The sequence below is a fragment of the Eublepharis macularius genome, chromosome 5, assembly GCF_028583425.1.
Source record: "Eublepharis macularius isolate TG4126 chromosome 5, MPM_Emac_v1.0, whole genome shotgun sequence".
Taxonomy (NCBI): Eukaryota; Metazoa; Chordata; class Lepidosauria; order Squamata; family Eublepharidae; genus Eublepharis; species Eublepharis macularius.
Window position 1 is genome coordinate 8,615,550 of NC_072794.1, and position 60,948 is coordinate 8,676,497.

The 60,948-nt window shown below is 46.0% G+C and overlaps 1 protein-coding gene across 2 annotated transcripts; it reads left to right on the forward strand.

The window, feature by feature from the left end:
- Nucleotides 1–21,579: 21,579 nt before the first annotated feature.
- MIER2 (MIER family member 2) lies at nucleotides 21,580–60,638 on the forward strand. 2 transcript variants are annotated; one of them, XM_054981777.1, is made up of 13 exons: nucleotides 21,580–22,091; nucleotides 24,668–24,755; nucleotides 24,999–25,150; nucleotides 26,053–26,178; nucleotides 31,881–32,004; nucleotides 33,375–33,481; nucleotides 39,869–39,938; nucleotides 41,215–41,366; nucleotides 41,943–42,024; nucleotides 43,214–43,308; nucleotides 45,154–45,281; nucleotides 45,816–45,952; nucleotides 56,903–60,638. In XM_054981777.1, the coding sequence occupies exons 3-13, from the start codon at nucleotides 25,007–25,009 to the stop codon at nucleotides 57,361–57,363; spliced, it is 1,626 nt and encodes a 541-aa protein (XP_054837752.1). In that variant the 5' UTR covers nucleotides 21,580–22,091; nucleotides 24,668–24,755; nucleotides 24,999–25,006; the 3' UTR covers nucleotides 57,364–60,638. The 2 variants fall into 2 exon arrangements, with proteins under 2 accessions (XP_054837752.1, XP_054837753.1); XM_054981778.1 differs by having other exon boundaries at nucleotides 45,154–45,257.
- Nucleotides 60,639–60,948: the final 310 nt, after the last annotated feature.

The following is a 60,948-nucleotide window of genomic DNA, read 5'->3' on the forward strand; positions in this document are numbered from 1 at the left end:
GATAAGTCCTTTTCGTTGTCTCTTATAAATCGCTCCATCTCTCATTCCGATCTGATGCGTCTTTTGGCCCCTCCAAATTCAAAGGACACTCCCTCTGGTAGTTCCCATCTGTACCTGATTTTCATGTCCTTCAAAATCTGAATCAGCGCCTTATATTTTTTCCGGTCCAATAACACCGATCTGGGTATTTCCTTCATAATGATAATCGTCTTGCCGTCAATCTCCAATGGATCTTGAAACTGTTTAGTCACAATCTTCTCTTTCATATTTCGGGTCGTAAATTGCACAATCACATCTCTTGGTAGTTTCCTCTGGGTCGCAATTCTTGAATTTACACGATATACCACGTCCAGGATAGCCACAACTTCCTCCTCCTCCTTCCCCAGGTATTCAGCTAACACCTCCGTCATCTGTTCTTGCGCTGTTTTTCCTTCCACTTCTGGCAAACCGCGAAATCTTAGCTGCTTCTCCATGTGTTTGCTTTCCGCAACCGCCATTCTCCCCTTCATCAGCCTCATCTCTGTTTGTTGCGTGTCAGTTAAATTCTCCACCGCGCCTTCTACTGCTTTAACTCTCTGCTGTGTTCCTTGCAGTTCATTTTGCATTATTTCCATACCTTTCTTTACTTCTGACAGCTCACTTTTCACTGTCTGTTTAACCTCTTTGATTAGCTCCGGTTTAATGTCCTTAAGTTCTTTAATCACTTCTAAGAGTTTTTTGTCTAGATTCTCTATTGCTGATTGCCACTCTTTTTTCGACATCGTGGGGCTTGCCTTGGCTCGCTCCCACGAGTCCGCCCTCTTCCTTAACTCCGTGGCGTGAAATTAAGCGTCTTTTTATTTTTTAATTTAAATGTCCCAGTCTTTTTGCAAAGAAGAAACTTTTAAAGAATCCAAAATGTCGGGCGTCTTTTCTCTATGGTTCTTCTATGGTTTTTGTAATTCAAAATGGCTTACTTCCTCTTCCGCTGAAGCCGCGGCTTTTCCCCTTTCAAAGATGGCGATTCCCTTCTTCCTGCCCTCCGGCAGGGGCCGCTTCTCTCCAGCAACTCTATTGTTATTACGTACTTCCTGTTTCCCGACTTCCCGCAGTAGCTCTCGCGATGGCAGAATTTTCTCACAGCTCCATAACCGCAAGTATTCAAAACAATAGTCCTGATTCTTTAATAACTCCTTTAAACTTAGTCTTTTTTCTATTTCGACTCTTGCCGAGTCTTCTCCCCGTTATAATTAGCCTGTTGCAGTTTTAAAATCAACTTTTAATCTTCTTTACTTTTAACAATCTGTCCCGTATCAGGAGATAGTGATCTTTACCTTCCCATTCACTTTCCGTGGGTTGTAATCGCTGTTTCAATCTTCGTTTCTTCTCCACTCCTCTTTCCCCTGTTGAAGCTTGGGTACGTAGGTCTTATGCCAACCGCATTGGCCCCGAAACTGCCGCAGAGATCTTTGCCGACCTGTCACAGGGTGGGACCTCAAGGGTCGTGAGGGGGCCCATCGTGTAGAGCCCCCCCTCGCCCGAGATCAACGCGCCCTGAGGTCTTGAGCGTTCTTTGCCTGCTCTCCGCCTGAGAGCAGTCGGCCGCGGGCTATTTTGCCCCCGCCGGCCGGTTAAAACGGCAGTCCAGTCAGCTCCGCAGTTGGAGCTGCGTCAGACCTCCATAAATCCCAAACCGGAAGTCACATCCTAACCGAAACCACACCCACTTTTAATAACAACCAATACAAGGAAAGCAGCTAGAATCCTTCATTTGCATGAACTATATACAAAGTAACTACTTGCAGCACAGTGATTGGACTATAAGGCAACAGTTATGATTGGCTGTTACTGACACTTAAAGACCAATAGTCTTGTAGGCCTACGGAGCCTTCGTTCCTACTCAAGCAATACATAACAGTGACCTTGGGCTAGTCACAGCTCTCTGGAGCTATCTCAGCCCCACCCACCTCACAGGGTGTTTGTTGTGGGGATAATAATAACATACTTTGTAAACCGGTCTGAGTGGGCATTAAGTTGTCCTGAAGGGTGGTATATAAATCGAATGTTATTATTACTGTTATTATCTTTCCTCTGAAGGCTTGGTTTCCAGGCCCCTGATCATCCTGGTTGCTCTCCTCCGCAATTTGTCCATATTTGTTTTAAAGTGAGGCCTCCAGAACTGACCCCAATACTGCAGATGGGGTCTAGCCAATGCAGTATATAGTGGGACAATAACATCCTGTGATTTGGATGTCATTCCTGTTTATACATCCCAAGATTGTATTTGCCTTTTTTGCTGCTGCATCACAGTCTACTCACATTAAGCTTCCCATCCACCCATATCCCAAGATCCTGTTCACTCACACTGCTACCCAGAACTGTATCCTTCATCCAGTATGCATGTTTTGCATTTTTGTTACCCATGTGGAAAACCTGGCACTTATCCATGTTAAATTGCATCTTATTCAAATCTGCCAACTTTTCCAGTATGTTTAGATCTCATTGAATTATATCCCTGTCATCAAGGGTTTTTGCTACTTCTTCCAGTCTGGTATCATCTACAAATTTAATGAATAAACTCTCCACACCCTCATCCAGATCATTAATTAAAATATTGAAAAGCACTGGGCCCAGGCATGAGCCCTGTGGCACTCCACTGGACACCTCCCTCCAATCAGAGGTGATGCCATTGACAACTACTCTTTGGATATGGTTATCCAGCCATTTCCCTATCCCATAGTCCACCCCACAGCCCACCAATTTACCCATGAAGAATCTTATCAAAAGCTTTACTAAAATCCAGATAAATTACATCGACAGCATTCCTGTGATCCAGTAAGCCTGTCACTTGGTCACAGAAGGAGATGAGGTTGGTCTGGCAGGACCTGTTGGGGACAAATCCATGCTGACATCGCCAGGGCTGGCCTGCCCATTGAGGCCGAGCCGGCAGCCGCCTCGGATGCTAAGGCGCCAGAGAGGGCGCTGGCCCAGGGGCAGGGGTGCACCCCTCTGTGACACTGAGAGATCTCTGTCTTTTTGGTGCTACACCTCTGAAGATGCCAGCCACAGCTGCTGGCGAAACGTCAGGAACTACAATGCCAAGACCACGGCAATACAGCCCGGAAAATCCACAACAACCATAGAAAGGTTTGATCCTTCCCCCTTGCATTGAGATCTGTATAAACAGCAGCTCCCCTGAGCAGTTACTAGCCTGTGTGTGTGGGAGGGGTTAGGTTTATATGGTACCTGTCTTTACCTCTCAGGGCCAATAAGGAGGGAACAGTTTCTACTGGAAAGAAGCAACACTGTGGACTGGATCTGGGATCTTCTTTATGCAAAGCAGATGCTCCACCTCTGGAGAATAAAGCAATATATGCCAGAGGATTGGCTCTCCAGAACCACCGGATTCCTAGGTCTAATCTGAAATGACTTCAGTTCCTCCCACTGACCAGTGGTAATTGTAGTGCAAAGAAGGGACAAGACTCACTGGCAGAGCACTCATTTTGCATGCCAAATGGCCCAGATTCAGTATCTGGGAAACACCTTTCTTCAGAGATCCCATGATGGGACAGGCAGCCTTTCATTTAAGGCAGCTGCTTCTGTTCATGAGGGAGTTTGCAGCTACATTCCTCTGTTTTTTGCTGTTTCAGCTCTTAGAGACCTTGCCTTACATGAAGAACACAGGCGCAATTCCCAAAATCCGCAGTTAAAGAACCTCAGGTAGCAGATGCTGGGAAAGACCTTCCTCTGTCAGACGGCCAGTGCTCATCAAAGTAGAAAACATAAAGCTTTATTGATAAATGGTCCCTCTTAGTAAGGCAGTGTTAGATATTTAGGTAAGGCCAGTGGCTTTGTATATAAACGGTCCCAGATTCAATCCCTGATATCTCCAGTTACAGGATTCCACATAGCAGATGTTTGAAAATGAATGCTGTGGCCAGTCAGAGTAGACAGAATTGGGCCATATGGACCTGCAGTGTCCCTCAAGAAATCTTCACATTTCATACACATAAAGTTTAAGTGTCATCTGCCACACATGACAGAACACAGTTACGTGTCCCTGTACTATGCCTGGTGACGGTACAATGTTCATATCTCCCCTCCCCCCACCCGCCCCTATCTCTCTTCTGCAGTCTTAACTCCCAGGCAAGAAGTGCTGTCTCGAACCAAAAAAGTTGATCCGGCTTTTAAAGTTGACAGGTGGGGAAGAAATGAATCCAACAAACATCAATTGAACAACATCAGTAAAAGGAATCCTCTTTGGGGAGGGTGGGGGAGATATAGTTATAATACCAAAAATAACTTATGTGTGGGAGGAGTTATTTATTTAAAAAACTGGCCAACTGGCCAAATACTGTTGGAAGTATTTTTCTTGATAAAGTATTTTTCTCATTAAAATACACAATATTTCCATATTGTGCAATGATTTCTGTGACATGAAATAGCCTTGTGATCTCCATGGCTGTATGTGTCTGAGTTAGGCTGGGGCCACCCACATTCAGACTTGGAGGGTATCTTCTCCAGCTCAGATCCCTGAAATCTGTTGCTGGTGCTGGAAAATACGGACTCCAACAGGCAAAGAGCTGAACCCTAAGGCAGAGTCAAGAGTCTCTGAAAGACTGCTCCCATAGAAACCTACAAGTTTTTAAAAATGTTGTCCTCAAATTTCTCTGTGTATTTCCACTGTTGGAACAAAAAGATTAACTGCCAGTGACGAGGTCTTCTTTGTTGTGGCACCTCACCTATGGAATTCCTTCCATGTACCCATACCACCCTGGTGTTTATGTTGCTGAACTTCAGATGCCAGACAAAAGTGTGTGTGTGTGTGTTTTTTTTTAATGGGACTATAGCCTTCTGCTGATAATTTCAACTGACTTGTGGATTTTAATTGTATTCATTTTGTTTGTTGTCCATATTTATCATGTTCACCGCCCAGAGCCCCTGGGGATGGGCAGTATACAAATTGAAATATAAAATAAATAAAATATAAATCAGTTTATCTCCCACGCCTCTTCCATTAAGGAACTCTATGGTTCTCCCCTTCTTCTGATATTAATTACACTTTTAAAAAACTGTTTGTCAGGTTAGTACAACCTTGTGGCTTAGTAAGCAAGGCAGAAACATTTCAAACAATGAACATTTCTGATTGCCATAAAATAAGCATGTCTAAAGAACTTTTCTCTTGACAGAGAAACTTGTTCTCACATAATTAAGGATTTCCTTATAGTAAAGACAGCAGGTCTACCACAAAAGTATGAACCTTGGAACTTCTCCTATTAGAAATTCCCTGTATTCATTTAAAAAACAGCATCCTTTCATGATCATGATCAAAATGCTGTGGCAACCTGTTCTGCGGACTGTACGAGCAGTGCCTTAAAATTCCTGGGGATCACTTAGCAAATGTGCATGAGGTTTTTTTTAAAACTATCTTGTGGGTTTAATCTGGGTTTAATTTTTTTTGTTTTTCCTCTACCCAGACATAGCGCAGAATGGCAAGTGACAAAAGCAGCCCTGAAGGCAAAGGCGTCACCCAGGCTGAAGGAAATGGCAAAGCCTCTCCCTTGTGCAGACGGCTGGGAATTCGATCACCCGCCACTCACTAGGGTATGCAGACCTTGGCCTGTCTGCCTCCTTTTCCGTCTGCTTAAAGCCCAGTCCAGTATTTTAGCAGTAGTGTGATTGCTGTTAGAATGCTGCCATATGGTTGGGAGTCCACGTGATTTTGGTGATCCATGTGTAAGCCATCTTTTCACGTTACAGAGCCCTCTGATTCAAGTTGCTATCAACAACAGCAGCTAAACTTTTTGGAAGATGTATAAGAGAACACAATTCTATTAAATGCACAGCGCCTTGACTATCCACTCGCTCCTGCTGTCAGGTGGTTTTTGCCTCTAGATTACCAAGGTGTGGGGTGGAAGAGATGCAACTGTTGATGGTGGAACTTCACATTACTAAGGACATGGGAAGACTGCTGAAAATGGCACCCTTATGCTGAGGTGACCCCCTCTTTGTTATAACAAGGAACACTGTGTCATGGCATTATCCCTGTTGCCACACTAAATTGTTGACTGCAACTTGCAGGGAGGCGCACAATGTTGTAATACAGGAAAAGTGTCCTCACATTATGAAGAACCCAGCATGGGAAATGGCATTGTTCTGTTGCTTGTCATGTAGTTCCATTGTGTACCATTTCCACCTGCGCTCTTCTGCTTCTTCTGTTGAGATGAGCTGCCTATGCCGTAAGTTGGCCATCAAAGCAATTTGGGATCATGGAACAATGGGCACTGCCCTTTATACATCCCCACCCAATTGTCTGGGACCAGGATGCCTGAAGAACCCCCTTCTTCCAAACAAACTTGCCTGTTCAAGGAGATCATCTTTGGAGGCCTTGCTGTGGGTATCCCAGCCTTCAGATATTATGTGGGTAGCTATGTTCTCGGTTGTGACCCTTCTTTTTGCTCCAAACTGCATGTTAGTCATGTTGTTAAGCCACCTCCCTCTCTAACTTCCATTCAGGTGGCCCAACTCTGACTCAGTTGCTCCTAATTCCTGCTTGTATGTTTCAGCCACAAGAAAGTTCTTGCTGCCAGACTCATTTGTTCTACTCTTCCAATCCAGTCTCTCTGCTCCTAAGTAGGACTATCTTCATTACAGGCTCGGACTGGTTTAACAATAATTTCCTGGAGTTCCTGACCCTAAGTATGCCTGGCAGGCAGTCATGCACTGAAGATGACCAAACCCCATTTGTTGAGCCAAAGGGAAATGTGGGTGTCTACACCTCCATACCTTTCAACATTCTTCATTGTGTTCATATTTGCTGTATAAAAGAAGTGTGTGTGGAGAGGGGGTGTCCCAAGATCATGTATGGAATACAATATCCTTGTCTCTTGTCTTCAGGTGAGTAAAGGAGCAATGGCTGCTATTCCCTCTGAACGGATACTTTTTCTAGCCAAACCACGGGAATTGCCAGAAACTCCATCCAGTAAGTGATCTGTTACCACCCTTCTCATTAACAAAGATATAAGCTTGCTCTTCATGCCTGTCTAGCTATTTGGCTGTTGCTCCTCCAGGGATATTTCAGTATGTATTCGGTGGCGTTGCTGTGCCATGCTGCTCACTAAATAATAAATCTTTTTTTCCATTTTTAGAAGATGGGAAACATGGGAATAGGCTGTACAAACACAGGTGCCTGTGTGCATTGGTAAGGTGACTCCCACTGGCATCCAAGATTCCCTTCCCACAGCTTTGCGTTGTGGGAGTGGCTGCTTATGCCCCCAAGAGATAAACCGCCAACAATCAAATCACAGGTGCCAACTTCAACGCCTTTTCCTTCTGCTCAAAGGGAGGACATTGCTTCAGAGATGCATCTACTCTTAACTTTTCAAGCTGTCATGATTTACGCTCACATTTTCAGTAAACTCAGCACTGTTTGCATATGTCAAGGAAGGCTAAAATGCCTGTTTTGCATCCAAGCTGAGAAGTGGCAGTCTCATTGTTCAGTGTTTAGATGTGTAGAAACAGATGCTTGAGTTTTTGACAGCCAAAGTAGTCTGGTAGAGCCACCATTGTTCACAGTGAACTTAGACTTTGTTGGCTTTTGTAATGCAGTAACGAGGCTTAACTAGATGTGATCAAAAGAGATCTCTGGTCAGGTCTCCCAGTGCCTTCGGTTTCTTCTAAAATATCAGTGCTGTCAGGAATACTTGCCATAGTAGCAGTTACTTATACCTTTTGCCAGATACAAATCCCCACCCCATTCAGGAGCCTCAGTAGAGAAAAATAGGGCAGATTAGCTCCTTGTAAAGGTGGGGAAAATTTCTTTGCAGGAAAGGATGGGGGAGGGGTTACCAAACATAATCTTAACCCCTCCCCTGCTTCTAAACTGAAAGATGGTTTGGAACCTGATAATTGATCTCTTGCTTCTTCTTAAGCCCTAAAAGACCTGCAAAACCTGTTTAGTCAGAGATGACGGTGGGACAATAATGTAAACCACATAAAACAATGCCTATCACACTTGCCTTTGACTCTTATTAAAGCACACCCTAGGTAGTATCCTGCCACAGATGTTCAGCTAACTGTGGCACCTTCCTCCACTGCCTGTGTTGGAGAAAAGTCCTACAATTAGTTGAACGCAGTAAGAGGACAGAGCCCTTTGTCTCCAGCCATATTTTGAAAGACCAAGTTTCAACTCTCCACTTGGCCATTAGCTTGCTCTTTGGCCTTGGGCAAGCCACTACGTCTCATTTTTAGCTTTCCATCTGCAACGTGATGAGATAACCCTGACTTGCCATATAAGGCTGCTATGAGGATTACTGAATATTGAATCATAGAATCATAGAGTTGGAAGGGGTCATACAGACCATCTAGTCCAACCCCCTGCCCAGTGCAGGATCAGCCTAAAGCATCCCTGACAAATATTCATCCAGCCTCTTCTTGAAAACTGCCAGTGAAGGGGAGCTCACCACCTCCCTAGGCAGCTGATTCCACTTTTGAACTACTCTGACCGTGAAAAAGGTTTTCCTAATATCCAGCCAGTACCTTTCTGCATGTAATTTAAGCCCATTGCTTCGGGTCCTACCCTCTGCTGCCAACTGGAACAGCTCCTTGCCCTCCTCCAAATGACAGCCTTTCAAATATTTAAAGAGAGCATTCATGTCCCCCCTCAATCTCCTCTTCTCCAAACTAAACATTCCCAGGACCCTCAGCCTTTCCTCGTAGGGCTCAGTCTCCAGACCCCTGATCATTCTTGTCGCTCTCCTCTGCACCCTCTCGATCTTGTCCACATCCTTTTTGAAGTCAGGCCTCCAGAACTGCACACAATACTCCAGGTGTGGCCTGACCAAGGCAGTAGAGAGAGGGGCTATGACCTCCTGCGATTTCAACGCTATGGCCCCTTTGATACAACCCAAGATTGAATTAGCCTTTTTTGCCACCACATCACACTGACTGCTCATATTTAGTTTACAGTCCACTCTTACCCCAAGATCTCTTTCACATATACTACTGCCCAGAAGTGTATCCCCCATCCAGTCTTTGTGCTTCCCATTTTTGTGGCCCAGATGTAATACTGTGCACTTGTCTTTGTTGAATTGCATCCTATTCACAGCTGCCCACTTCTCCAGAGTATTCAGGTCTTGTTGAATTTTAACTCTATCTTCTTGGGTGTTTGCTACTCCTCCCAATTTGGTATCATCAGCAAATTTAATGAGCAGCCCTTCCACTCCTACATCTAGACCTTTGATAAAAATACTGAAAAGTACAGGGTACAAAACCGAGCCCTGCAGCACCCCACTGGACACATCTCTCCAATATGATGAAATGCTGTTGACCACCACTCTTTGGGTGCGAGCCTCTAACCAGTTTCCTATCCACCAATAGTCCAGTCCACAGTCTTCCAGTATGCCCGTCAGAATGTCATGGGGGGCCTTATCAAAAGCTTTACTGAAATCCAGATAAATCACGTCAACAGAGTTCCTCCGATCCAGTAAGCTGGTCACTCGATCAAAGAAGGAAACCAGGTTGGTCTGGCAAGATCTGTTTGGGACAAAACCATGCTGACTTCCCCGGATCACTGAGTGGTCCTTCAGATGCTTACAGATTGATCCCTTTAAAATCTGTTCTAATATCTTCCCAGCAAGAGAAGTCAGACTGACTGGCCTGTAGTTTTCTGGGTCATCCTTCTTCCCTTTCTTAAAGATTGGGATAACATTTGTTCTTCTCCAATCTTTTGGCACATCCCCAGTCCTCCAGGAGGCCTTGAAGATGATGGACAGGGGTTCTGCAAGTTCTCTAGAAAGTTCTTTCAGCACTCTTGGGTGCACCCCATCCGGTCCAGGGGATTTGTATTCATCCAGTGCAGCCAGATGCCTCTCCACAACCTTTCTGTCAATGTCAACTAGCCACTCATGTGTCCTGTCACATTTTCTACTATCTCTAGATGTGCCTGAGTTCTTCAGGGAGAAAACAAAGGCAAAAAAGTCATTAAGCCTGTCTGCTTTTTCTCTGTCCTGCATCAGAGTTTCTCCATCTACTCCCAACAGCAGTCCAATTGCCTCTTTTACCTTGCGTTTGCTTCTCACATATCTGTAGAAGTTTTTCTTATTGTAGCGAGCCCTCCTGGCCAGACCCAGCTCGTACTGAGCTTTGGCCTCTCTGATGGCTGATCTGCAGTACCTAGTAACCCTCATATATTCCTCTTTAGAAGTCTATTCTCTCCATTTCCTGAACATTTACTTTTTCTTCCTTAGCTTATTCTGGAGCTCTTTGTTCATCCACATCGGTTTCTTGGAGCCCTTACCATGTTTCTGTCTTGCTGGAATAGTGAGGGCTTGAGCTTGCAAAAGCTCATGTTTGAGAAGAGCCCACGCTTCACTCGCTCCTTTCCCTTCCAGCACACTCCCCCACGAAATGACTCTCATCAAGCCTCTGAGTTCACTTAAGTTGGCCCTACGAAAATCTAACCTATGAGTCTGGCTACAAACTTCCTTTGCTCCCCAAACTGGAACTCAAGGAGGACATGTTCACTTCTCCCTAAGGTCCCCACCACCTCATCTACCGTGTAGCCAAGCCCCTTGTTGCTTCCTCCACCATTTGAAAAAGGAAGTTTTCAGCCAGGCAAGTCAAGAAGTTGCGAGATTTTTGTCACTTTGCTGAGCTTGTCTCCCAGCACACATTGGGGAAGTTGAAGTCACCTATAATTATAAGGTTCTGATGTCTGGATACTCTACCAATCTCTGTATTTAAAATTTTATATTTTATATATGCCAATAAAGGCTTGCTTGACTTGGCTCTACCAATCTGTTCAAGGAGGGCAGCATCCATTTCCTCTCCCTGGTCAGGTGGTCTGTAGCAGACTCCTTCCTCCCTTTGTCCTTCCTCCCCTTATTTCTACCCATATGCTTTCCACTGGGCTGTCAACCACATTCTCCATAACTTCTTGACAATCAAGCCCTCTCCTCACATACAATGCCACTCCACCTCCTCTTCTACTCTTCCAGTTTTTCTTGAACAACTCATACCCATCCACTAGCACATTCCAGTCATGGGAATCATCCCACCAAGTCTCAGTAATTCCTACTATATCGTAGCCCTCTGTTTGCAATAGAAGCTCAAGCTCTTCTTTCTTATTACCCATACTTTGGGCATTAGTATATAGACACTTGTAGCCTTGTACCTTTGTTTGACCTGTCCTACCCAGGTGGGTCCCCACTGTTTTCACTTCATCATTGAAATCCCCATGTCGATCGTTCCCTTCCCCTTGCGGCATCAGTTTAAAGCTCTCCTGATGAAGTTCTCCAGGTTCTTTCCAAACGTTTTCTTCCCTGCCCTTGAGAGGTGAAGCCCATCATGTGCTAGAAGGCCTTCTCTAAGAAAATCTATCCCATAGTCCCAGAAGCCAAAGCACTCCTGCCGGCACCACCATCTCATCCTACAAGTCACCTCAAGTATGGTCTGCTCCCTGCGCATTCCTCTTCCTAGACTGGAAGGATAGAATACCACCTGTGCCCCCAATGCCTTCAACTTCCTTCCAAGAGCTTCATAATCCTCTTTAATTCTTGTGACAGTATTCGCAGCCATGTCATTCGTTCCCACATGAATCAGCACAAATAGGTACTTATCAGCAGACTTGATGAGTTTCAGCAGTCGGTCGGTAATATCCTGAATTCTGGCCCCCCGGCAAGGAACACATCTCTCGGAATAGGGGATCTGGCCCAGAGACATGGCATTCCATACTCCTGAGCAGAGAGTCTCCGACGACCACCACCTTCTTTTTTTTCCACTTCCGTGTGGCCCCATGTCCTCTACACACCCTCTTCCAGGTCTTTACGGTTCTCCTTCCACTCTCATCTTTGTCACCATCTCTAGCACTTCAAAATGATTGTTGAGCTCAAGTGGCCCAGAGCATTTTCTTCGTTGATGTCTTTGGGTTTGTACCGTAGATGTGAGAGGAGGCTCAGAAGGCAGACTGACTCTTCTTCTCTTTGGCTTTCCTCTTTTTGGCTGTGCAGAGCCCCCAAGCTCGTCAATAAAATTCTCCCCTACCTTGATTTTCTGAAGGGTGGTGATCCTCTCCTCCAGGCTCTGAACCTTTTCTTCCAAAAGTCTGACCAGCTTACACTTCTGGAAAGTGAACTCCATCTTCTCTTCTGGGAGGAAATCAAACATGGCACACTCCATGCAGGTGACTGCGAAGGGGGCTTCAGTAGACATGATTGCCTTTCAAATATATACCCAGAGTACTCTCAGCAGAGTTTCGGGTCCCTCAGGCAGATCCCCAGGCTAAGAGCCACAGGCCAAGAGCCTTTCAAATGGTCAACAGCAATTCACTCAGCCCCCAACAGCCCCACACAGAACTTAACCAGAACCACTCTCTAGCAAGCTACACAGAGCCCACTCACCCTCAGCTTCTCACACAGTAGCTAGGAAAGGCAAAAGGCAGAAAGACAAAAAACCCTTACCTTCTAGCAGCAGCTCACCACCATGTGCTCTTGCCTCAGCCCAGGTGATTTGGAAGTGTTTTGAAATGCCTTATATCAATAGAAGTATTAGTTTAAGCAGAAGTATTTTTGTTAAGTAGCTGAGGTGCCTCCCTCCCTCCTAGTCTTGATGCCAAGTCCAGCAAGCAGGAGCTGATAGGCAGGAGGAAACCTCTTTGCTTTCTTTCTATGCTTCCATAGTTGCATTGGGTTGCTATGAGTTGCTATTTCCCTGCCGAACCACTGGGGAGTGAAGTATAACCCCCGGGGTCCACTCCAGAGTGTCTTCCTTTCGCCATCTGAGGTATCCTGTCAAGAGATTCATTGGAGACAAGCTGGGTTTTGCTCCTAGAACACAAATTCTCTAAGACAGCAGAGTCATTCTGAAAGCTTAAAAGGGAGCAATATTTGTTTTGACCTCTTTGTAACTTTAAGAAAGGAATGCTTCTTTTGACATTCTCCAACTCAACCTGTTAACTCTGTTTTGGCTTGCCCTTGCAGATGAAAAAAGAAAACCAGTCCGAATTGGCCATGTTAGAATGGCAGCAAAGTCTGCTGAACTCTCCAAACCCCGGATCTATGCCTTCGATGCCCATGACCCATACAAGGTTTCCAAGGGTGCTCTCCAGTATGTTCCTAGTCCTCGTATTCTTGAAATCAGCCGTCCTGTAAAAGTGAAAGGCAAAGTGGCATAAACTGTGTGGATGTTCCTTATTCTTGACCCTCAGTCAACTTAGGCCATTCATTAAAGGATCTTGCACCCCTCAGATCTATAAACTGGGTTGAGGTTTTATTGATGGTTTGAGCTACTTCTTCACTGGTCTTCTGGTGGTTGGGTGAAACACTGGGACCGCTAGAACCCTGGCCAGAGGGAACAGATTTCATCACTACTTTCCTGTATCCCTCTGACTGCAAGGCCCAGAATGCATTACCATTGATCTTAAAGCATTTCAGGATGGAAGAGTGGGCCAAGTGGAAGAACACCAGCTGTAGGGCAGCTCTTGCTGTGTCTTCTAAAGTACTCCCGTCTCCTCTCCAGCTCCCTTAATTACCTCAGCAGCTCTTATGTTACCATCCTACCCCACGATTACCACTCCTCTGGTTACCTTTGTAGTTCATTAATCAAGAAATGCATAAAGAATGGACATATTTCTCTTTTAGATAGTACAAGTTTAACTAAAAGTTTGGTCTGGAACCTGTTTCCAAAGCTGCTGTTATGTCCTGAAATCCAATCCTCCAAACTATAACTTCAAGTGAGTTGAACAACATCAGATTTATATACCGCCCTTCAAGACAACTTAACACCCACTCAGAGTGGTTTAAAGTGTGTTATTGTTATCCCCACAACAATCACCCTGTAAGGTGGGTAGAGCTGAGAGAGCTCTGAGAGAGCTGTGACTGACCCAAGGTCACCTTGCTAGCTTCAAGGGGAGGAGTGAGGAATCAAACCTGGCTCTCCAGATTAGAGTCCCACCACTTGTAACCACTATACAAACTAGTTCTAGTTTAGAATGCCATTGCTATATATCCTATTCAAAATGCGTATCTCAAACAATTATTCTACATCTGTTCAGAATGTTTAAAAATTGTGAAAACCTATTTTCATTCTTCTAGGAACTATCATTTCTAGGATTTACTTTCTAGTAGTTTTGGTATCTTTATAGACCTGTTGTCATTTGATGACACAGCTGCCTTTGTGATCTGTGTTGAAATGTGTTGTGTTTGAGTGATATGAATGATCCAAAGCAATATGAATATTGTCTATCACATTTGGTCTGCAATAGTTCAATCACAATGAAAGTCGCCACTTGATTTCTACAATTATTGACTGATGAATGGGGCTCGGCCATACTAGACTTAATATTAACCAACAGGGAAGTATTGGTAGATGGGGTGAAGGTGGTGGGGACTTTAGGGGGAAGTGATCATGTCCTCCTTGAATTCCAGTTGCTATGGGGGGGGGGCAAGGAAGTTCGTAGCCAGACTCATAGGTTAGATTTTCATAGGGCCGACTTCAATGAATTCAGAGGCTTGATGAGAGCCATTCTGTGGGGGAGCGTGCTGGAAGGGAAAGGAGCGAGTGAAGGGTGGGCTCTTCTCAAACATGAGCTTTCGCAAGCTCAAGCCCTCACTATTCCAGCAAGACAGAAACATGGTAAGGGCTCCAAGAAACTGATGTGTATGAACAGAAAGCTCCAGAATAAGCTAAGGGAGATAAAGGAAATGAAGAGGAGGACAGAACTCTAAAGAGGATTATATGAGGGTTACTAGGTACTGCAGATCAGCAATCAGAGAAGCCAAAGTTCAGTATGAGCTGGCGTCTGGCCACGGGGGCTCGCTACAATAAGAAAAACTTCTACAGCTATGTGAGAAGCAAACGCAAGGTAAAAGAGGCAATTGGACTGCTGTTAGGAGTGGAAGGAGAAACTCTGATGGACAGAGAAAAAGCAAATGACTTTTTTGCCTCTGTTTTCTCCCTGAAGAACTTGAGCCCATCTAGAGATGGTAGTAGACATGACAGGACACCTGGGGGGCTACTTGACATTAACAGAGAGGTTGTGGAGAGGCACCTGGCTGCACTGGATGGATACAAATCCCCTGAGCCGGATGGTGTGCACCCAAGAGTGCTCAAAGAACTTTCTAGCAAACTTGCAGAGCCTCTGTCCATCATCTTCAAGGCCTCCTGGAGGACTGGGGATGTGCCACAAGATTGGAGAAGAGCAAATGTTATCCCAATCTTTAAGAAAGGGAAGAAGGATGACCCGGGAAACTACAGGCTGGTCAGTCTGACTTCTCTTGCTGGGAAGATATTAGAGCAAATTTTAAAGGGATTGATCAGTAAGCATCTGAAGGACTGCTTAGTGATCCGGGGAAGTCAACATGGTTTTTTCCCCAACACATCTTGTCAGACCAACCTGGTTTCCTTCTTTGATCGAGTGACAAGCTTACTGGATCATGGGAACTCTGTCGACATGATTTACCTGGATTTCAGTAAAGCTTCTGATAAGATTCCCCATGACATTCTAATGGGGAAACTGGAAGACAGCGGACTGGACTATAGGACAGTTCGGTGGATAAGGAACTGATTAGAGGACCACACCCAAAGAGTGGTGGTCAATGGCGTTTCATCAGACTGGAGGGAGGTGTCCAGTGGGGTGCCGCAGGGCTCGGTTTTGGGCCCGGTACTTTTCAATATTTTTATCAATGATCGGGATGAAGGGGTAAAAACGGTACTCATTAAATTTGCTGATAATACTAAATTGGAAGGAGTGGCAAACACTCAAGAAGAGTTAAAATTCAACAAGACCTGAATACTCTAGAGAAGTGGGCAGTTGTGAACAGGATGCAATTCAACCTAGATAAGTGCACAGTATTACATCTGGGCCACAAAAATGGGAAGCACAAATACAGGATGGGGGATACACTTCTGGGTAGTAGTGTATGCGAAAGAGATCTTGGAGTAAGAGTGGACTGTAAACTAAGTATGAACAGTCAGTGTGATGCGGTGGCAAAAAAGGCAAACTCAGTCTTGGGTTGTGTCAAAAGGGCCATTGCATTGAAATCGCAGGAGGTTATAGCCCCTCTCTATACTGCCTTGGTCAGGTCGCACCTAGAGTACTGTGTGCAGTTCTGGAGGCCTCACTTCAAAAAGGATATGGACAAAATTGAGAGGGTGCAGAAGAGAGCGACGAGGATGATCAGGGGTCTGGAGACTGAGCCTTACAAGGAAAGGCTGAGGGCCTTGGGAATGTTTAGTTTGGAAGAGATTGAGGGGGGACATGATTGCTCTCTTTAAATATTTGAAAGGCTGTCATTTGGAGGACGGCAAGGAGCTGTTCCAGTTGGCAGCAGAGGATAAGACTTGAAGCAACAGGCTTAAATTACATGCAGAAAGCTACCAGCTGGGTATTAGGAAAAACATTTTCACGGTCAGAGTAGTACAAAGGTGGACTCAGCTGCCTAGGGAGGTGGTGAACTCTCCTTCACTGGCAGTTTTCAAGAAAAAGCTGGATGAATATTTGTCAGAGATGCTTTAGGCTCATCCTGCATTGGGCAGGAGGTTGGACTAGGTCTGTATGGCCCCTTCCAACTCTGTGATTCTGTGATGTATGAACCAGATCTGAATGTCAATGTCCTTGAATTGTGGAACTCAAGGCTGAACGTCATATCCCATAAAGCTGGGATATTGTTTGCTTCTGCCCCTCCATGCTGCTTAAAGAGATGGAGAGCCTCTGAGCATGCTTGTCATTGCCTCAACCAAAAACAACTGGTGTCCTGCATCAGTTAATCTTGAATTAAAGGGCAGCGCACGTATCAGAAGGTATAACTTCTTGCTTTATAAAATGAACAGTGCCTATTGCCATCTTGAGCATCAGCCAATCCTAGATACTTTAGAAGAAGCTGCAAGGAAATTATGGGGCTATTCATTTGACATTTGCACCCTACCTTGCAGAAATCAGCTGATTCAGCAACATACACAGGTTGTTGGGCTGGCAGTATGAAAGAACTCAGTTCCTCCCTTCATCCTATTCTACCTCTTTTACTTTTGCCTTACTCTCTGGATTGCCTCTTCTATCCTGCACCTCTTTCATCCCTTCCTCTCCCCAAGTTCTGCCTCGGTTCTCCCATTCCCACCCATTTCCCTTCAACTCCCTCATCCCTCCCTTTTCACTATTCCCCTCTCATGTCTCTCTCCGCCCTTCGGTTCTGCCCCCAACTCCCTCCTTTTAATTCCTCACATTCCCCCTCCCCAGCCATTTTACTTCACTTCCTGCTCCTTTAACTTTTTAGTTCCCTTCCCTTCCTCTTAACCTGCTTGCCCCTTATGGCCCCAACTTCTTATGCCCACCCTGCCAACCATTTTACCTCAACCTTCCATTCCTGCTTCTACCCCACATGTCCCCCCCCCGTTTCTCCCTTTTCCCTTCTCCTCCCACATCTGACTACCCCCAACTTTAACTTCGCTTCCCTTTCTTGCCCCTACTCGAGAGTTCCCCACAACACTACTTCACTTCTCAGCCCCACTTTTCATCTCAGCTCTCCCCACTGCCCAAACTTTAACTCGCTCCTCTTCCCTTAACCCCTTTACCTTCACACTGCCCTGACTGGCCTCCTAGCCCCTCACATTTCGTCTCCATGGAGGTAAAATGCTCTCTGCCCCCCACATGCCCTCAGCCATATCCCCTCTACCCTCTGCCCCATATCCTCTCAGCCATATTCCCTACTCTCTGCCCCCATATCCCCTCCACATATCCTTTCCACTCTCTGCCCCCATACCCCCTCAGCCATATCCCCCCCACTCTCTGCTGCCCCACATCCCCTCAACTCTGTGCTTCCTGCATTCCCTCAGCCATATTCCCTCCACTCTCCGCACCCATATCCCCCTACTCTTTGCCCCCCATATCCTCAGCCATTTCTCTCCCACTCTCTGCCCCCCATTTCCCCTCAGCTGCCTCCCCTCCCCTCTTCCCCTTTCCCTCTCAAGGTGCCCTCCCCTCAACGCCCCCTTCCCGCCCCTTCCCCTCTCCCCCTGCCCCCCATTGTGCCTCAGTCTCCCCCTCCCCCATTCCCCTCCCCCTCCCGCTCCCGTGCGTAGCAGCCAATCCGCGGGCGGCTTCACATCCGGGGCTCTTCACCCCCCCCCCGCCGTTCGCACTCTCGGCTATGGCGGAGGTGAGTGTGTGTGTGAGGGATCCAAGAGGGGAGGGGGTCGGTCTCTCCCCCCCATAGATTGGGGGTGGGGAGGGACTGTGTTTGATTTGGGGGCGGGTGTCTTGGGAGCCGGGGGGCGAAGCGTGTGGGCGGCTCAGGTGCGGACTTGGGAGGGCAGGTGAGGATGAGTGTGAAGCTGTTGGAGTTGGGGGGTGGGTGGGGGTGCTTGGGGTCCAGCGAGGGCTTCGGGGGGAGGAGGGGGGAAGAGCCGTGGGGACTTTCTTGGGGGCGCACCTGGGACTTCTGGGGGGGGCCCTAGCAGGCGTTCAGGAGGTGCTGCTGTTGAGGGGCATGAAGCAGGTACAGTTGAAGGGTCTGCGAGGAGTTTGGGGAGGAGGAATGAGGGTTTGATATATATGGCGTCTGTGGGCTTGGCGGGGGTCGCTGCTGATGGGCATGAAGCAGCTAGAGGTTGGGGAGCTTGGAGGGTTGGGATGCACCACGTGACGGTTTGGGGGCTTGTCAAGGGGGCATCAGTGACTTGGGGTGCTGCTGCCGATGGGCATGAACTACCTGGAGTTTGGGGAACTTTAAGTCTGCAGAGACTTTTCAAATGGTGGCCATTCATGACTTGAGTTGCTGCTGATGGGCGTGGGGCACCAAGTTTGCAGGTGCATCAAAGATGTAGGGATGCGGGGACAGAGAATGAAGGGTGGCAACTTTTATACGAGGTTGACTGCAGAGCAACTGGAATTTTTAGGGAGAATCAGCAAGGAATCTGCTGGCGAAGATGGTGCTGCTGAGGATTCTGGAGGTATGATTCTAGGAGATAGGTGCGCTAGGTGATGGAAATGAAACAATTGGCATTCTGGAGAGGGTGGAGCTGGGATATTTGGGGGCAGAGAGGTACAGCCAGTACAGCCAGGTCTTTGGATGTATGTGCAGCGGAATAATCTGTAGTTAGGGGTACAATTGGTGGAGGTGAAATAATTGTGACTGGGAGAGTTGCAGGGTTATGGCTGGGACAGGGGTGAAGAAACCAGAGCAGTTTACACTTTGAAAGACTGGGGAAATTGAAGCATTGAGGATGGCATCAAGAATGCAGCCAAGAAAAAATGTCTAGAGAGCACAACTGAGCCTTTGGGGGTGTAGTACAGAAAGGAGTTATGAAATAATTCCTTTAAGGAAAACTGACTGTGGCTTAGCTGGAGTATAATGGACACTTTTGAGAAGGATTGGGGGCACAGAAGTCAATGGAAATGGGAAGTGGTGGAGGCGCACCTGAAGGCTAGAGGGGATCAGACTTTTGAGATCAGATTCTGAAGGGTTGAGTGAACCTCATGTGGGACTCTTGAGGGAGGCTGTGGGGTGTCTGTGTGTATGTAGGATCAGATGAAATGTTTGGGATCTGGATGGGTTTTGGGGTACAGATAGAAGCAATACTGATGGGCCAAACCATGGTTGGGGATATGAGAGATGGGAGGGAGGGCTGCTCAGCATTTGTTAGATAGGGACTTTGCAGGAACAACAGAATTGGTGAGGTTGTGTGTTGCTTGAGTCTTTTAACATTGAAGTTAGTTTCTTTCATTGGATTTTGTGTTTTGTTCCTCTCTTAACTTCTTGTTCTCCCCTGTGAGTTGTTTTGGAGATGGGCCAAATAAATAAACCCATGGCATCTCTTCTAGGCAACAGACCTTGTAAGTATGTCTGAGCAACATTTGTCCACACTGCCCTTTCATTATTAAAGCATGTTTTGTGGGGATCCACTGCAATCAGAAAACATAGCCAGTCCTCTGATCTTGCAAGGTTTGGCAAAGTGGACCAGTGATATCCAGAGAAATTAGGCTTGTAGAGAGTAAGACCCAGTAGATGCTTAGAGGGTTGTTTGGAAGAAATTTGATGTCCACCAGAAAGTGAGTGCTGAGAGTGTGTGACTGGCCCAAGATGTGCAGCAAGCTTCATGGTCAAGTAGGGATTTGAACCACATACTAGTCCAATACTGGTATTCTTGATTGCGGCATCTCACTACTCATAACATGGGTAAATCACCTTACAGCTTCATTCTGTAGTATGCTTTTCAAGAGCTGTCCTTGGCAAAGTGCAAACTGGGGCATGGGTAGTAGTAATCATACCCTGTCTTCCCAGGTAGTGTTCCAACTGAATTTGGTGAATTTAGTAGATTGACCCTTTAGCTACAATCCAACTAAGAGCAAGCTAAAGATCACACATGTATCCTGGAAGGCAAACTCTATTTTATACAATGGCCAGTCTCATCTGGAGGGCAGGGTCCATTCTTGTTGTGTCTGTATTCAGTGTGGGTTTGTTTATCTTCAGCCATTTTGCCACTGCTGCTAGCCACCAGTTCAGGGAAGTGGCTGTTATTTCCAGAATCAGTTCAAGTGGAAAACTGAATTAGGTGTTGTCAACATATTGATAAATCTTCACTCCTTATCTTGGGCCAGTGCTTCCCAACAACATGATGTTAAGCAGTAGTAGAAATAAGATTGAATAATAAATCCTAGAAAGGTAAGAAAAAATACTCCAGTATAAATTCTGGATATTCTCAAAGAGCAAAATGTACACACACACACACACACAATACTAGTTGCTATTCATTCCACTTACTTCTGCCAATTGCTGAAGATAATCCAGTAGGATATTGTGATTAAATGCCACCAAGAGGTCTAAGTGAATTAAAAAGGAAACATACACCCCAATTATCTCCTGACAAAGATTGTCCACTAGAACTGCTAAAACTGTTGTGGAACTGTGGCTGAGCAATAAACCATATTGCAATGAGCCAAAAAGTGGTTGATTCCTCTCAGATTAGTTACACCTTTTCTCTCAAGGATACAATTTAGTTGGCAGTCTTGCACAATCAACAGTTGGCCTAGTTGAACCAAAAACACGTTGATGTGTTCAGGGTCTACACATACTTCTGTGTTTGGCTGATCCCTTTTGGTTTTGAGTAACATAGTTAAGCATACCACTTGGTAATCTAAAAATAATAATGTACAGATTTACATATTAAGGAAAAAGAAGCGCTATTAGACACCATTGGAGCAGAGCCCTCTGCTGATGATGCTTCTGTGGCAGAATCCTGGGAATCTCCACATTTCATTGGAAAGGAGAATTGTTAGTTGTGGATTGAGGCAATCCTTTCTTGGGAAGGAATTTCCTGGAGTGCTGTTTCTGGTAACTGGTTTTGGTGGCTATTTGGTTTGGTGTCACCACAAGATGTCAAAAGAAACCTAGAGTGTGACTAGAGTTTGGAAGGCAATGAAGACCATCAATTGTATCGTCAACACAACAGAATACATTTTATGGAAGGACCGCTCTTAAGGACTTGAAAGTCGCCTGAAATACCACTGTCAATGGAAGTTCTTGTCAGGATCATCTTGGACTTTGATGTTCACCTGAGAGTTATGGAAAGCCATCCGAAGCTCCAGTGTGGAAGAGGAAGAAGTCGCAAAATCAGGTGTTAGCATGGCCTTGTATTCTCAAGGAACATCACAAGACTCCCTGTTGAAGTCTGGGCTGATAGTGCTTCACTATTTGTGATTATTTATGTGATAAAGAGCACCAACCAGATCACACTAACAGAATCAACTGGATTTCTTGGAGCTGCCATTTAAAATGTTTTAAAATTGACTGTATTCCATATTTCATGTCTAATTACTGGGTCTGGGAAAAATATTTTCAGTTCCTTGAAAATATCATCACTGCTGTAATGCAGAAGCATTTAATTTTTGTGTGCCGCTCTGCTTAGAACTGAAAATTGTTTAAGAGTCCTACTAGACATTGCTGTCAACTTTTTAAGTACCCACGTGACCATTTCAGGTCCTGGGATTTTTCCAGCCCTGCATACCAACCACCAATGTTTTCTTTTGATCCCCTTGCGGAAAGACCTGAATTTTCTCTTGGATTGTGTTCTCAGTTCTTAACTTCAGTTCCTGGTATCCATTGGATTCTCTCAGCAAGCAGGTAAGATGGTCTCCAATGAGAATACATCCTTGGTTGCTAATAAGACACTAGGGGTTATTGCATTGCTGCACATGCTTGGCTTTAAGTTGATAGCATCCTCTATGCAAAGTTTTCCTAGTAGGCAATGAACAGATATTCCCATGGTTGCCTCTTAAAACTTGGTACTCCAATACTGTGTTTTTTTAAAGACACAGATTGTATGACCATTTAATTCCTGGTTCTGGTTCTGCTTCCATGGCTACTTCGGTATGAACAGCTTTGCTTCTGTAGCACCTGTGAAGATGGAAGTGTATTCTTTGGTTGTTGGGCAACTCTTTCCTCCAAGTTTCCTTACAATTGGCTAAGCCTAAAGGTTGTGAAAAGATGGTGAAGAACAGTATGATGTCTGTGGGGGTGGGGTGGGGAACAAGACAACTAAATGATAGGGAGGATATCGGGGGGGGGCAGTGGAGACAACATTATGCTTCCTCCTTCTCAGCACCCCCCCCCCCCCGCCAGGGTCAAGCCTGGCAGCCACCAGGCCCAGTGGGTTGTCTGAGGCAGCTTATAAAGAGCTGCAGACCAGCCAGCTGTTCAGTGGCAGCTGGCCCTTTAACAGTCAGGCAGCCCCTAACAGCTAGCCCTTTGACAGGCAGCTGTCTGGCAGTCAGCTTTTGGGGTGCTCCACCATGGGGCAGGGAAGGGGGGGTAACAGGCAGAAATTGCTCAGAAGGCACTATTGGTCCTTCACAGGCTGGGACATGCCCCCATAAGGCTTCTGGGTAGAGGGATGCCACTGTGCATGCCCCAGGTCTGGCTGGAGCCTTCAAAAGGCTTGAGGAGGAGGCCAAAGAGGACAGACCAGCTGTGGCCCCCAGTCTCAGAAAGGGTAGAGCTAGGGGAGAGGAGGTGGATTCGGGTGGTACCCAACCTCCACCCCTCTCTGTCTGAGGCCAAGGGAAGGCACTTAAGCCAGATTGGCCTTGGAGCATAGCAGCTGGGGCTGGCATTCCTACAGAGAGCAAAAGAAAGGTGACATGGGTTCAGGTAAAGAGAAGAGTGATGTGCAATGGAAAAGAGCCATTGCTCAGTGGTGGGAGCATTTCCCGCTGAGGGATCTCAGGTAGCAGAGGTGGGAAAGAAGGAATATGGGAGGCTGTGTAAAATTCTCTGGTGGGAGTCTGGAGAAATGGACACTGAGAAAATGCCCCAAACTTGCTGTTGCTCAGCCTGTTGCCTGTTGCTCAGCCAGCACCTGGAAATAGTCCATGTGAGTCTGACTGTTATTTAATAATGCAACCTGATTTTACCTCAAAAATATAATACCTACTTTTCTGAACATGTACAAAGAACTAAATAAAAGTGTTGGGAAGAAAGAAAAAGAGAAAGGAAGGATGAACGTGTAACAAAGAAAGGAAAAATGATCGCTAGGAAGTTCTGGGCCAGAAACATTGGGGAAAGTAACATTTGGCTTGACAGGTGTTTTACATTTGAAGAAATGCCACTCACTATTAAAAACTGGTGCACACTTTGTCAGAAGAAAAACAGACATAGCCTCAGACAGAGACAGATTTCTAAGTGGGGGGTAATTGACAATGATGAAAGGTAAGAAAAATTGTACTTTCAGAGAAAGGCAAGAGTGTGAAAATTGCACTTGGAAACTTTTTTTGGTACCTATGGGAAGAAAATAAGGCCCTGGCCAATAGAAAGACATAACGCATCTAAGTTTGGCAGATCAGCAGTTATGACACCAGCAAATGAACTATAATAATTAAAATAATGGGGGAGAAAGGTCTGGATGTGAATATAGGCATAGAAATCATGGGGACGGGGGAACCTGTTGATACCAATACAAACCTTTCAAAAAGAAAAAAAATGACTTTTAGACTCTTTTTAGACACTTGATATATTCAGTGAAAGAAGGTGCAAAATTCGCTAGTTCCCCCTCTCCCCGCCCCATAGACCTCTACTTGTCTTATTTTATCTGTATATTACGGGCCACTGATGGAACTGCTGACTTCTGATTTCTCTGGCATGATGTCAACCACTTTGGGAAAGATGAAGGATCACCAGGTGTGATGGGGTGGAGCACAGGACTTGGGGTCACACATGGGCAAGGAGTTCTGGTAAGGTGCACATGGGCTTGATCTGAATTTGCAGAGGCTTCAGCAATCCACCCCACCCCCAGCACAGTTTCTCCAACTTGAAATAGCCTCTGGGAGTTGATGTTTGCTCCACTAGGAATTCTGGCTACATGTAAGCTTCCCCAGTGGGGCAAAGAGCAACTGCACGGGGCTGTTTCAGGACAGGAAAACAGCATGGGGAGGCAGGCTGAAGCCCTCTGCCCATGAGTGCTGTGGCCTGGATTTGAATTGGTCCATGAGCACCTGGGGAAGAAGCCTGTAACTCCAAAGTCCTCTTGGAGGCAACAAGGGTTTTGTAACATGTGAATTGGCTCTTTGGGGCATAGCCAGTTCTGGCAGGAGGGGCTATGTAATGTGCCTGGTCAAAGGGAGAGGGTTAAACGATTTATGCCACAGAAGTGGAGGTGTGTTCAGTTGAATGTGTGTCTAAATAGCATCTTTTCTCTTTTGAAGGCCTCAGTTGGGAGGCAGAGTCCAAGGGTAGTGTCATACCCTGCACGTAATTTATGCCCTGGGAGACCCAGCCTTCATACCACTGCAGGTACAAAATTCTCACATCTGTTTACAGTCTGTTCTCCTCCCAGTGGCAAACTCTTCCACCTTTCCTCTTCCCCACTTCCCTTCCTCCACCTCTGCATCTGACGTATTCTGGAGGTATAAATGCTAAGCACAGGCCTGTGTACCAAGCAGCCAGCCAAAAGCTCTTCCCCGGAAGCTTTGCTACTATGAATGAAGCCTTTTTTGGGCGGAACCAGGCTAACAGTATACTTTCTAATCCATGCAGTGGTGTCCATGGGCTCAGCTGACCACCGGTTCAACCTGGCTGAGATCCTATCCCAGAACTACGGAGTGCGGGAAGAGAGAGAAGAGGAAGAGCACACGAACGGGAAAGGAAAGCCATTAGAAGAGCTAGAGAAGAACTTCAATGCCTCACAGGTAATATAAACTTAGAGCTTTGTGTTGTTTCCCTTCTGTGTGTAGCAAGTATTGTGTTTGGTATGGAACTGCTGAAATTGCCAGCTTGATGGTTGAAAAGTTCCTAGTCCTTATGGCAGCCATGCTCAGACTAAGGCCTGGGACATACTAGTGTGTTGCATGAGGGCAGTCTGAGGCTCTGAGGAATAAATAGAGACTCCTTATGAGCATAACATATTCTCTCACAGAAAAGCCTGTGTGTTGCATGTTGCATCTCTGCATAAGCTACTTTTCTGGACCTAGGATATTTTCAATCGGCCTTCTCAGGGAGATAGGTAATTCTGATGGGTATTTGCATCCGGTTGTGTGGATCATGCAACCATTCCCAGTGCAGAGGCACACATGACAGAATTACTCTGCCTCCAAGGAGGCTGGATATTATGTCCCTGCATGAGTTCCTACTGTGGATTTCCCTCCTTTAACCAAGGAGGCATGCCCAGAACTTTTATTCACAGTAAGAAAATATTTGGTTTCCTCTGAGGGTAGGTAATTCTTGCATGTTCTTAAAAGTAAACTATTGGAGGGGGTGTGCCTCCAGTTTTAATTCAAGAAGAATATATCTCCATTCTCAGAAGTGGGGGAGCAGCAGCTTAGGATTTCTTTGGAGATGTGTGTGCAGAAGAACTGCACTGGTAGATCAGATCAAGGGTCTGTCTAGTCCCGCTTTCTGTTTCCAGCACTGGTCTGCCAGAAGCTTCAGACCATGAGCTGATACGTCCCCAAAGTCACTTACGCGGCCCTGCCTTTTTAGACTGGCTAAGCTGTCCAGGCTGCCTCCTGTGACACCTGCATATGTGCCCTGGCTGCTGTGGTTCTTTGGGTGCACTACATAGCTGATGGAGCTTGATGATCTTCTTGTTTAGAACAGTGACATGCCATTTGAGGAACTGCTTGCCCTCTATGGCTATGAGGCCCCCGACCCGATCTCAGAGCAGGACAGCGAGAGCAACGATGTCACACCCAACCTTCCAGACATGACCTTGGATAAGGTAAGGGTGGGCTGTGGCTTCTAAGGCAGGCTGCCAGCTTTTTCTGATTCTGGCTGTCATATTTGTGTCTGTTTTACAAGATTGTGAATCCTGTGGAGCAGAGGCTCTGAAACTGTGTTGTGGTCTAGAAGAGAGTCACAGTCTCTCACTGGCAGGAAGAGGAGCAGGGTAAGCTGAGAGAGGAGGCTCCAGGAGAGTCAGTGGCAAATTTGGATTTGCCCCTCTCTATTAGGTGCCAGATGACTACGTAATGAAGCCTGGTGCTGCGTATTGATATGTAGTTATAAATACTAAACTTGGAAAATAAAATATAACAGTGCAAACTGATGTGAGATTCCTGCATTTTACGCTGCGAAGGGAGAAAGTAATGCGGAATTACTTTGCAAGCCGGTCCCCCTGAGTAGAGTATATTTAGAATGATTCAGTGAGCTTGAGAACCACTGTTGCGGGGAGTTCTATTCCATTATGGACTCAATACAGAAAAGGTTGGGGGAGGCAATGGCAAACTACCCTATAAAAAAGTCGATGTCCCCCCGTGGGTCAGTAATGACTTGGTGCTCGCACAGGGGTCTACCTTTACCTTTTACAGAAAGGGTCCTGGAATTGATTAGCTATCCAGAATCCATCTTCTGCAAAACTCAGAGAATATCTGCAGGGGAAAACTTTGAGAACTGTGCTTCACTGAAGGGTGGGAAAGGATTCGGGATCTCTAAAAGAATTTTTCAGCACCCCTTTGGAAGCGGCGGTTCCCAGGGTTCTTTAGGGGGAAAGCCATGATTGCTAAACTGGCTTAAAACCAATATAATAAATTTGTGGACACTGATATATTCTCAGTGGTATACTGGATAATGGCAGGGTGAGCCAAGAATTCCCTCTGTAGGCCAGAGTTCTCTGGAATCAATAAGAAAGCTTAACAGTTCTCTTGCAAGTCCGTCAACACAGACCACAAAGAGAATGTAAACCCATGTGACATGATGCTCGTGCATCAGAGGTTGGAAGCGTTTGTCATGCTGGTACAGAACAGCAAGGCGAGGCGCACAGTCTGTGATCCAGCCAACAACGGTCAACTTCTCCTGTTCTTTGGCTTTCTAACAGCTTAAAAATGCATTGTCGTGAAAGTAAATAAATCGATTAAGCATTGCGAGGAGGGCCATGTGTTCAATAATAGTGCAAAACAAAGAGCTATTGCCACCCAGGAACAAGTCAGAGATAGCTGATATAATCCCCACAAGCCCATGCTAAAGCTAGTGCTGCACATTCCCACTTGGGTTGTGGGGAGCATAATACAATTCTGTACTACCCAAGCCATAAAACCTCCTTGCATGTCGAAGAGCATGCTGGAAAAGACAGTTTAAGGATAAACTACAGAAGGGGCGCCACGTAGTAAGCTACTCAGTGACAGGTAAAGACCTACAGCGGCGAGGTCTAAAAGACCAGCAAGTTCTGGTCAAGAGCATTGGAGGATGGTATCTGGGTCTCCCATGTGGGATTGGAGAAGTTAATTAGTACACATTTTTGGAACTGAATATTGTTTGCCATCCTCCAACGCTCTTGAGAAAGCCTCCCCGAAACAGGAGTCCAGCTAGCGCTCTGTTGAGCGTTTTTGGGCAGCTGTGAGTTTTTCCTGCACGTCCTGCATCTCCTCTGCTGTCTCCCCCGCACGGGAGCTGGCTTCCCTGCCTACTCACGCTGCTGGGAATTCCTGCAGAACAAAAAGAAGAGAGAATGTTCTCCGTTGGGAATTGAAGGAAGGACTTTTTGGAGACTTGGGACTAGCAGGCGGGTCTCCTCCGTTCAATCTGTTCATGCTCATCATGAGGAATTGTCGAGTTCTGGTTCATGCTATTTATGTGGTTTGTCAATTAGACTGTATATTGCAGAGCACCCAGCACTTTGCATAAAGAAAGTATTTTTAATAGTTGTAAATGAGCATTTTATTCTTAGAATCATAGAATTATAGAGTTGGAAGGGGCCATACAGACTGTCTAGTCCAACCCCCTGCCCAGTGCAGGATCAGCCTAAAGCATCTCTGACAAGTATTCATCCAGCCTCTTCTTGAAAACTGCCAGTGAGGGGGAGCTCACCACCTCCCTAGGCAGCTGAGTCCACCTTTGAACTATGACTGTGAAAAAGGTTTTCCTAATATCCAGCCAGTACCTTTCTGCATGTAATTTAAGCCCATTGCTTCGGGTCCTACCCTCTGCTGCCAACTGGAACAGCTCCTTGCCCTCCTCCAAATGACAGCCTTTCAAATATTTAAAGAGAGCATTCATGTCCCCCCTCAATCTCCTCTTCTCCAAACTAAACATTCCCAAGGCCCTCAGCCTTTCCTCATAGGGCTCAGTCTCCAGACCCCTGATCATTCTTGTCGCTCTCCTCTGCACCCTCTCGATCTTGTCCACATCCTTTTTGAAGTCAGGCCTCCAGAACTGCACACAATACTCCAGGTGTGGCCTGACCAAGGCAGTAGAGAGAGGGGCTATGACCTCCTGCGATTTCGACGCTATGGCCCCTTTGATACAACCCAGGATTGAATTAGCCTTTTTTGCCACCGCATCACACTGACTGCTCATATTTAGTTTACAGTCCACTCTTACCCCAAGATCTCTTTCACATATACTACTGCCCAGAAGTGTATCCCCCATCCAGTCTTTGTGCTTCCCATTTTTGTGGCCCAGATGTAATACTGTGCACTTGTCTTTGTTGAATTGCATCCTATTCACAGCTGCCCACTTCTCCAGAGTATTCAGGTCTTGTTGAATTTTAATTCTATCTTCTTGGGTGTTTGCTACTCCTCCCAATTTGGTATCATCAGCAAATTTAATGAGCAGCCCTTCCACTCCTTCATCCAGATCATTGATAAAAATATTGAAAAGTACAGGGCCCAAAACTGAGCCCTGCGGCACCCCACTGGACACCTCCCTCCAATATGATGAAATGCTGTTGACCACCACTCTTTGGGTGCGAGCCTCTAACCAGTTCCCTATCCCCCAATAGTCCAGTCCACAGTCTTCCAGTTTGCCCATCAGAATGTCATGGGGGGCCTTATCAAAAGCTTTACTGAAATCCAGAGAAATCACATCAACAGAGTTCCCCCGATCCAGTAAGCTGGTCACTCGATCAAAGAAGGAAAATAGGTTGGTTTGGCAAGATCTGTTAGGAACAAAACCATGCTGACTTCCCCGGATCACTGAGCGGTCCTTCAGATGCTTACAGATTGATCCCTTTAAAATCTGTTCTAATATCTTCCCAGCAACAGAAGTCAGACTGACCAGCCTGTAGTTTCCCAGGTCATCCTTCTTCCCTTTCTTAAAGATTGGGGTAACATTCGCTCTTCTCCAATCTTGTGGCACATCCCCAGTCCTCCAGGAGGCCTTGAAGATGATGGTCAGGAGTTCTGCAAGTTCTCTAGAAAGTTCTTTCAGCACTCTTGGGTGCACCCCATCTGGCCCAGGGGATTTGTATTCATCCAGTGCAGCCAGATGCCTCTCCACAACCTCTCTGTCAATGTCAATTATCCACTCAGGTGTCCTGCCACATTTTCTACTATCTCTAGATGTGCCTGAGTTCTTCAGGGAGAAAACAAAGGCAAAAAAGGCATTAAGCCTGTCTGCTTTTTCTCTGTCCTGCATCAGAGTTTCTCCATCTACTCCCAACAGTGGTCCAATTGCCTCTTTTACCTTGTGTTTGCTTCTCACATATCTGTAGAAGATTTTCTTATTGTAGCAAGCCCTCCTGGCCAGACCCAGCTCGTACTGAGCTTTGGCCTCTCTGATGGCTGGTCTGCAGTACCTAGTAACCCTCATATACTCCTCTTTAGAGGTCTGTCCTTCTCTTCATTTCCTGAATATTTCCTTTTTCTCCCTTAGCTTATTCTGGAGCTCTCTGTACATCCACATCGGTTTCTTGGAGCCCTTACCATGTTTCCATCTTGCTGGGATAGTGAGGGCTTGAGCTTGCAAAAGCTCGTGTTTGAGAAGGGCCCACCCTTCACTCGCGCCTTTCCCTTCCAGCACACTCCCCCACGGAATGACTCTCATCAAGCCTCTGAGTTCATCGAAGTTGGCCCTACAAAAATCTAACCTACGAGTCTGGCTACGAACTTCCTTGGCCCCCCCACAGCAACTGGAACTCAAGGAGGACATGGTCACTTCCCCCTAAGGTCCCCACCACCTTCATCTCATCTACCAATTCTTCCCTGTTGGTTAATATCAAGTCCAGTATGGCCGAACCCCTTGTAGCTTCCTCCACCTTTTGAAAAAGGAAGTTATCGGCCAGGCAGGTCAGGAATTTGGGTGAGTCTTGTCGCTTTGCTGAGCCTGTCTCCCAGCACACAGGCTGTACGGTGTACGGTGTACAGTGCACTTTATGTTATTTTAAAAACTTTAAGAACTTGCTGGTCTTTTAGACCTCACCGCTGTCGGTCTTTATCTGTCACGGAAAAGACAGTTTAGGCCGCAGTTCTCCCTGACATTTTTGTTTTACAATTTTATTTTATTTTACAAAATGTATACTCCACCTTTCTGCCCTCATCAGGGCCAATAAGTTGACTAACTCATTACAAATATAAATAACATAATCTTGTCTTAAAAACCACTAAAATCAACAAAACCACATAATTAACAAGAGCAAAAAAATTTAAAAAAACATAAAAACAACAATTAAAACATTGGGCAGAAAGGAGGGATTGTTGAAGGAAATGCAAACAAAACACCAAAAAAAGTCTTTACCCACTGGCAGTAGATGGAAACAGAAGGGGACAGATGAGTCTCCCTGGGGAGGAAGCTCTAGAGTTTCGGTGCCACAACGAAGAAGGCCCTCTCCTGGGTTACCACTTGCTTAATCTCAGAAAGTGGGAGTGCTTGAGGAAGGGCCTAAGAAGATGATTGCTGTGGCATCATATAGGGATTTAAAGCACCTTGAATTGTGCCCAAAAACAGATTGGGAGCCGGTGTTTGTGGGCCAAGACTAGAGTGATATGGTCCCTACAACCCACTCCAGTCAACATCCTGCATGCAGCATTCTGCACCAGTTGAAGTATCTAAACATTTTTCAAGGGCAGCCCCATGTAGAGTGCATTACAGTAATCTAATCTAGATAGAAGCAGGGTATGCACCACGGCAGCCAGATCTTTTCTGCCCAGGAAAGGCTGCAGCTGGCTAACCAGTGGAAGCCAGTAAAAGACACCCCTGGCACAGCTGCCACCTACCTATCCAGCAGCAGGCCTAAATCCAAGAGCACCCTCTGACTACAGATCTGTTCCTTCAAGGGGGGACTACCCATTAAATCCTGGTTCAGGACCTTCTCTTCACCAGTACCTCTTCCATCTTCAGTATATTAGCCCACATCCACTCCAGAACTACTTCCAGGCGCTGGTTCATACTGTATTTCTGTATGTAGAGAGCTTTGTTCATGGGGCAGCATGTTCTTTACCTGCAGTCTAAAGTGGTACCAATTAATTTTGCTTATTGCGGAAATCATCCCTTAACTTCATGAGAGTAAATGTCTTGCATTTATGATGGTCTTAACATGGCCCATGTACTACCCCTGGCCAAAACATTCCCTCCCAACACAAATAAGTATGCAAAAGATTATCATACATAAAACTATAATGAAGAATTATGCATATTAACAAAAATTAAATAATGTCTATATTAAAATAGATACAAACATCACCCTTCTCTTCTTATTGTCGATAAAAGGAGCAAATAGCAAAGGATTTGCTTTCGGGGGAAGAGGAAGAGGAGACACAGTCTTCGGCAGATGATCTGACTCCTTCAGTCACATCCCATGATGCGTCGGATCTTTTCCCCAACCAGCCTGGTTGTAAGTTTTACCAGTATCTTGCAAACCACAGGCATTTCTCATTTTGTTCAATAGAAGGAGGAGCAGATTTGACACCATGCTGTGTACAGATAAATAATAGGAAGACGACAAGGTGAAGTCATTTCCCCTAATGTTGTTTGCAGAGAACTGTCTCTGCAAAATCCCTCCCCTGCCCCAGTAGCCTGAAGTGATTCCGTCCAGGAAATGCTTAATTCTGGTGAGAAGAGCATCAAAAAATGTTGGTTTGATGCTTTTTGTGGTAGGCGAGTGATTTCTCCTTCCTTTTCTCCCTCCCTCCTCCAAAGTCTGGGTCCCTCAGGTCATTTCCAATAAGGATGGTACTTTCCTCCAAGGAACTTTCCCCAGAGTCAAGAGGCATGCAATGGGGAAAGGTTTCTTGCATCCGAGGAAAGCATGACTTGTAGCAGAGTGGATTGGTGGGTCCAACTGAGTAATTTCCCTTGGGTGGTCGAACACATTAAAGAATTTTTAGTTGATTTCAACCTCTTGTAACTAAATAACACAACTGAAAAAAAAGTGAATTGATTTACATATTACTGATGTCTCAATAAAGGTGCCTGCTTGAGTGTGAGATTCCTTACCCCTTGCTAGAGGAAGTGGCTGTGCCTAATGTTTGCTTGGCTGTGATCCTGTTAACTGTTTTACAAATGGTTTTGATTTTGGTCTTCAGTAATGGTCCCCAACCCAAATAACTCCAAAATAGACTGACCTGGCCCAAACTCTGAGCTTCGTAGGTTAAAATTTGCCCCCACAGACTGATCAACCAAAGCTTATCTATGGATTAAGGTTGCAATCTTACGCAAACTAATTTAGGAGCAGGATTGATTGGTTTGAAGTCTGATTTAAATCGCCAGTAGAGAAAAGACCAATTGAACCCTTATTTAAAACATGTTTCCCATTCTGAAATTCATCCACTTCCTACATTTGTACTAACAAGTTGCTATAGTGACTGATTAAGTATTGGTTCGCAACTAAAATAGAGCTTTTCCACGACTCAGAGCATGATCCAAAACCTTTGGTGGTCATAAAATCCATGTGGCTTTTTCACTGCACAGTCACCAAATTGATTTTTTTCATGGCGAGTAGAGATTTGTACCTGAGTCTCCCACCCCTAGTTTAATATGCTAACTACTACACCACTGGTTTGTCTTAGTAAACGCTGCCAAATCCTTATTTTTATTTAAAATGTTCACTAGCTGCCTTTTTTAATGCTGTGGGGTTTTTTTTTATTCCAGTGCTTTAAATTCTGAGTTGCTGTTTTAATTATTACCAAGAGGGATAGGGCAGAACAAAATTAAACTCAGCCAGCCAGTGAATAAAGCTCAAGCTTGTCTTCCCTTTTCCGCCAGCGAACTTCTTGGCTGATGAGGACAAGGGGCCCAGCTCCTCCCCCTGTGCTTCCTTCTCAGCGGAAGACTCTGAAGAGGACTCCATCCCCCCCAACGACTGTAAGAAGGTCAGTGGCTGGATCCTGTAGCCAGAATTGCAGGTGGAAAGGGGTCTGGGGAGCTGAAGCTGTGAGCATCTTGACTTGTCTTAGCCTGCTCAGTTTTCTTGTGGCTCCATATTTTTTTTTCATTTACATCCCACCTTTCATCTATCAGAGAATTCAAAGCAGCTTATGTAAGGGATTCGGGGAGAGGGGGAATCCCAGACACTCTCCCAGACCTAGATCTCTTTAGCTTCAACAAGGCTGTTGGATCCCTTTCCCTCCAACCTGCTGTGATTTTAACTAGGGACTTTGCAGCTTCCAGCTCATGCTGTTCACTGAGTTAACCTTTCTCACTGAGACTCAAGGCAGATTATAAAGTGCAGGTCAATACGATCAACAGTTAGGATGTTTGATGAACAATGCAATAGGGTATGGGTTGCAGAAATTAGAAAACAAGCATAAATCTGAATATAGAGATAAAATATTGCTGAAACAAAGCTTAAGTAATTAAACCCGGCATATTTAACAGTGTGGAAACTACCCAGTAGGAGCATATCTACAGCAATAGACAATACCCAGTCTATTGAATAATAGAATCATAAGAGTTGGAAGGTCTTACAAACCATCTAGTCCAACCCCTTGCCCAGGGCAGGAATGGCCTAAAGCATCTCTGGCAAGTATTCGTCCAGCTGCTCCTTGAAGACTGCCAATGAGGGGGAACCCACCACATCCCTAGGCAGCCGATTCCACTGCTGAACTACTCTTAACATGAAGAAGGTTTTCCTAAAATCCAGCTGGAGCCTTCCCTCCTGTAGTTTAAACCCATTGTTTTGAGTTCTTTCCTCTGTTGCCAACAGAAACAACTCCCTTCCCTCCTCTAAATAACAGCCTTTTAAATACTTAAAGAGAGCAATCATGTCCCCCCTCAATCTCCTCTTCTCCAGACTGAACATTCCTGAGTTCCTCAGTCTTTTCCCGTAGGGCTTTGGTCTCCAGGCCCCTGATCATCCTGGTTGCTCTCCTCTGCACCTGTTCCAATTTGACCACATCCTTTTTGAAGTGAGGCCTCCAGAATTGCACACAATGTTCCAGGTGGGGCCTGGCCAAGGCGGTATATAGTGGGACAATGACATCCTGTGATCTGGATGTTATTCCTTTATTGATAACTCCCAAGATTGCATTTGCCTTTTTTGCTGCTGCATCACACTGACTGCTCATATTTAGCTTCCCATCTACCCATATCCCAAGATCCTGTTCACTCACACTGCTACCCAGAAGTGTATCCCTCATCCAGTATGTATGCTTTGCATTTTTGTTACCCAGGTGGAGAACCTGGCACTAACCCATGTTAAATTGCATCTTATTTAAGTCTGCCCACTTCCCAGTCTGTTCAGATCTCTCTGTCTTCAAGGGTGTTTGCTACTCCTCCCACTTTGATGTCATCTCCAAATTCCCTTCACACCCTCATCAGAACCAGAACCAAGCCCTGTGGCACTCCACTGGACACCTCCTTCCAATCAGACGTGATGCCATTGACAACTACTCTTTGGGTGCAGTTATCCAGCCAGTTCCATATCCCTCTAACCATCCTAGAGTTCAGTTCACCGTCCACTAATTTACCCATCAGAACATCATGAGGAACCTTGTTAAACGCTTTACTGAAATCCAGATAAATTACATCAACAACATTCCCACGATCCAGTAAGCCTGTCACTTGGTCATCGAAGGAGATGAGGCTGGTCTGGCAGGATCTGTTGGGGACAAATCTCTGCTGACTTCTCCATATCACCATGTTGTCCATCAGATGCTTGCAGATTAACACCTTTAATATCTGTTCCAGTAACTTCTCTAGAACAGAGGTCAGGCTGACTGGCCTGTAGTTCCTAGGATCGTCTTTATTCCCTTTCTTGAAGATTGGGATGACATTTGCCCTCCTCCAGTCTTCCGGCACGTCCTCCAAGAGACCTGGAAGATGATCACCAAAGGGTCTGCAAGCTCTTTCGAAAGTTCTTTAAGCATTCTTGGGTACACCCCATCTGGCCCAGGGGATCTGTACACATCCAGTACATCAAGGTGCTTCTCTACAACTTCTCTTCCCATGTCAAACAGCAGCTCCAAAGTCATGCCATGCCTACCACCATCTCCAGGTGGGCCTCTCCTTAAGGGAGAAAACTGAGGCAAAGTAGGCATTGAGCCTTTCTGCCTTCTCTCTGTTCACTGTCAGAATTTCTCCATTTTCACCCAGCTATTGGGGTATTGCCTCCTTCACCTTCTGTTTGCTCCTCACACAGCTGAAGAACATCTTTTTGTGGTGATGAGCACCCCTGGCCAGTTTCAACTCATTCTGAGCTTTGGCTTCTCTGACAGCTGCCCTACAGTGCCTAGCTACCCCTAGATACTCTTCTTTGGTTGCATTCCCTTCCCTCCGTTTCTTGAACATCTTCTTTGTCCTCATTTGCTCACCACAGAGCTCTCTGTTCATCCACATTGGCTTCTTCCATCCTTTACCGCATTTCCATCTTGCTGGGATAGTGATAGATTGAGCCTGCAAGAGCTCTTCTTTTAGGAAACCCCACCCTTCGCTCGCTCCTTTCTTTTCCAGCGTCCTTGTCCATGGAATAACTCTCATTGTATCTCTAAATTTATTAAAGTTTACCCTACTGAAATATAACCTGCACGCAGGGCCAGATCTAGTGCTCCCGGCGCCTGGGGCAACACTTGCTGGCCCTTGCGCGCTGTGCGTGCGCTCCTGACGCGGCATGATGACGTCATTTTGATGACGTCATCACGCTGCGCGCCGGAGGCAGCGCGGGGGGCTGAGAAGCTGCCCGCGCCATTCGCTTCAGAAGCGAATGGCGTGGTTGGCTTTGCAGCCCCCCCATGCTGTCTTTCGCCTGCCCCGTGGGACAGGGGGCGACCGGCTTGCCGCGCGCCCTCTGTCCTGCGGAGCAAGCAAAAGGCAGTGCGGGGGGCTGCGAGGCTGCCCGCACCATGCGCCTGCCCCGCGGGACAGGGGGCGGCCGGCTGCCCCCTCTCCTGCATGGCAAGCGAGTGGCGTGGGCGGCCGTGCTGCCCTTTGCCTGCCCTGCAGGACAGGGGGTGCGCTGCTAGCCAGCCGCCCCCTGTCCCGCAGGGCAAGCAAAAGGCAGTGCGGCTGCCCATGCTGCCTCCTGCACGCTCTTGGAGCTGCTTCTGGCGCCCCCTCCCTGGTGGCGCCGGGGGCATACTACCCCCCTGCCCCCCCTCTAGATCCAGCCCCCACAGCACTTCTCTCTAAGGTTCCCACCACCTTTACCCTATCAACTAACTCTACCTTGTTGGTTAGTGTCATGTTAGTATCAACAGGCTTCCTCAGGAGGTGGTGAGGTTTCTTTCCTTGGAGGTTTTTAAGCAGAGGCTAGATGGCCATTTGACAGCTGTGTCGAGTATGTGAACCTGGGCAGATCATGAGGGGGAGGGCAGAATCTTATACCCTGGTGCACCACCAGAGGGCGTTGCCATGGAGGGAAGCTGAGGAAAGGCACCATGTCCCTCCAGAAAACGTGCCATTGTGGGAAGCCCAGACCAGAAGCAGGATGGGAGCAGGTGGCAATGCCCGCCTCCCGCTTTCACCCAGCTGGTATTAGGAGTGAGGCAGGTGGCAATGCCCATCACCCAACTTAACACAACTGATATTAGGACTGGAGCAGGTGGCAATGCCCACTCCCCGCCTTAACCCAGTTGGTATTAGGAGCAGAGCAGGTGGCAATTCCCTCTCCCCACCTTAACCCAGCTGGTAATAGGAGCAGAGCAGGTGGCAATGTCCTCTCCCTGCCTTAAGGAGCTGGTATTAGGAGTGGAGCAGGTGGCATTGCCCACTCCCCGCCTTAATCTAGATGGTATTAGGAGCGAGCAAGTGGCAATGCCCACCCCCCACCTTAACCCAGCTGGTATTAGGAGCAGAGCAGGTGGAATTTCCCCTCCCATCTTAACACAGCTATTAGGAGCAGAGCAGGTGGAATTTCCCCTCCCATTTTAACACAGGAGCAGAGCAGGTGGCAATGCCACCCCTGACCTTACCCCAGCAGGTATTAGGAGAGGAGAAGGTGGCAGTGCCCACCCCCACACACACACACCTTAACACAGCTGTTATTAGGAGCAGAGCAGATGGCAATGCCACCCCGACCCTTATCACAGCAGGTATTAGGAGCAGAGCAGGTGACAATGCCCACCCCCCACACCTTAACCCAGCTGGGATCAGGAGCAGATCAGATGGCAATGCCCACATTCCTTCACCCGATTGAGATCAGGAGTGGAGCAGGTGATAATGCCCCCCTACCTTAACCCAGGTGGCAATGCCCATCCCCCACCTTAACCCAGCTGGTATTAGAGGCAGAGCAGGTGGCAATGCCCACCTCACGCCTTCACATGGCTGGGATCAGGCACAGAGCAGGAGGCAATGCCCTTCTTCCCTTCACCCAGCTAGGATAAGGAGCAGCACAGGTGGCAATGCCCACCCTCTTCAACTTACCAGAATAATCCACTGAGCAGGCGGCTATGCCCACCCTGACTTCAACCTGCCGGAATCAGGAGCAGAGCAGGTGGCAATGCTTGCACCCCCTTCACCCAGCTGGGATCAGGAGCAGAGCAGGTAGCAAAGCCCACCGCCCACCTTCACCTGTCAGGATCAGGCGTGGAGCAGGAAGCAATGCCTTTTCCTCCCTTCACCCAGCGGGGAGCAGGTGGCAATGCCTGCCCCCCTTCACCCAACTGTAGTCAGGTGCAGAACAGGAGGCAATGCCCCCCTTTGCCCGGCACGTATCACACATGAAGCAGGTAGCAAAGCCCACCACCCCTTCACGTGGCCAAGATCAGGCAGATCAGACGTGGAGCAGATGACAATGCCCACCCCCCTCCTTCACCAGCTGGAACCAGTGACAGAGGAGGAGCGAATGCCTGCCTGCCCGCCTTCCGCTTTCTAGAGCCCGTTGTATTTTTTCCCCACAACGGGCTTTGTTGCTAGTGGGTTACATAAGTGCTTAGTTCTTGTGGCTCTTCTTACATGCCCAGGGTAATGCCGATCACCATCTTGGAGTCAGGTGGCAATTTTCTACAGGCCAGTTTGGCTAGGGATCCTGGAGGTGTTTTGCCATATTCTGGGCATGGAGCAGGGGTCACAGGGGCAGTTGGGAAGGGGTAGTTGTGAATTTCCTGCATTGTGCAGGGGGTTGGACTAGAAGACTCTGGAGGTCCCTTCCAGCCCTATGATTCTATGTCTTGTATGGCCGAGCTCCTTGTTACTTGTGCCACCATTTGACAAAGGAAATTTTTGGTCAGGCAGGTCAGGAAATTGCTGGCCCTGAGCACATAGCCGAGTTGGCCTCCCGGCACACATCAGAAAAGTTAAAGTCTCTCACAGGCCAGGTTTCTTGGATACCTCACGGAGGGCAGAATCCATCTCATCTCCTTGGTCTGGTGATCTGTAACAAACCCCAACGCCAATACTACTTGTCCTTTCCTCCCTTATTTTCACCCACACAGTTTTCCAGTATTTCCTGACAATCAAGTCCTTTCCTCACATACAGCACCAATCTACCTCCTCTGTGACACTTCCTGTTCTTCTTGAATAACTCATACCCATCCACTACTGTATTCCAATCATGGGAATCATCCCACCAAGTCTCGGTAATGTCTGCTAAACCATATCTTTCTGTCTGCATTAGTAGATTAAGTTCCTCCTTATTGGCCAGGCTTTGGACATTGGCACTGGAAGCTTTGCAGCATTCCCCCTTTGACCTGACCTTCCCAAATAGGCCTCTGCTATTTGCTCTCCTTCCTCCCTGAAGTTCCTGTGCCAGTTGTCTCCATTCCCCTGTGATGTCAGTTTAAAGTCTACAGTCCATGTGCCCCTTTACCAAAGGATCTTTCTAAGCCATTACTTACAGAACAGCCCTCTTACCTGAATGAAAAGCCCTCCTGAATAGTTTTGCACAGTTTGCAGAAAATCAAGTGAGTGGGAGCTTTTGGGGTGATGGAGAAGCAAGTGATTTGGGTGCAGAATGCTGCACAGTGGTGTGGGAAGGCGGGACTAATATGTGCCCATAGAAGGCCTGAGAGGAGGGAGTTGCAGATGTGGAGGCAAGAGAGGACCAGGGTTGTACAGGAAAAGCAATTTGAGCTGTCCGTGGCTTGTGACAGGCAAACCCCACTTTTGCACATTGAATGCAAACCTGGAATTGGGAGGTTTAGTTCTAGTTCTAGGGGTGGGGTCAAGCAGAGAGCTTTCATAAAATTTCTCTGGAAAATAATTTAAACAGTAGGTAGTAATGGTACTAAAAGATTTTCAGAGTAGCATGCCATTGTTGTTCCTCAGTAGAATCTGAACACCTTCTTCCATCCCAGACCTCTCTTTTTGTTTGTGTTTTTTTGCAGGAGATTATGGTTGGGCCACAGTACCAAGCGGCTGTCCCACTCCTCCACTTGAACAGGCACAGCGAAAAAGGTGGGAGGCCCCTCCTGGTAGGATCTGCCCTCTTCCAGCCTGTGTGCTTTGTGCTAGCCAGTGTTTTGATACTCTAAGAAAATGCCCTACAAGCATCCCAGATTTGATGGGGGTGGGATATCGGGTCCAAGTTTCTGGGAAACTCAAGATGTCATTTTAAAAAGTAAACTTTAAAAGGTCTGGGATGGTGGGCAGCTCATGGTAAGATCCGTAGAGCTACGAGACACTTGGCCTTAAAGGGATGGGAAGCTAACGTTACTCTCACTTTTACACCCACTTGGTAAGGTTAGGTTGTTTTTATTCCCATTTAGCAGATGGGAGCTGAAGCTGAGAAACGGCGACTTTGTGCAACTTATGCATCAAAAAATTTAGATTATATGGCCTGTGTAAATGACATAAATTCGGCAACTCCACATAGCGTACATTTTTGAATAATTTTTGAAGAGTCAGAAAATGTTTGTTGTGTAACGCCAAAAGCCATTACAATTGAAATATACAAGAAAAACATGAACAAAGAGCAATAAACAATAAAACTACATTAAAGTACATTAAAACACATAGCACCTGCACTAGAGGTGTTATAACATAGTGGTTAAGTGGTTGGGTTGTGAATCAGCACTCTGCTGGTTGGAATCCCACTACTGTCCTAATCTCAGCAGGTGGCCTTGGGTGAGCCACTCCTCTCAGCCCAGCTCCCCAGCTGTATTGTGGGAATAACAGTAACGCTGACTTTGTTCACCACTCTGAGTAGGGCACTAATCTGTCTAGAATAGTAGTATATAAGCATAGTAGTAGTTGTTGTTATATACAAGTAAAGGAGTCTTAGCCATTAAACACGGCTCTAGCCCATATTTTCTTAGCTGCCAAAGCGAACAGTGCCACTTTATTAGAAATATACTGATCCAAGTTGTCCATAAATCTGGTTTTGCTGTTAATGGGGAGGTGCAAGGGTATTGAAGCACCCTGCCCCCGCCCCAACCCTTGGAGATCTTAGTCAGCAACTCTTCTGGCTTCAGGAATTGTGTGCTTTCAAAGCATACCTTTGGGACAGTGAGGGTTAGAAACTTGCTCTTGAAAAGACAAAAAAACGGATTGAAAGCTGAGGTTCTGATGAAGCACATTCATGCTCCTCCCATTCTCCTGTCAGTCCGTAAATGACTCGGTTTGCTGGCTCTTGAACCCAGTTTCCCAGATCATTGTTTGAGTCCTTTGTCACAGGATCTGCACCAGAGTTGTCAGCACATCTCAGACCTGCTAACGGATATTTCTCTTATAGTCTATGAAAATGATGACCAGTTGCTTTGGGACCCAAACATCCTCCCTGAGAAAGAGGTAGAAGACTTCCTTTACCGTGCCATCAAGAGGCGGTGGGATGAGGTCCCCAACCCCAGCCTTCCAGAGGGAGAGGCGGTGAAGGATAATGAACAAGTAAGTATAGGGTGGTAGTCCGCAAACCGCATTGCAAGTAAGAATAGCCTCCAGAACTGCAAGGGTGCCATGGGAAGGGAGCTGATTTTCTTGCCAGTCTGCAGTACCCACCCGCAGGGGAGGCCGCCTTCTGCTTCCAGCACGGTTCACTGCTCTGACCTCGCCACTTCCCAATAACTGTGTGGTGGGGTGGCCAGTAATTCTGCTTTATCTGTCTGCATTCGGCATGACTGGATCCTTCAATGGCTCCCCGTGCAGTGGCACAATAGGCTTACCTGCCTGCAGAGGAGGCATTCCTAGAATATGGGCAGATGCTGAAGAGGGCAGGTAATCTTTATGCTGAACTATCCCCTGCATAATACAGTTTGGGATGCAAAATGCCTCCGTTTTTAATTAGCAAGTGTCTGCCTTTGTGTTTGCGTGGTGAGCCATTTAAAATTGCTCATTGTCTCAAAGGAAAGGTGGGAGGGATACTCGCTACTCTTGAACACTTCTGGCCCTGCCATTGTCCTCTCTTTCCCTCCCCCGTAGCTACCCCATGTAAGTAGCTGCATCTATGTGCTGTGTGTTCCACAGGCCCTGTATGAATTGGTGAAGTGCAACTTCAATGCCGAGGAGGCGCTGCGGCGACTCCGGTTCAACGTGAAGGTCATTCGAGGTGAGCAGCTCCAGCCCCGGGTTCCTTAGTAGGGCTGCTGAAGCTCGCCAGTCTTTTGTCTGTTTCTTAAATTTTTCTCCTGCTCTTCCTCCAAGGAGCCAAGGGCAGCGGTGTCCCTCCCTTCCACCTCCAGTTTTATACTCACAACAATCCTGTGAGGTAGGTTAGACTGGAAGACAGCGACTGGCCCAAGGTCACCTAGTTAGCTGCATGGTTGAGTGGGGTTTTGAACTGGTCTCTTCCACATCCCAGCACCTTTATTCATACTCGGAGACCAGGCCCAAATGCTATGTATCTATGAGGGAATCAGGACAGAATGAGCCTGGGCCAGCTGACCATCGTAGTTTCATTTCTTTATTTAAGTTTCTAGCCCCTTTGATTGCAATTACAGGATGAGAAGCATGAGGGTAGAAATGTCAGAAGCCATGAAAGTGGATGAATAACATTTCCAGGAGAGCATCAGTGGAGAAAGGCAGAGGAGTGGGAAAGCATGATGCCTGGAGCTGCTTCTTTCCACCCCCTCCAAGGTTGTAGTTTCACTAGTGTCGTTTGGAGTGTGTGTAGGGTAGGAGGATGCATGGGGCCCTCTTTGAATGGGGGCTTTGAAGCTGAATGACCTTCTCATGCTTCTCGGAGCTTATTAGCTGCTGCAGAGATACTCATCACCATGGCTAGAAGACGGAGCCTAAGGAGACATGATCTTTTGTTCTATTTGCACTCCCCAGTTTTTGTTATCTAATCATTGTTGGCTGTGAACCCATAGTGTCCAGCCACATAGCTGTGTCTCTGTATAATTTACTCCTTTGGCGTTTCCCCTTCTAGTCAACTATTGCCTGGAGTATGCAACTCTGCTACATCTCCAAAGGGTCGTTGGATTGTTCTCTGCAGGACTGGCAGTTAGCCTAAGAGGCTGCCTGTTGCATCTCTGCATGAGTCATTGACCTGCATTTTCTTCCTACTAATCAGGAAGCACGCTCATACCAATAACTTAATGTAGAATAGGTCATTCTGACTGTGTCGCACTCTGATCCAAAAAGTGAACCTTTTTTGGCTATGAGAGTGAAGCCTCCAACTTTAATATTTAAAAAAGAAAAAAATATATACTTCAGCCAGCAGAAGTTTTGGGAAGCATTATGTGGTCTGTTGCAGATAATGCTCTCATCAAATTTTTTTTTTTGCCTCTCTGCAGATGAACTCTGTGCCTGGAGTGAGGAAGAATGCAGAAACTTTGAACATGGCTTTCGAGTCCATGGGAAGAACTTCCATCTTATTCAAGCCAATAAGGTAACTGATGTCAATTGTGGTACTATAGTAAATTTTAGGCAGGCTATTTAGTTGATATTCCTCCTTTCTACTAAGTTGACATACAAAGGAAAATTATAATATAAACGTAAGAGGTACCCTGCCAGATCTGACCAATACCCGTCTAGTCCAAAGTTGTACCTTGTTAACTATTTTTCAGTTTACCAAGAACTGACATTGGGCTAATTGGCCTGTAATTTCCTGGATCTTCTTTGGATCGCTTTTTAAAAATTGTTTTTGTGTTTGCCTCTTTTCAGTCCTCTTGACAGGAAAGCCCTTTTTAGTAACAAGCTGCACATTGTTGTTAGGAGATCAATCGTTTTACGTCTGAGTTCTTTACGAACAGTTCGGTGTATATGCCTTCCAGATCTGGTGACTTGTTTTAATTTGTCTGTTAGCTATAGAACTTCTTTCTTGTTGCTTAAACGTAAAATAATGGCACCACTTAAAGCAATAAATACAACAACAGTCACAACAAATATACATAACAATCTGACAGCAATGTTGGTGCACACAAGGTTCAGCCTGGTCTCAGGCTCTCCATGTTTTAGCAGTAAGGAACCTTGGGAGGCAGGGAATTCTGCAGGTTGGGGCTGCAGGTGGAAGGGTTCTGCCTTGTGTGTGTGTGTGTGTTCATTTCCAACCATAGGCACTCACTATGCAAGGCATCCCCCACTCGTCTCAGGTCCTAGACAGGTTCATCCGAGTTAACAAGTGCTGGTCCAAAATCCAGAAACAAACTTCAATCCACATAATCATTTTTATGAAGACCAACTAAAAAGACACAAAACAACATGCAAGCTTTCAGGTTCCCTAGAACTCTTTGTCAGGCTGGATGTTACAAAATAAAAATTGAGGGGGGGAAAAATGGTTCGGGCCATGATCTTGAGGCCTTTTCTTGCCAGCGTTCCTGTGCTTAATCCGGTGGGCAAAGAGATATAAAGTGATCCCTTCGGTGTCAGGTTGCACCCTAGATGCAGAGGAGTTAGCCGTGTTAGTCTGTAGTAGCAAAATCAAAAAGAGTCTGGTAGCACCTTTAAGACTAACCAACTTTATTGTAGCATAAGCTTTCGAGAATCACAGTTCTCTTTGTCAGATGCATGGAGGGCAAGAAGAAACTGGTCAGATATATAGGTGGAGAGGGGAGGGAGGAGTAGATGTAAACAGTAGATCAGTTTGTGTCTTTTCTGTTAAGGAAGCCAGTTACTTCTGATAATGAGATAACCATTCATAGTCTCTATTCAATCCCAGCTTGGCTGAGTCAAATTTACATATGAATTCCAATTCAGCAGCTTCCCGTTGGATTTTGTTTTTGAAAGGTTTCACTTGAACTACAGTGACCTTTAAGTCCTTGATGGAATGTCCTGGTAGATTGAAGTGTTCTCCCACTGGTTTCTGGATGTTGCCATTTTTAATGTCAGATTTGTGTCCATTTATTCTTTTGCACAGAGGTTGGCTGGTTTGTCCAATGTACAGAGCAGAAGGACATTGTTGGCACATGAAGGCATATATCACATTGGAGGATGAGCAGTTTCCTGGGTAGATATAAGGGCCCCCCAACCTGAAACAACTTCTCACTTACAATCATGAATCAGCCAGCAGAGTCACCAGCACAGGTACCAGGCCCTGCAACAGACCCAGATGCCAGCTCTGCCCCTATATCTACTCAGGAAATACAATTACAGGACCCAATGGCGTCAACTACACTGTCTCTGGCTCTTACAGCTGCTCATCCTCCAATGTGATATATGTGGGTTCAGTTGCTGACAGGTTGCCTCAGATATCCTGGGGATTTTCTCCACTTGGCATCGTCCTTTTTATCCACAGGTTCGCACCCGGTCAGTGGGCGAGTGTGTGGAGTACTATTACATGTGGAAGAAGTCAGAACGCTATGATTATTTCACCCAGCAGACGCGGTTTGGAAGGAAGAAGTACGTCCTCCACCCTGGAGCCACGTGCGTGGACCTCGATCAGTAACATTCGTCATCGCTGGGCCTTGAGAGGCCGAGCCCAGGGGAAGCCAAAGCGCAAGTCTTGGCAGGATCAGAGCCGGATGGAGTGCTGGGGCAGGTCCATGGCACGAATCGATCCAAAAGCAATCTCCAGTTGCAGGCCCAAGATAGCCTGCCTGGAAAAGAGCTGGAGCGAGGGGCAGAAAGATAGGGAAATAGGCAGGAGGAGGATGCACGACCTGCACTTTGTGAGGAATTGCATACGGTTACCGGCCACAGCCTACAAGGCCAGACTCGTTTAGCGACCTCAGTAGAATTGTTTCACCTGCCTCTGGCCAGAGCCGGGGAAGTGTGGACAACAGGTGATTGTGAGACTGAGTTGTTCAAGGGGTGTATCCAGGCAATATCCATGTATTTTGACCTCTAGCAGCCTCTGGAACACGTTAATCCATTGTTGCAGGGTATCAAGAATTTGTTTAGCTTGTGTGGACTGTCATTCGCTAATAATAATCTCCATGTCTTTTGTTCTCCATGCAGAGATTATGTGGATAATTTTTTAGATGGCGCTGAAGTAGAAAGTGCCAGCCGCTCCCGTGGCTCCCCGCCCCTCCCGTCAGCCACAGGGTGCCTGGATTCTCGCTTCAACCCAGATCACTTGGCAATGGAGAGTACAGGTAATACTTCCGGCTGGAGGTGTCTTGCCCTTAGCGCTGAGGCCCAGAAAGCTCCCAAATGCATGAATGCACGTATGATTGTATGGTCCGTAGTTTCTTGGATATCAGGGGAAGGCAATCTACAGTTCCTTAGAGGACATTGCATACATCTGTTTGCAGACCCTAACCTCTGTGAGGGATTCGGCATCAGAGCCTCCAGATGTTTTTCCTGGAAAAAAAATGTTAGGGAGCCTCTTCCCACTTCCCCCTTCGGCTATTAACGTAATTTGTATGAGCAAGCAAGCAATGTGCTTTTATTAGCCAGAGGCCGTCATGTTCTCAATACCAATTCAAAATTACAAATGATTGAACATCAGCGAGGCCCATGCCATATAAAAACAAACATTTAATAATTTAATACTTCCTGAGTGTTCTGAGGTCTTCACATATATGTCCCATCTCTCTCTCTTGCTTTTTTTTTTTTTAGAAAATTTTATTGGTGAGTATACTTTTCAAATTCAATACATACATTCCCTCAATATCTAATTAACCCTATCCCCCACCCTTTTCCTCCCCCCTCTCTATCGACTTCCAACAGCTTTCCAACCCTTACCCCTCTTATTACTTGATAATTCCCTTAGTCTAAGCACATTCTAATTTTTTTTCCAGGTATTCTATCATATATATCAAATACTCTATCAATATAGCATGCTTCTATCAATTATACTATCAAATATTCTATCAGTATAATATACATCTATCAATTATACTATCAATATAGTATAAATCTTATACCCCTCAATATAGACCAGTATGATATAATATATAATATATAACAAAAGTCTTAGTTTAAACATATTCTATTTCTTTTAAACATATATTCTATCAAATATACTATTGTCATTATAATATATATTAACACCCCTACTGTGCACCCTGCCACCAATGTGGCACCGCACACAGCACCATACTGCACATTCATTATATAATATACAATCTAATCTACCAACATAATAGTATATATAATATGCCCCATCAGTATATTTGTTTAGCTGTTCCCTTATTCATATACTCTGATAAAGGTATTACTTATCATAACCTCCCTATCTTATTCTTTAAAAAATCAGTTCTAAATTTCATCCTTCTTCTGCTATATTATAATCCAAGCTTAGATTAAAATAGATATAAATTCTTAATGGTAAAGTCACTTCTCTCTTCTGTTTAAAATGTCTTGTTTCAAAAGTTCTCAAACTGCCACAGTTCTCCTTTCACATCCCATTTTTTTTCCAAAAATTGTTTCAGTTTCGCCCAGTCCGCCAAATACTGTCCCGGATCTAGGTCTTTAAGTTTTCTTGTCATTTTATCCATCTCTGCCATGTACAGCAATTTGTAAATCCAGTCCTCTACAGTAGGTACTTCTTGCACTTTCCATTTCTGCGCATACAGTAATCTTGCTGCAGCTGTCATATAAAATAACAATGTTCTATTTTGCACTGGAACATTCTCCATTCCCAAATTTAGTAGCAGCAGTTCTGGGTTCTTATTTATTTGGGTTTATAACACCTCATTAATTACTTCTATTATATCTCCCCAGTACTGCTTCGCTGCTTCACAAGTCCACCACATATGGTATAATGATCCTTCGTGCTTTTTGCATTTCCAGCACTTACCTGACATTTTAGCGTTCCCCAGCGCAATTTTCTTCGGTGTTAGGTACCATCTGCATATCATCTTGTATACATTTTCTTTAATATTCGTACACGTTGTAATCTTAATTGTATTCTTCCACAAGTGCTCCCATGCCTCCATTGCTATTTCTTTATGAAAATTTATTGCCCACTTCACCATCTGTACTTTCACTGTTTCATCCTCAGTGTACCATTTTAGAAGTATCTTATAGATCTTTGAGATTTGTTTCTTGCCTTCTTGTAGCATTATTTCTTCCAATTCTGTATTTTCCATTCTTATTCCTCCCCTTGAACAGTCCGATTTATAAAGATCCCTTATCTGTCTATATTGAAACCAACTATAGCAAGGAGACAATTCTTCTTGTGACTTTATTCTTAATGTTGAATATTGTATTTGTGTTATCTCCTTATAAGTTAAACGTTGCTGTTCATTCTCGACAGTTCTCGGGTCTATTACTTCATACGGGACCACCCAAGAGGGGATTTGATCTTCCAGATACATCTTATATTTCTTCCAGATTGTGAAGAGGCTTCTTCTAATATAGTGATGCAGAAACAGAGTCCGCTTTTATTTTATCGTACCATAGGTATGCATGCCATCCGAATATTTTCTTATAACCTTCCAATGCCAGAAGTTTGCGATTTTTCAACGTTATCCAATCCTTTATCCATGTCAAACAAATTGCTTCATAATACAGTCTTAAGTTGGGCAGTTGCAAGCCACCTCTTTCTTTCGCATCCTGTAACACTTTCATTTTAACACGTGGTTTCTTGCCTGCCCACACAAAATTCGAAATTTTTCTTTGCCATTTTTCAAATTGTTTAGAGTCTCGAATAATCGGAATCGTTTGTAACAGAAACATCACACGAGGTAGAACATTCATTTTTATTGTCGCGATTCTGCCCAGCCATGATAAATTCAACTTGTTCCACTTTATCAAATCTCTCTCTATTTGTATCCACAATTTCTCATAGTTGTCCTTAAATAAGTCTATATTTTTTGCGGTTAGTTCAATTCCCAAATATTTTACTTTGTTTGTTACCTCGCAATCCGTTAATTCCATCAGTTCTTGTTGTTTTTGTTTGGTCATATTTTTGCATAGTATCTTCGACTTCTTTTTATTTACAAAAAAACCAGCCAGATCTCCAAATTCCTTTATCTTCTTTATTACCTTTGGCATATTGTCAATTGGATCCTCTACAATCAACATTATGTCGTCCGCAAATGCTCTGACCTTGTAGGTAAACTCTCTTATCTTTATACCTCGGATTGTGTCATCCTCTCGTATCTGAATCATCAATATCTCCAAAATCAATATGAACAGCAATGGAGACAATGGGCAGCCTTGCCTTGTGCCTTTGCTTATTTTCAGTTTTTTTGTCAAATCGTCATTCACTACAATCGCTGCACTTTGGTCTTTATAAATTCCTTTAACTGCTTGTATGAACTTTTCTCCCATTTGCAGCTTTTCCATGGTGGCGAACATAAAGTCCCAGTTCAAATTATCAAATGCTTTTTCTGCGTCTACGAAAAAGAAACCAACCTCCTTATCACAATGCTTATCATAATATTCAATAGCATTTATTACTGTTCTCAGATTGTCTTTAATTTGTCTATTAGGTAAAAATCCCGCTTGTTCATCTGCAATAAATTCCGACATCCATCCTTTAATTCTTTCCGCCAACACCTTTGCAAATATTTTATAATCATTGTTCAACAATGAAATTGGTCTATAATTTTTAACATTAGTCAAATCTTGTCCTTCTTTTGGAATCAATGATATGTTAGCCTCCTTCCAAGAATCAGGAATCTCTTGATCCTGCATAGCACCATTCATCACCTCTTTCAGGAGAGGTGCCAATTCTTGGCCCATTATTTTATAAAATTTTGCCGTTAGTCCATCCAGGCCTGGCGCCTTCCCCAATTTCGTTGATTGAATAGCTTCTTTTATTTCTTCTTCTGTCACTTCCTTATTCAATTTCTCTTTCCATTCTTCAGAGAGTGTCGGAAGTTTCATCTTATCTAAATATTCCGCTATTGAATCTTTGTTCACCTCTTTTTTTTGGTATAATTTTGCATAAAATTTAAAAAAGGCTCTACTAATAGCGACTTGATCACTTAATAGCTTATCATCCTCTCGTATCGTACTGATAATTTTCTTCTCCTTCCTCTTTTTTAGTTGCCATGCCAAATATTTCCCAGGTTTATTTGCACCTTCAAACGACCTCTGATTCATCCTCTTTAAATTCCACTCCAATTCTTTATTGTTCATTGCCGATAACTGTTCTTGCAATATTTTTATATCCTGATATATTTTCTTTTTGCCTGGTCTCTTTTTGAGCTGAATCTCTTTGGCTTTAATTTTTTCCATAATTTCTTGTCTTTTCTCCTCCTTTTTCCTCCTGTCTCTCGCATTCAAGTCCATTAGTATCCCTCTGATCACGGCCTTATATGTGTCCCAGACCTTATTTGTCGATACTTCTTTATTCAAATTGTATTGCAAAAAGAACTTGGTCTCTCTTCGCAGCAACGCAATATTCTCTTCCATTTGTAACAGGTCTTCATTTATTCTCCATCCCCTTCTTTTAGTATTCTTACCAAATTTCCACACAATTGGATTATGATCTGAGCCTACCTTTGGCATTATTTCCACCTCTTTAGTCCAGAGCAACAGTTCTTTGGAGGCCCAGATCATATCAATTCTTGATAGTGTAGAGTGTCTTGCAGAGTAATATGTATATTGTCTATTCTTGGGATACTGTCTCCTCCATACATCCTCTAAACGTTCCTGTTTCATGATTGCAAAAAATGACTTTGGTAATAGTCCTCTTTTTTTGTGTGTAGTCTTAGATTTCTTGTCTTCTTCCAAGTTTGTAACTCCATTAAAATCGCCTGCCAATATTACCTGGTCATAAGACAGTTCATCTGTTTTTGTAAGTCTGTAAAAAAAATTTCTTTTGCACCATTAGGCGCATAAATTCCAATCACCAACGTCTTTTTTGAATTCCAAATTATTTCCACCGCCAAATATCGAGCTTCAACATCACTGAACACCACTTTAGGCTGTAGTTCCTCCTTTATATACAACACAACACCCCTCTTTTTCTGTTTGGAGGCAGCTATAAATTCTTTTCCAAGTTTTGCCATTTTCAAATATTTTACATCTTGCTTTCTAATATGTGTCTCTTGTAGGCATACAATTTTACATTTCTGTTTTACAAGCCAGTGGAAAATAACCTTACGTTTACAAGGTGAGTTTAGTCCATTTACATTCCAAGATATAATTTTACACTCCATGATCAAGGTTTTGTGGGTTTTGGTAAGTCCTTTTCATTTTTACTAATAAAATCCTCCATTTCCTGGCCAGATCTGATGCTCTTTCTTACTCCACCAAACTCAAATGTCAGTCCCTCTGGTATTTCCCATCGGTATTTTACTTTCATTTCTTTTAACATCTGGACTAGCTCTCTGTATTTCTTTCTTTCCAACAACACCGATCTGGGCAGTTCCTTCATAATTCTTACCACCTTTCCATCAACTTCTAATGGATCCTGAAACTGTTTGGTCACAATTAGTTCTCTTGTATTTCTTGTCGTAAATTGCACAATCATATCCCTTGGTAACTTCCTCTGAGACGCAAATTTTGAATTAATTCTGTACACCACGTCTAGGAGAGCTGCAATTTCCTCTTCCTCCTTCCCCAGGTACTCTGCCAAAATTTCTGTAATCTGCTCTCGGGCGGTCTTTTCCTCTGTTTCCGGGATCGAACGAAATCTTAGCTGTTTTTCCATTTGTTTACTTTCCTCGATGGTCACTCTCGCTTTCAGTCCTCTCATCTCTGTCCTCTGCAGATCCATCATGTTTTCTACTACCTTCACTCTTTGCTGCGTATCTGATACGTCTTTTACCAGCTCTGCCATTTCCGATTTAAGTGTCTCTTTAAAGTCTCTAAAGTCTTTTGCCATCTCCTGTATCATACCTTTGAGCTCTTTATTGCCTTCTGTAACTTCAGAAACTTTTTTATCCAGATTCTCCATCGCAGCTTGCCACTCCTTCTTCGACATCGTGGGGCTAGATTTACCACGCTCCCACGAGTCTGCCCTTTTCCTTAAATCCGTGGCGCTGATTTATTACTTCCAATTGCTTTAAAAAGTCCCAATTTACTCAGTTTTTGTTAAAAGTTGTATTGCTCAATCCAAAATGTTGGGCGTTTTTCTCTATGGTTTTAACTTGAAGCAAACGCCCTTACCTTCTTCCAAGATGTCCTACTTCCTGTTTCCTTGAAGCCAAAACTTTGCCCTTCTCCGAAATGGCGAACTTCCACTTCCTGTATTAACACAGAACTCCTCTTGCCAGTCTCTTTATGGTCCTGACGTACTTCCTGTTTCTTTAATGTTTGCAGCAGTTCTCGCGATATTCAAGCTTTCCCACAGTCCAGTATCTCTTCCCACTTCAGGTATGTAAACAATATCCAATTTTCCGCCTTAACTACTGTTTAAAATGTCGCTTTTTAGATTTTCCCTTGCCGGAATCTTCCCCTTCACTTAATCAGTCTGTTGCAGTTTTTAAGTCCAGTTTTAAACTTTATTACTTGCTTAAATCTGTCCCGGTTTGAGAGATAGCAATCTTTACCTTCTTAAGCGTCTTTTCTTGGGTTGTAATCGCTGCTTCTTTTAATCAAACGAATCCGTTTCCCTTGCTGCTTAACGAAGCTCGGGCATGCAGGTCTTATGCCGATACAATTGACTCCAGAGCCGCTGCAGAGATCTTGGCAAACATGTCTTCGGGTGGGATCTCCAGGGCGGGAGGGAGCTCGTTGCTTAGAGCCCCCCACCACCCGAGATCGACGTGCCCTCAGATGCAGTGCGTACTTGCCTGTTCTCCGCCTGAGAACAGGGGGCCGCAGGCAATCTGTGCCCCTCCAGCCTCCACAAACAGCGGCATGGACAGCTCAGCTCTTAGAGCTGCTTTAGACCTTCATGGATCCCGAACCGGAAGTCTCCCATCTCTCTCTCTTGCATTTTATCCTGCTCTTCCTCTGAAGAGCTCATTGTCTCTGCATGCATTACCAGCTGCGTATAAGCCTTTCCAGGCCCAGATCCTCCTTTACACACACACACACCGCAAGTGGCAGGATGGGGTTCACTGCATGGCAAACAGAGGGCAGGGAGTGACGTGCCCTCCTAGTCATGTGCAGGAAGAGGGAAAGATGAAGATGGACAGATAAAGATAAAGGAATATTCTCCGTCACTGAATGAACACATCTCACCAATCTGCTGCTCCTCTCAGAGTTTCTCTTACACAAGACATCTTACACAGGGACGCTCAAGCATAGGAAGACATAATATTAGCTGGGAAGTGTAGTTTAAAAAGACAGATCCGAAGGTTTTGTCAGTTTCACCTCTCTTTGCAAAGCTGGCAGAGATTGCTTCTCAGAGGGTTTGTTAATTTCATCTTCTCCACAAAGGCTCTGTCAATTTCACCTCCCCTGGGGAGATGAAGATGAAATTAAGAAACCCTCTGAGGAGCCATCTCCTCTGGCTCTGTCTTTTTAAACTACCTTAGTGTAGAGAGGTGAAATTGACAGAGCCTTCGGGACTCTCTGTCAATTTCAGGGCGGGGCAGGGGGAGCCCTTTCTATCTGTGAATGGGAACCAGCAGCAAATCCTTCCAAAAAGCAGTATATAGAACTATCAACAATGCCCGTTGTGGGAAAAAATACAATGGGCTCTAGAAAGGGGAAGGGGCAGGTGGGCATTGCCTCCTCCTCTGCACCTGATCCCAGCTGGGTGAAGGCAGGGGGTGGGCATTACCACCTGCTCCCCTCTTCATCTTGGCTGGGTGAAGGCAGGGGATGGGCATTGCCACCTGCTCCCCTCTTGATCTTGGCTGGGTGAAGGCAGGGGGTGGGCATTACCACCTGCTCCCCTCTTGACCCTGGCTGGGTGAAGGCAGGGGATGGGCATTGCCACCTGCTCTGATCCTGGCCTGGTGAAGGGGGGTGGACATTGCCACCTGCTCTGCACGTGATCCTGGCCAGGTGAAGGCGAGGAGTGGGCATTGCCACCTGCTCCGCTCCTGATCCCAGCTGGGTTAAGGCAGCAGGCAGGCATTGCCACCTGCTTTGTTCCTGATCCCAGGCATGTGAAGGTGGGGGTGGGCATTTCCTCCTGTTCTGTGCCTGATCCCTGCCTGGGTTTCCCACCACAGCAGCACCCTCTGGAGGTGTGCCAGGGTAGGAAGTGAGTTGTCTTGAATACACTTGCTCTTTTATATGGTAAGCTATGGCAGTCTAGACCCATGGGTCATGGGTGGGCAAAACATTCCATAAGTGCCTCATGATGAGTTGGGCCATTGGTCTGGTGACCTCAATCAGGTGTGAGAGAAAGATAGCCTTTGTCAGGCTCTAAGCCCATTACCATTTTAGAAATAAATTAGGCATTTTCCTTTCGTAGAAGAGGTTTCCCTGCTGCAATAAATCCCCTGTTCCTTTTTTGACTCAGGGATTTTTCTATATTTTTCAACATGTCTTTGTCAAGTCACTTTTACAGGTCAGATTACACAGTGCCCAGAGTTCAGGTGACAGCAAAGCCTTCATCTTAGTAAAGTTGTACATGAGACCACTGGCACAGATTGCTGCAGTTTTTCAGAAATAAAACAATTTCTGCCACAGATTCAGTGTTTGGGGGGCGGGGGTGTTGATTACTTTCCTCTCTGCCTCAGTATTCCTTGCCTGTAGAATGGAAGTTTATTAATTAGGTGCCTGTGTAGATAGATACGCTGATCCACAGTAAAAGTCCAAAAGTAAACATCAGGGAGAGAGAGAGAGGGTGCGTGTGTGTGTGCGTGTGTGTGTGCGTGTGTGTGTGTGTGTGTGTAAAAGCAAGGGACCCATACAGACGTGCAAAGGGCATCTCATTTCACTCTCCTTGCTATTCCCTGTTTCCTTTCCCTGGCAGCCCATATAGTCTCTCCCCCTTTCCTGCTTCCTTTCCTCCTTCCTAGCCACCACCCAACCTACCTTTATCTGCCCCTGTCTTCAGCTTTCCCCCCTTCCCCTGGCAAATTCTCCCTAGGAAAAATTGTGCAGTGTCATCCTGGGAACCAGGTTGGACCAAGTGGTGTGGTGCTGGCTGGACAGTGGACGTGTAGTATTCACCTCCCCACACCGTTTCTCTCTTCTTGGCAGTCCCCATATCCTCCGCTTTCCTTGTTTCCTTCTCTCCTTCCTGTCCACCAACTCCCCCTCCCCCATCTTCAGCTATATTTAGCAGCTTACATCATTCTCCTCCACTCCATTTTAGGCTAAGAATGTGTAACTGGCCCAAGGTTACCCAGTGAACTTCCACAGCAGAGTGGGGATTCAAAGCTGGGTCTCCCACATCCTAGTTTGAAACTTTAATCACTACACCACACTGGCTTTTGTGATGTGGCTGCTGTTGGACAGTAGTAAGCAACCAGACCTGGGTAAGTCATGCCAGTCGGGTGATAGCAAGTCGCCTGGTGCTTGTTAGTGGGTCTACCCCTGCGAGTTCTCCTTCAAAGGTCAAAACAGCCCTGGAAAGGGCCCTGCCCCCTCCTCCTGCCTTTTACTGAGAGCAACCAAAGCTTGAAGGCTGGCAATAGTATTGTGGTTGCCTAGCAGCAGCCACTGAGGGCATTCGTTTCTTAAAGCTACGGGAGTTGCTTCAGTCATATTTAGGGGTTTTAAACCCCTAATTTATTTTTTTAAGGTTTCATATTTTTCTGCTTTTCCCACGTTTGTAGAAAGACATATCTGTCCATGGCCCCAGTCTCTTGATTTACCTGTCCACAGGTGAGGCCATGTTGAGTATTGGATATACCAATAGACCTGCCAAACTATCAGAAGAAAACAGGGTGCTTCACAAAAAGCGTGAAAACTTTTGAATACCCCAGAAGAAGAAAAGTAAGAAAATCAAAAAGGGGAGAGAAAGAACGCAGGGGGTTGGACTAGATGGTCTGTATGGCCCCTTCCAACTCTATGATTCTATGATTCTAAATACATAGTGGGATCCATCACTGTGTCAGCAACTTCCAGAGACCCGAAGGCAGGATGTGTTGCAGCTTGACTGGCTGACTTGCTGTTGTATGCAAATAGATTTTGGACAAAACCCAGACTTTGGGGTCAGAGAAGCGGAAAGAGCAGACTACCTGTATAGCTTTTGTTAGTACTTTTAGGGGTTTGAAGTTCCAGTCCCTGGTGTGAGTTTTTGCTCCATCTGCCTGGAGTTCCTCCATTACTAACTTCCCTCCCCTTAACAGGAGCTGCCATTTACAGCTGGCTACAGCTGGTAAGCCATGCAATTCTGCGAAGTTGGTGCCTCAAGCCTGCTCCACCCCTGCATCAATTACAACATTAAAAAGAACAAGATCCAAATAAGAATAAGAAAATAGCAACAGGAGGGAACAGCAAAACCCACACCAGTTGTTAAGTTATTCATCCTATGTCAGTTTTGCCTAAAAGATGGGATCACTTGAGGACAATTAGGCCAATGGATCCCTTTTGCAGAAGGGGTTATTGAGGTTCAGAGAAGAGGGGCTTTCCTAAAGGTACCTAATGAGGTGAAAGTAGAAAGATTTGAGTGGAGAACAGAGTTCTCAACTCATGCTCTGCCCACTCCTATGCCAGCTCTTTGCACAAAAAGGCAAACTCTGTACCAACTTGGCAGTTACTCACCTGTGTGAACAGGCTATTGTGTTAGTAGAACTGTAGTAGTTCTACAGTAGTAGAACTGTAAGACTAACAAAATGTATGGTGAGGTATGAGCTTTCGTAAAGCTCATTTATTTATGTCATACCCCACCACAAGTCTTATAGGTGCTACCAGACTCTTGCTCTTTTCTACTGCTACAGACAGACTCGGCTACCCACCTTGATCCAAGGCCGCTGTATTGCCACTGGTGTCTTTGTACACTTCTGTCCTCTGTTGTTCCTCCAAGGCACGAGTCTCCTCCTCTTATCCTCACCTGCCAGGCAGGTTTGGCTGAGGGAGAGTGGCTGGCCCTGAAGTCACCCAGGGAGCTTTCTTGGCATGGTGGAGATTTGAACCCAGTTCTCCCAGATCCTAGCTGGGACTCTTTTAACAACTCTGCTTCACTGATATGTCAGAACAGATGTCTTCCCACCTCTCGAGCAGGCAGTACCTGTCAGTGGAGTCAGTTCGCATGCTTGCCTGCTAGTCATCCAAGTGAATACTAATTGAGCAAAGAGAAATGCAGTGACGCTCCTGAGTGTGTGAATCTGCCCTTTGTCCCCCTACAGAGCCCCTGAGCATCGAGAGTGCCGCTTGCAGCTTGGGCAGCACAAGTGAATCGGGCCACGGCTATGAGTGTAGCACCCCTTCGGAAACAAACTGTTCATTCGACCCCGCGGAAGAGATGCCCGTGGGCAGCGGCACTCCGGCGTTCCTGCAGCATCCGCCCAACTCCTCAGAAACTGGGTTCTACCAGTTGGCAGCTGCAGCCAAACATGAGCCCTTGCGATGCACCGGGGAAGCAATCACTGTGGACTTCGCCCTTCCAGGGAACGTTTCAGAGGGGCTGCCTTTAATTTCGGGCCATGTAGGACTGGACAGGGATCCAGAGGCGTTGGCAGCTCCCTCTCAAGTGTCCTTATCGGTCCCTGATTTCAGCATCCTTGGCATTGGAGATGTAAATAGCTTCCTGGCCACTCAACAGGCCTGCCCAGCACCAATGAGCCACTCAGAATCCTTGTCGCAGTGATGGTGCCTGGTTAGAGTCCATCGTGGACCAAACGTCAGTTCGGGCAAGACTGGATTGAAATCCCTTGAGAGCATGGAGGCAGGTTGGAGCAGAGGGTCAGACATCACTTTTCCCTGGGCCGCTAGGACAAGCCAGAGTTGTCTGTTGGACCTCACTTTCCTGAGCTGCGGATGAGTTGACTGCTCCTCCGGCCCCTCCTCGACGTCTTGATTGCCCTCCAGTGCAACCAAACACCTCCATTACACTCTTCCGCAGCGTTACCGAGCTGATAGAAGGGAGCCTTCGACCCCCATGGGGTTACTGTAGAAGGGGGGAAGGGGAGGCCAAAGCCATGCGTGCGGTGGATGAGTGGGTGGATTCTCCTCCAAGCTAAGCATCCAGTGCCCCCAGCCGAAGATGCTGTGGCACAAAGAGGGATGCCCCAGTGAGAGAGAGCGAGGAAGCGGAAGGGTTCCCTTGAGCACTTTTGGGAGGGGGTAGACTGGATTTTGGGGTGAGGTGGAGAGTCTTCAGGCACTTAGGAAACGGACAGGAAATGCTGTTGGCCATAGAGGTAAGAATCAGAAGCTGAGGTTTTCAGTTGCAGCAACAGAAATTGGTACCTCCTCTTTATTCTCTTTTCTTGTGTTTTTCTGTCTAATTTGTGGGATCGGGGAAAGGAGGACTTCTTGCCAAATGTTATGGTTGCATCCTGTGCTGCTGGGCTGGGTGACCCCACCTTTGGCTCCATTTCTCCACCCTAGAGCCTTGTCTGCCCTCTCATTTCCAAACAGAAAACAGAGCAGCACTTCCCAGATTGGAAGAGACTCAAACTTCTGCCACCATCTTTGCAAGGACATTTGCCTGCCGTACAGCCTTCCAAGGCCCAGTGGAGCTGCCGACAGTCCCACACACATGGAGGGTGGTTGAAAAGGAAGTCAGGGTTGGTGGCCGAGGAGGATGACGATGAAGGCTCTGTTGTAGGCCTTTTGCCAAAGCTCTTTTGCTCACGGTCTGGCAGGGGGGCGTTCCAGAACTTGGTGTCCAGTGAGTGCAATCAAACATTTCCGCCGGTGTCATGGTTCAGCCCCTGGTATTCAACAAGGCCAAGGCATACATTCCATACCAAATGGCAGAGGGGAGGATCAGTCAGTGAAAGAATGTGTTTACTTTTTCCAGAGCTTGAAGATATGTTCTGACAGTAGCAGGGAGACACAGGGCTGCCGTTGCTGCTTCAGAGTGCCAAACTGTAATTGTGTGTGTGTGTGTTAGCATGAAGAAGTGCACACACACACACACACCCACACACACACACAGATCTTGGGCTGGAGGAGTGATGCTGATGTAGCATTCATACCCTCAGCCCCATGCCCCTTGATAAAGATCCTTTACCCCGGCTTCTGCCAGGCTTCACCTGGCTCCTGCATTCATTGCACACGCAACCTATGCATCTGCTGCTTATCCCCCCCCCTTCCCACAACTGTTGCAGGCAAATGGGCAGAAGAAAGGGGGAGAACTTGCTTCTCTATTCTCTTGGCTTCATCCCTGCATGGGTTTTCCCCACACCTTCCCCCAAAGGCAGCATCCAGCTAGCGGTGCAATGGAACCTGTAAGAGGTTAAAAGTGTAGCTGTTGTCTTGAGTCCGGTGGACTGTGTAAAGGCTTGGGAGAGACTGGTGGGGACCCATCTGTAGCTGGAAATGGGATAAGGAAGCCAAGACCGTGGCAGTGGCTGCCGAAGGGCTTCTGGGCATTTCGCCTGGTGCCACGTCACACATCATTGTAGCTGGGGCTTGTTGGCAAGAGTAAGCTAATGGCGGGAGCGGTGCTGGCGTTGTGTGGCACAAAGGGAGGAAGATGTCCAGCAGGCCTGGTTGCAGGTTTCGCTGAGCCGTGCTTCAGTGCCCGTGCCTGCCTGAGAGCTTGCATAGCTTGGTGTGCATTTTTGCCTGAGAGTGCCAAGTAGCATTCTACAATTTTTTCCCCCACTCAAGGTGGTAGGTTCTTGGTTGCTGTTCAGTCGGCTGCCCACATGGCACTTCACTGCCATGATGCCTGGTGGTTCAGTGGTCGAGCGTCTGTCAGGCTGATTGTCAAGTTTGGCTCCTCTTGGATCTCCACTGCAGCATCTGTCGAGAGATGACAATTGCCTGGCAGCCCACCAGCCTCTTTTCCTTTGACCCATTTCTTGGTTCCAGTCCACTTTGGGGGCTGTGAATTCTGGTGTGCTTTGCCCCAGATAAGTCAACTCACTACACTCAGGGGTTAAATTTCTTCCATGGTACTTCCACTTCCTGTGAATGTTCTGGATGTTGTAGGGTTAAATGCCAGCTGTGATTTAACAGTCATTTTGCACATTATGGGGTTTGGTGTCAGAGGGGGTGGGAGAAGGGGGCTTCCCATTTTCATCCCTTGCAAAACTGCAGATCTGTGGCTTGGTGTGGGGTGGTAAATGATGGGGCGAAGCGGGGCTTTTTCAGGCCAGAGGGCTGCACGGACAGCTGTGCCCAGTCCTGGAACCAGAGGGAACTGATTTGCGTCCTTTACCGCTTTCCATTGTTTCCGCACTGAAGGCCGAATCTCTGTCCTTGTCTTCCCTGTTTCTGAAGTTGAAATTGGACCAGGAAGCAGTTCCTGCTTGGCCTCTGCTCCTTAAGGCCTACCAGACTTGGAGAGAGGAGGGCCTTTTGGAGGGGACACACACACGTGGAGTCTGTTGCATTCAAAGGCCCTTGGGTTGCGCTGGTCTCTAGGAGTGGCTGCTTTGGACATGTTGCACTCAGCAGTTAGTGGAAAAGGGAAACAAAACTCCACCCCCAACCTGCAATAAAGAGCCTGCTGCTCCATATCCCTGTGCTAAATATTTTTGTTTTCCTCCAAAGGGACATGTTTGGTGCTTTGCAGGTCGGCAGCGTTGAGAGCGTTCTTTTCTCTCTCTCTCTCTCTCTCTCTCTCTCCTCCTCATTTCCATTTTCATATTTTGAATATGTCTTATTTATATATAAATATATTTTTCAGTTTTGTTTACAGATTTGGGGGAAGCAATTGGTCGTAAAAAACGGAAGGCAGCAGTAAAAGGTGGATGGGCTATCCACCAAAAAGATAAGGGAGGTACTGACAGCTGTTGGGGGGGGTGCTTCTTTCTGGGGAGGGGTTCATTATAAGAAGTGGTCTCCTACATCCTCCCCCACCCCCCAGCAGCAGGGAGGCCTCCACTGTGAAGTTATAATGCCTTGAAATACCCTTCACCATTTATTTATTTAATTAAAGAGCCTATGTTGAAAAACAACAAGGAACGTGGAGTCCGTCATCTTTTTCATTTTTAATAAACTATTGCGTCTGTTGACTGTGCAGTCGTGGAGGCAGAGGGAGAGGCCCTTTCCCACAAGGGGCAGTGAGCCAAGGCAACTTGGCCAAGAGGGCAGAACCAGAAGAGCCTGCAGGCCAAGGTCAGGATCCCGTGGAGGTTGGTGGACTGGTAGGGAATGAAGGGAGCTGGAAGTCAGGCTGGGGCTTAGGGCAGGGGGTGAGGCGGCTTGCAGGGCTGACAGGATCGGGAACCAGACAAGTGGGGAGGGGTCACTCTTCAGCCCCACCCAAGCCAGA

What these genes read in the sequence shown, in the direction of transcription:
- MIER2 (XM_054981777.1), top strand. Translation starts at nt 25,007, where the DNA reads ATGGGCTCAGCTGACCACCGGTTCAACCTGGCTGAGATCCTATCCCAG. An exon ending in CGGTGAAGGATAATGAACAA is followed by an intron (nt 41,367 to 41,942) that starts GTAAGTATAGGG and finishes TGTGTTCCACAG; the next exon opens with GCCCTGTATGAATTGGTGAA. An exon ending in ATCTTATTCAAGCCAATAAG is followed by an intron (nt 43,309 to 45,153) that starts GTAACTGATGTC and finishes TTTTATCCACAG; the next exon opens with GTTCGCACCCGGTCAGTGGG.